The sequence below is a fragment of the Salarias fasciatus genome, chromosome 3 (genome assembly GCF_902148845.1).
Source record: "Salarias fasciatus chromosome 3, fSalaFa1.1, whole genome shotgun sequence".
Classification (NCBI taxonomy): Eukaryota; Metazoa; Chordata; class Actinopteri; order Blenniiformes; family Blenniidae; genus Salarias; species Salarias fasciatus.
In genome coordinates this window covers 19692988-19765076 of record NC_043747.1, presented here as the reverse complement: position 1 = coordinate 19765076, position 72089 = coordinate 19692988, and the positions used below count along the sequence as shown (strand labels likewise).

At 43.7% G+C, this 72089-nt stretch overlaps 2 protein-coding genes across 2 annotated transcripts; both read right to left on the bottom strand.

The window, feature by feature from the left end:
• Window positions 1-13997: 13997 nt before the first annotated feature.
• Window positions 13998-16921, bottom strand: LOC115386054 (apolipoprotein L2-like). Its single transcript, XM_030088254.1, has 3 exons — window positions 16419-16921; window positions 15679-15798; window positions 13998-14949 (listed from the first exon to the last, which is right to left on the bottom strand). The coding sequence occupies exons 1-3, from the start codon at window positions 16919-16921 to the stop codon at window positions 13998-14000; spliced, it is 1575 nt and encodes a 524-aa protein (XP_029944114.1).
• Window positions 16922-32409: 15488 nt separating this feature from the next.
• LOC115386237 (Fc receptor-like protein 5) lies at window positions 32410-69153 on the bottom strand. The gene is made up of 9 exons (XM_030088468.1): window positions 69060-69153; window positions 66688-66963; window positions 66293-66565; window positions 65726-66016; window positions 65373-65633; window positions 64730-64924; window positions 63819-63872; window positions 63639-63701; window positions 32410-32504 (listed from the first exon to the last, which is right to left on the bottom strand). Exons 1-9 carry the CDS (start codon window positions 69151-69153, stop codon window positions 32410-32412), a joined length of 1602 nt encoding a protein of 533 aa, XP_029944328.1.
• Between the last annotated feature and the right edge of the window lie 2936 nt (window positions 69154-72089).

Genomic DNA, 72089 nt, shown 5'->3' with positions numbered 1-72089 from the left:
GTGGTGCCCTGTGGGGGGTGGCCCCGGTGGGCCTGGGGGCAGTGGGCCCTGGGTCTGGGTCCTTCCGCTGCCCCGTCTGTCCTCGCCTCCACTCCTCCTGATGCATGATGGGTGCGTGCTTCTTGGGTCGGTGGCTCTCTGGCTATGGTCGGTGTCCGCCCTGGTCCTGCGGGGAGGTGGCGCTCCTGGCCCTGTCCTTCACCCGGGGGCTCCTGGGTGACGGGGGTGCTGCGGCATCCCTGGACCTCCCTCTCCCCCCGCTCTCATGCACACACACGTAGGGCTTTGGGAGGCGGGCTTATCAGGTTGGGTGTGGTGGAGGGGGCTGTCTAAGTGGCCTCAATCACTGCACTCTTCAGTGGCTCGCCTCTCAGTCTTAATTGCACTTAGTCATTTAACACGGCCAAATACGTACAAACACACACGTCGGGGGGTCTTGGCGCGCTGTGTCGGGGTGGTGCTGTTCAGGTAGATGGGACTGCTCGTTTGGCCTCACTCGTGGCACGGTGTGGTTACTGCCCCTCAATTTTAATTGCAAACAACATTTACTCCATCAACACTCACGAGCTGATGGGGAGGGGGAAAGGTGGTCTTCTGCCCCCCCGTTTCCAGGTTCCTTCTGGTGGAGGGCGGGGGGGGGGGGTCCTGGATGTGGGGTTTGGTGTTCCCTTGCCTTCCGGGGGGGTCTCCCACAGGACATGACGGTTAGACGACGTGGGAATGTGAGTGTGTTTGTTTCTTCTGACTGACTGAGGAAGATGTAGGGAGAAGCAGACTTCCCAAAAGGGAGGAAAACACTTCATCTGTTGTAGTTTATGGATGAATCAATATAACTTGAAAATTCCAGAGGAAATTTTAACTAAATACTAAATCTACTAAATCTGTGTGTGTGTGTGTGTGTGTGTGTGTGTGTGTGTGTGTGTGTGTGTGTGTGTGTGTGCGCATGCGTGTGGGTGTGTCAGTGTGAGTGAGTGGGTGTGAGTGTTGGGTTGGGGCAGGGGGGAGTGAGGTGGGACAGGACAGGGTGGGACGGGTGGGTCGGGGGGTGGATGGGGGGGGTGGGGTGGGGGGGGTGTGATGCCCTGGATCTCAGGGTGCTTGGCTGGAGCGCTGGGGGGTGTACTGGCCTGGGGTGGGTCGCCGCCCGTGTGGGCCGGTTCTCCCGGGTGGGTCATGGCCCTCCGCCTGTGTGGTGGGTCGGCTCTTGGGCTCGTGGGCCTTGGGCTCTCGGCCCTGCCCGCCCCGGGCGTCCGGTGCCCGGGGTGGACCGACTACTGCCGGTCGTGGCTCTGCCCGGGCCCCGGGACCCGGGACCGCCGGGGTCCCCGGCCGGGGCTTTCCTCTGCCCCATTTTTGAACCGGAGCGGGGGCGTCTGCCTGGGGGAGCGGCTTGGATCTGGGCTCTGTGATGACCACCGGCTGTCTGGGCTTTGAGGGCCTCTCTGGCCTGCTTCTGGCCTTCTCAGGGGTCAGAGGTCATATATGCATGAGCACTATCACCATCAATATCACCATCACATTTGCATGATCACGCTGATCTTTAAACGCTGCTCTTTAATCACTCTTCACATACTTGGTTACCTTGTCTTCTTGTGGTGGTTAGAATAATGGTGATCTGTAGTAGACCTCTCTTGATGCACGCCCAGAGTTTACTACTAGTTACTACTGGCTATATTCTCAAAAAAAAAAAAAAAACCCCACAGCCGACAACCAACACCAAAACTGACAGAACCATACATACATATATATATATATATATATATATATATATATATATATATATATACGTATATATATATATATATATATATATATATATATATATATATATATATATATATATATATATACACACACACACACACACACACACACACACACACACACACACACACACACACACACACATATATATACACACACACACACACACACACGTATATGTATGGTTCTGTCAGTTTTGGTGTTGGTTGTCGGCTCTGTTTTGGTGTTGTCTGTATTGGGGTTTGGTATTGTTCTTGGTTGAATGTGGTGTGTCGACAACAGTTTTGCATTTGTACATAGGTTGTGCCCCCCCCCCCTTCTCCTCCTCTCCCCCTCTTTATCTCTGTCTCTTTCTGTCTCTCGCTCTCTGAGCGTTTCCGTCCCGGTCCTGTCCGGCAGCCATGCCGGATGCCAGCTTTAAATAAAGGCAGCAGCAGGAGGGGATTCAGTCTCGTCCTGCTGCTAACATTAAAATCTGTTCGGATAGTAAAAGGCTACAATCATACAATATTGCACGCCCCAACTGCCGAACAGGACAAGGCAAAAAATTAAAAAAAAAAAAAAAAAGTAAGTATGCTGTTCGAAATGACTAAGGAATTGCACTAAATGGGCCAATTTGCCAAAATGTTGAAGTATCCCTTGAAGGTCAAGTTAATGCATCGTGATGAGTGTGTGAATTAGCTGGATTGACTCCAAACATGTGACAAATCAAGCAGGACAGATGATGAATGGAAGAGAAAACAATCTGAAGTATTTTGTTATATTATTTCAAGTGAAGCACTAAGTCCCACACATGGTTAGTTTTCAGTGGATGCAGACCTGTAGACTTCTCTGAATGTGAGAGCCATGAGTGCAGAGGGTTGTGAGCATGAAGATCAGGTCAACTGAGATGCTTTCCTGAGGATTTTTTGTTTGGAGGTTTAGTTTAGTGTTACAGTAAAGGAATTTGTGAGGGTGCATGATTTTGGGGAGAGACCAGGAAGAAACTATTTGGCACCAACCAGCTGGAGGGCAGAGGAGACGGAACCCACCTGCTGATAAAGTCAGCTGATAAGAACAGGAGTGAATGAGATCCAGAGGAAGGACAATATAAATCTGCAATAAGGCGGACCCTGAAGACAGGTGTGAAGTTGGAACCGGTGAAGAGCTCGGGGCTCTCTGGTGCTTGTTCTGACTCGACTGAGGGGAAGCCATGAGGGCGCTCTGCTTCTGACTGACTGAGGAAGATGTAGGGAGAAGCAGACTTCCCAAAGGGAGGAAAACACTTCATCTGTTGTAGTTTATGGATGAATCAATGTAACTTGAAAATTCCAGAGGAAATTTTTGTGTCTGCCAGCGGCTACTAAATCTGTGTGTGTGTGTGTGTGTGTGCGTGCGTGTTTGTGTGTGTGTGTTCTTGTACACACCCAGAAGTAAGTACCAAAATTCGTTTTTCACCAACAAAGTGAGGACATTTTTGCAAAGTGAGGACATTTTTGCCGGTCCTCACTTTTCGACAGGCCTTTTTTGACCTTTTTGAGGGTTAAGACTTGGTTTTTGATTTAGGGTTACAATTGGGTTTAGGTTAGGTTTAGGGCATAGGTTAGGGTTAGGCATTTATTTTTGATGGTTTGGGTTAGGGTAAGGGGCTAGGAAATGCATTATGTCAATGAGTGTCCTCACAACGATATAAGTACAAACGCGTGTGTGTGTGTGTGTGTGTGTGTGTGTGTGTGTGTGTGTGTGTGTGTGCTCTGTGATGGGCTGTCGGCTCGTTCAGAGTTTCCTGTAGCTGAGATTAATTCCTGTAACTAAAGCAGTTCAGAAGAACGATGTGCGGCTCTTCTTTCTCTCAGTACATAAACTGTGGCGGTCGTCTGATAAAACAAAAAATGTGAGTTTTAATCTGAATCTGCTTCTGTTTTTCAGATGTGGAGGCCTCTAATGAGGAATTTCTCATCCAAAAAACTGTTGGAGAAACTGTGGAGTTTAAATCAGGTTTACTGTCGACTGAAGGAGTCACATCGGCAGAGTGGAAATATGGAGGCATCAAACTTATATCAATCAACGGGCCAGTGAAAGAAAACCATCAGTTTAAGGGCAGAATGCAAATAAACCCTCAGAACTTCAGTCTCACAGTCAGAAATCTGACTCCTCAAGACTCAGGGGATTACAGTTTTGTCTCAGAGGTGAATGACGTGCAAAGACCAGTAGTCACGTTCACATTACGTGTTCATGGTAAGAAACATTATTTGTTATGTTTTGTTGTTTTTAATAATTTATTGAAGAAGTAATGACATGTAGAAATCAACATGAAGTTGCTCATCAATGACAAGTGATCCTTGTTCCTGGACCCTTTTTCTGTCATTGTAATATGGTATAAAGGGAATTTATGATAAAAAAAAAATATCATCGTGATTTTCATACAAGAGTTCAATTCAGAAAAAAACATCAAATAATAAACACTTTACACCTGTTTCCAAGTGGTATTTCCATATTATCCACAGTGACAAAAGGAAGGTCAGTGTTTATACCTGCAGATCTTGCTCATAGCAGTGATGTTAAAGCTGCTCTGTCCCTCTTTTCTCTTTCTGTTCCCACATTAGAGCCCATAAAGAAGCCTCTCCTGTCAATCAATGTGACTCGTGATGCATTGAATCGATCCTGCACAGTCTTCCTGGAGTGCAGTACATCTGTCCATGACGTCTCCTACAGCTGGACTGTGGGGAGTCAAAAAAAATCTGGCTCCAAGCTGCAGCACGTCATCCGACCTCAGGACGGAGAGATCAGATTCACCTGCACGATCTCAGATCAGTTCACTGAGGAATCCTCGTCCATAAGCCAAACCTGCAGCAATGACACTTTTACAGACAAACCAGGTATGTTACCCAAACTCTTCTTCTTGTTTTTTGACCTCCTGTTGCAGCTGGAGTCTTCTCAACAGATTTAAATGATTTTATCATCTGTTATCAAACTGGACAATGTCATAATACTAGGAAACTGTATTCCTTCTGTTGACCACATGTTCTGTGACATGGCTGCACAATTTAGATCTTTACTGAGTCTTTCAACTTTAAACATGTCTCCGGCCCACACACACACACACACACACATAAAGGGACAAACACTGTACCGTGTTATCCAAGTATCATTGTGTCCACTGTAAAGCACCTGGTGGTTCTTCACCTGTGAAAGATGCTATATAGATCAAATTTACAAAAACTATGCATTTTTTCAATTGAAACATTGTAGGATGACAGATGGTGAAATAGTCCACACTCCTCCTTCAGTGTGTGAGTCACATTAAATCACACAAACACACTAATATCACTCAACTCAGGAGGTTCCAGCCACCTGAGGAAGGTTCCTGATGTTTAGTGAGAGGTGAACTTTCAATACGTCTGTGTGATGTGATGTTTGTGTTGTCATGGTAACGCAGGTTCCAGCTCCGGCTTTATTGGCCCGTTTTTCATGGCACTGGTTCGTGGAGTTTTACTGATCGTCGTCACTTTGCTGCTGCTGCGGTTTTGCTGCAGAAAGTTTCAGGGTGAGACTCTCCTCAGTAAAAATAACAAAAACTGAGCTCATACAGGAACTGAAAACTTTCTTCTTTTTTTAACAGGTCCCTGTTTTGACAGGTTGGTTTGATCCCTCATTTTAGCATCAGGAACATAAGTTTAATGCTTCTTATTAAATGTTTTCATGCTTCAGGTTCAGTCAGGTTCTGGGTAGAGGCTCTGGTGCACAGCAACCAGCAAACCAGAATGAAACTCAACTTTATTCCACTCTTCTTCATGGTCAGTACGGATATTTTCTAACGCTAACGTCTTTCATCACACTCATTGATTTTCTGTTTTTAAAAGATAAACTGACTCATCGTCTCGATGCCGTTTCCTCTGGTTTCCAGGTGATGGTGCCGTCTACGAGTCTGTTCAAGGCTCTGGAAGAGGAGGTGCTCTATATGTTTTAGTTAATACACAGCTGGCAAAAATAATATCTCTACAGCTGATTTTAAACATTTGTCCCTCTATTGTTTAGTCTGAACTGTGTTCAGAGTTTATTCTGAAGTACAAATCATTTCATGTGACGTAGTTTGTTCTTTCAAAATGATGAATCACTGCTGAGTTCACATTTAGGAAGCATTTACACGACATTTCAAGTAAAAATGGAATGTTTTAAGGCGAACAAGGCAACATTAATACGATGTCTGTTTACATGGAAGAAGCAGAAAAAGTTGTCATGCCTGACCACTAGTGGGCGCTACTGTTTTTGTCATGAACCCCACACACATTCAGAGAACAACACTATAAACATTCACAATGGTGAGGAGACATTAAAGTTTAATGAAGTTGCAGTTTTTTCCCCTTCTAGTAATTTTTTGTAGGTACCTGGAGCACAACAAAGCAAATAATGTTAACTCTGAGTTCTCTCAATCCATCAACATTTGCAGTGTTAATTCAACTTTTTCTTTTCTTGTGGTTTTCTTTCAGGTCCATAAAAAGAAGACAAAATAAGAGACTCGTGGACGATGACCTGAAAAATGTTTTGTTTTCTCAACAAATGTTACAGCTTTTGGAAAACGTTTGTCCTGCATATAAACAAATAATCAGGCTGTAATTTGTGGGAAATCAGCTGTAAATGCAATTATAGAGAGTAAAGATAACCAGCCTTTAGAAATGTATTTTATTGACTGCACAGTGTTCAATTGGAAAGTAATAGAAATTTACATGGAATATGAACTTAATTGTAGAAGGGTTTTGTTTAGTTAGTTTGTTGCTTGATCCTTCAATTCCAAAAAGCATCAGAGTTTGGTTTTATTGCAGGTTTACTGAAGAGACAGATTTGTTTGATTTGTCACAAAACCTCAATGCCAAGATAGAAAATGTTCACATTTGATCGGTGTTAGTTTACTTGCTGTATTACTCTTGTGCTTTTATTTATTTTTTTTAACTTGTGATTCATCATGATGCATTTCTGCATATTCTCGTTGTTCTTCTATGTAATTTGTTTTAATTCACCTTTAAAGTTTCCACATATTATGTTGAACTGCTATATTAAATTTAAATATTACTTTCTTTTTTGGGTTGTGAAGCACATTATATGAAAGGTGCTTTTATAAGAATATGTTCAGTGTGGACTTGTAGAAGAAATTAGATAAAGACAAAATTAATACAAACATAAGTGGAACCTGAATGACCTCTGCATGACTGGACAATGATAGCCACACATCTTTTTTAAGTTGTACAGTTTTGTTTGGGTGTTTTTTTTTTCCCCTGATGAAATCCTGACTAAAGACTAAATTTTGAATGGGACTGAATGACTGAATCAGACTGACACACTCAGTACCGACAGCTCAGCACTTGTATCTTCAGCTTATATGAGAACACTGAAAGAAGCTGTGATCCCCCATTCCCACTTGTCAACTGTTTAAACTGCAGTTTAAACTGCAGTCGTGGACACTGCTTGTTTGCAGTGTCGCTCCATCATTGCCTCGCATTGCCAAAAAATAAGCTCAAAGGTCGAACACAACTACAGAAAAGCCACAACAGTACTGGAAAAGAACCATTTTCTTGCTGTTCATCAATCATCTGACGACCACAGAAGTGAGAGACAGAGTCTGCCTTGCACTACCACGTCTCAAAGCTCAGGACCTTCTCCCTACAAATTGCCACTTTTGACACACAGGCTATGGATGGAGATAAAGGAGGAGTACGGTGCATTGATGCACCGTGTTGACACTGCAGACATGGAGCTGAATTTATGGAGGCAGCACAACAGGCTGAAGGATGATACACCTGTCACCAGTGACATCCTGCAAGCAGAGGTGGTTCTAGCTACAATTGCGCCCTGGGCGAGAATTGCCCCTGAATTTACAATTAAGATACATGTATTTTAGATCACACTGACATCCCACATGCATCAGTTACCCAATTAAAATGACCATAATGCACATTTTCTTAACATTTGTCAACATCCTATTAACGAAGCATGGCACACTGCAAATTATTTAAAAAGCTATATCTCCTGTATCTTACAAAATGCCATGTCAGTTTATGTTAGAAGTTATTGATCTTAGCATATAGCGTATAAGAATAAGTCCACAGTCAGGATGTCTGTGTGAATTTGCACTTCTTGTTGCATTTGAAACACAAACTACACCAGGCTGCCTCTGGGTGAAATTAGTTGCATGACATGATGCCTCAATTACAATAGTTGGTAGTTCAGCAAAACTAAACACCAGATACAGTCGTCTTCTGTGGCTTAGCAAAAGGCTAATAAACGGCTAATAATATCATTCACATCACTCATAAAAATATGCATACCATTATCTTTTGCCCGTTTCTCCTCTTCTTCTTTTCTTCTTTTTCTAAACTGGGCACCTGATGGCTTCTTTGGTCTTTTACTTGGATCCATGATCAAAACATTGCCTTTCGCCAGCACCTCCGGTCACGGTTCACCGTAAATCAACCGGAGTCCGGAATCACATGACGTAAACAAATTTACGTAGATTTTTTTTTCTTTTTTTTCCACATAACCCAGTCAGTTACGTGTGGATCTGTATTAATTATGAAATACAATTAATTTTGAAGCAGTGTCTGTTGGCATCAGTCTGCCTCCCAATCCCCTCCCCGCGCCACTGCGTACCACCGCCCCCCTCTGCAGTCGCTCGTTGCCCCCCCACCTCCCGGACAGCCGAACGGACATACAAGCTGTATGGCGTGGCAAATGAGGGCAGCCCAGCGCTCACACCACTAACTTGACATGGAAATGAGTGCAAGTATGGAATATTGACGAGTTTTTTTATTTGTTTTTTTCTCGTGCGCACGGCGCCAGTGCGCCCTCACATGGATTGCGCCCTGGGCGGTCGCCCACATTGCCCATAGCTAAAGCCGGCCCTGCCTGCAAGTTCTGAGAACAACCGCAGACTTTTATCCCAGCATGCATCCTGTCTGGAAGGTTCTATCAATGCTGGTGTCCACTGCCAGTGCTGAGCGTTCATTCAGCTGTTTGTGTCACTTGAAAACATACCAAGGGAACACCATTTCACTCAAAGAACCAGTCCACGGTTTGTTTCATCTTTTGTTGTCATCACATCAGGTTTCACTTGCAGGTTATGGTAGATTTCTGAAGCCTTTCAAACTCCTTTGGAATTCTATATATTAGGTTCCTTTATTTCTCTGGGATTTCTTTGTGTTTCTTTACTTTATTTAGCCGTTCTTTGGATCCTTAAGTTTCTTTAGGTTCTTTATCAGATTGCACCAGGTTTCTTTAGGTGAAAAACCTTTACAAGAAAAACACAAAATACAGCCCAGCAACTCCTAGAAGTAGTATTTTTTGAAATGTTTCATAAAGGTAGCAGTAAAAGTAATATGAGAACTAATTATGATTTGGTCATGAAGAACCACTTATTCTCAACAAGGGGAGATTTTAAATATTTAACGTATTTAACAAATGCAGTTATGAAACCAATGCTTTTCCCACAGCACGTGCTCTCAAAGTTCTTTTTCAGTCCATTTTTAACTGGACTTGGACAAAAAAAAAAAAAAAAAAAAAAAAAAAAACATTAAACTTAAAGTTGGCTTTTGAAGCCGGAATGTCCCAGACGCTCCAGAACGCAACAAACATTTCTCCAGCTGACGGAGATGTTTACACAAACAGCGACACATCGCGGCGCTTACCAGCTGTCCGTCCACTGTTGTTTCTCCAGAGGGGAAACATTTTACTGTTCTCATTCTGAGTGAGCTTGGTCCTGCGTCACGTGCAAGCAGCCTGCTGCACAGGTGTCTCCTCCACACCCAGCCGGCCGGGGACATTAACCAGGTGATTGGTTCCACCTGCTCTTTCTCCTCATTGACGGGGGATGGGAGGCGGAGCAGCTCACAGGTTGTTTTGACAGAATAAACATTTTATAGTGAGCAGCAGACAAATGTCTTCAACAAATCCTGATCGTGATTGCAAAGCTTTGATGAAAACAAATGCTGTGTTTCACTATAAATGTTCAGGTAGGTTAATGAAAAACAACTTTCCATGAGCCACATGTCACGGTTGCTCTGGCAGCTGTCCATGGTGCTGAATCGGGTGACAGTCCAGCAGTTACAAACATTACAGGACTCAGCAGAGCCGTGGTCTCTGTGTTCTTGTTCTCGTGACTTGTTCACACGAGCTGCTGCTCAGGGACTGGCAGGGAACACATCTGGTGGAGTGTGTGGTGTGGGTGGCTCTGTGCATACGATGAAATGTAATCCTGGCGGCGGAGAAATCTCTGTATTGTAAGTTACACAGTGCTTCTCTAGAGACAAATTTACACTTTATCTTCATGGTTTCCTCTCCGTTTATGGATGTGATCTGCAGTTTTTTTCTGTCAATGAATAGATGATATCACTGAAGGAACTTAATGCAGGGGGGGAAAAGCACAATCATGTTTCAGCTGTATTGGCTGCAGAAACTTACCACAGCTTTTTCTTTAAAGTCAAACCTTCTCAGAATCAGTTGACAACAAATTAAAATTTCCAGCAGATTTGAGGAAGATGAAGGAGTTGCTGAAGGTTGGGAGGGTAAAGTATTGACAGTGTCGAATAGAGTAGGGGAGAAGAATGATGTAAAGGGCTAATATATGGGACACCTCTGACTGCTGATGTTAAAAAATCAACAGAGGGATTGAAAATGAAAAAGTAAAAAGTAGGATGAGAAAGGAGCAGAGCAGATGGTGATGGGCGAACTGGAAGAAGGCTCGACACTTCTGAAGTGTTTTATGGATTAATGAGGTACAGAGTGGGAGATTCATCCCACAGCCAATGAGATGCTTCGAGTGTCAGGAGTTTGGACATGTTGCTCATGGGTGTAAAAGAGAGGCCAGATGTGTTCGGTGAGGTGGCGAGCGTAGATATGGTGAGTGTCAAGGAGGTGCCAAGGTGAAGTGTTGTGACTGTGGTGGGAGTCATAGTGCAGCCTTCTCAGGGTGTGAGGAGATGAGGAGGGAGGTGGAGACACAGTAGATTAAAAGGAAACTAAATATATCATTCGCTGAAGCAGGCAGGCTGGAATTGGGAGGAAATGGGAGTAATAAAGAACTAATGTAGGAAAAGGAAAAGTAGAAAAGAAGGAAGCATGGGAAGACAAGAAGAAGCTGGTGACGTTTATAGCAGGAGTGATAAATGCAACAGCTGGTATTGAATGAAAAAGTGACAGGATTCAGGTGATTGTGATAGACGCTGCACCATCTGGGTGTGGAAGGACTGAAATCTGAAGAAATGAGGGATGAACTGGAAATAGGAAGACAGGAAGCAGTAGTAGTCAGGAGCACAGGCGTAATTTACGTGGGGTTGATGGGTTATGAAAACCCACGGGCCCCCCTGGCGCCCCGACGCTCCGTGTTCCGAGTGAGCACTGCTCTGCACCGCTCCGACGCTCCGTGTGAGCACCGCAGCGTTCGGCACCACTCGGCATCGCTCGGACACGCTCGGGAACTGAAAGAGAATCTCAGAAATGCACCAAGCAACGGCGGACGGGAGCGGAGCAGTGCGGTACGTGGGGAATGTTGCAGCGCGCGGCGCGTTGAGCGCTGCAGCACGTGGCGTGCAGCACGCACGGAATGTTGCAGGGCGGCGCGCTGCGCAACACGCTGTGCGGGGGTGGAAGACCCATAGGTGGCGAAAAAGTAAAGGAGCAACACAAAAACAGAATCCACAGATCAGAGGCCTGTTCTACCATGTCCAAAAGCGTACGATCATTAACCACATTGCTAAAAAGCACAAATGGTAACAAAACAAATGATTAACCATCTCTCACCTTTAGTAGAGCTGGAGTCTCCTCTTTTTTTCAATTTTGAATAGCACAACACTTCATATTGATTTGATCAAGCCAGCGAAGTTTGCTGTTGTTTTTTTAAGCATATAATAGACTGAAAATTTAATTTTTTTAATGAAATACTATATTTTGACTGAGAGGGCGAGGCAGTCTGCCCCCCCTTGAAGCAGGGTCTGCACTTGCAGCAGCATGCACGCGTCACATGACAGAAGCCGAAACTTAACTTGGAATTTTTTTTTTTTTTTTAATTTTATTTATTTCAGTTAACTGAATATGAATTAAGACAATGTGACACACAAAACAAATGATGAATTCTTTTGTTTTTAATAAGAAAAAAAAAATTACCCCTCTGACAGCCGGGGGGGGGGGGGGGCAATGAGGCACAGGCGGAGGGGGCATTGCCCCCCGAATTGATCCCCTGACGCCGGTCCTGTGTGTGTGTATGGGACCACCCAGTTGTCAGTACAAGTTGTTTTGACTACGGTTCTTTGCATCTTGGTCACATGAGCAGACCATCCCTGCTTGCTTGTCGCTCTGCTATCGAGTTCAAACAGAAAGGCAAACATAAAGCTACAGGCACATTCTCCACCTCCAGCCTCTCAGTCACCATAATCACACCTGTTGCTGCACTCACAGTCCGTCCTCCAGTATCCCCCACCAGGGGGCGCAGCTCCCCACAGAGGCCAGGCCGGCCGCTGCTGGCTGGGCCCCCAGTGGGGACATCTCCCCACCGACCACAGCAGGTTAGACCAGTCGGTTTCCAGCTGAGTCCAGTGTTCATACAGCAGAAGGATAGGCCAGGACGTCATGGAATCACTGAGGAGGAGGGGTCTTCAGGCAAGCTTTTTTAATATGTGGCTTTACTCACTAATAAGCATATTTCACTTGAGAATGGAATCACGTAGATGACCAACATGTGTTCAGATCACACAGAACATGGATGGATATTTTCTCTCCTTTTATCTTGGAATGGATACCATCACCACTGTAGCTGCCATCAGAGACATCTGGCATGTTTTTGTATGTTTTTTTGGATGCATGTTTTGGCATAATTTATTTTAAAAGGCATACATACACAATAAATAATCATCACAGTAAATTCATGGAGGTATAGTCCATTTATTTGCTAAAAAGATCTTGTGAAACAAGAGAGGAACTTATTGTTTTTGTTCCATATATCTGTATTGTTGCTCCTGGGACCAGATTAATTGGCGCACACATTAAGAACCACATGAGGTACACTGTAGGTGTAAAGTCTACAAGAGATGGATCACAACAAGTTTACTAAAGACAAAAAGAGTCTTTTCCTCAAAGAAAAAGCCATGTGAAGTAACCTTTATTCCCCTTGAGCTAATAAGACCAATGAGGTATGAGTCTTTTCTTTGTTTGTCTATGTCCAGGTTTATTATATGAATGTATGTGACTGGAGAAGCCAGTTGAGCCTGTAGTTCATTGTATGGTGAACATGTGGTTTATTATTTATTCCATGCATGTTTTACAGTATTAATGTAAGTTTAGCATTTTCTTTTTCAGTTCTGATGGCATTGTTTAAAACTATTAAAGAAAAGTAGCTTGTTCAAGCATGTAGAAGACTGGTCCAGCAGTAAATGTCCTTTTCAAAACCAAAAGCTTTTTTGACACTTGATTTAAACTTGAAGGACGTAACAACCATGTTTCCAGAATGTTCCAGGTCAGCAGTGTGGCTCACATCTTTAAAGTCACCTTTAGTGTGGACAGGGCCAGAACCGTAAAACGGGTTAATATCTGACTGTCTGAATTAAAGAAATAATAATATATGCATTGTTTAATTGCGAGGGGGAGTAGCCAAATGATTCCAATTGAAATGCATTAAGTTAGACAGACTGAAAGCAGACAGAGTGAAATTGATGACTTTTCTCTGTTCCCTCTTTGGTTTTGTATTTTGTATTCAAATGACAATTTTTAAAGAAGCAACCAAGAAATGCTGCCATCGTGTGGTGAAACATGAGGACTGAGAGACCAGACCAGGAAACTCAGTTTCCTGATTCAATTCAGCTTTATTTATATACCACCAGATACAACAATCATTCGAAACCACTTTTACAGACAGAAACATTTAATAAAGAAGCAAAATGTAATTGTAAAGTACACTTCAATCCATATTCATGCAGAGATGTCTAAAGGTGCTGATGTACAAAGGGATTATAATCACACACACACACACACACACACACACACACACACACACACACACACACACACACACACACACACACAAAACTAATCAATAGACAGCAAAGAAACTTAAAGGTCTTGAAATAATCATTTAGCGAGCTGCATCAAACAGATGTAATGAGAACATTTACAAATCAGATTTTAAATCTTGTAGATATTGCTGTGTTACATTTGATCTTGTGGTTTTTCTTCCTCTTCAGACTTCTCTTCCTCTTTGGTTTCTTTCTGTTCCTTCATCTCAGTCTCGGGTAAAATGGCATCTCCAGGACGGCCTTCTTCTCCTCCAGTGTTGGCAAACCTTGGACCAGAGAGTCGAACATCTTCTGCCATGAATCCATCACTGAGCTCCACAGCACCGCTCTGGCTCGGATGAATTTTGAGACTTGAGTCTCACTGCCTTTGGCCAGATTCATGCTGTTTGTGCAGATCATGAAGACGTCCATACCCAGGAAGAGAGCGTTGAGTGTGATGAAACCAGCTCGGGCTGCTTTGGTTACAGCAACAGTGGTTTTAGCTGCTGCCTGACCGATATCAGGGATATCTGAGGCCACTTTGGAAATGGCACCAAGAGCTTTCCCCCCCTCAGCCAACACTCTACCAGCACCTGTTGCAGCCTGCTCACTTTTTGAAAGCTTTATAGCAGAGATGGCATCAACCATCGAATCAATGCCCATCCCAACAGCAGTGGTCCTACCGAGAACCTCAAACACTCCCATACCCACTTCTCCTATGTTGACTCTCAGTCTGGAGTCTGTTTGATATTTTGCTTCATCCACACAATCCTGGAGAATCTGTACATCCTCCATGAAGCTCTGGAAGGTGTTTTTGGCTTTCTTCTGTTGAGCGTTGTTCACTCCGATTTCAGCGGCAGTGGTGACCATGCTGTTGACGCCGCTGGTGACTCCCAGTCCGACTCCCGCCAGAGTCAGAGACAGGGACACTCCGGCGGTGAAGGGTATCAACGCCAAGCCAACGATAGACAGAACGCCACCGACCGCCCCCACTGAACTACCGGCCACAGTGGAAATCCTCGCTCCCTTGTTCATCCTGTCCAGCTGAACAGCGGTTTCCTCCAGATCATTCAGGAACGTCAGCATTCTAGGCTGTTGGAGCGTAAACTCAGTGACAAAGTGTTCAGCTGATTCCTGCTTGAACAAGAACCCCATCCGGAAGTGTGGATCGTTCCTGAGAGGAGAAAAGAGAGAACACAGAAACACTGAATAGACTCAGGACACGTTTACGTTTCAACATTTCAGGGAAAAAACATTGTTTGTGCTTTTTTTGCTTGAGAAAGGTTTCACATTTACATGGCAACATTTTGAAAACATCCAGTTCCACCTTGGGAGCCATTTTTAAAAATTTGCTTCATGTCAGCTCCTCTTGGAAGAGCAAATCTGTTGGACACATAACAGCAGCCAGACCTCCATTCTGCTGCTTCCATGCTGGACAGGACACATTTAGAAGAAAAAAAAGTTGCTTCATGCATTATTTCTACTCCTGATCAATATTATCTGGTTTCATAGATCAACAGATTTATATATCATCTGAGTAACAAAGGAAGTTCATGGAGTGTTTCTGTGGTGGAGGGGTGTGGTTAAGCTCAGCTGTAGGGGTGTGTGAAGCTGGCTCAGGGAAGCACTGGAGAGAGGTTAGGAGGAACACCTGCCATGATTCTTCACTGATTAACTCTCTTCCAGTCATTCACAATAGTGACTGGGGCTTAATAGGAGGCTCTCCAGTGAAGGAGAGGAGGAGTCTACTGGACTTTACTGTCTGGAGGGAGGCCTGATAAACCAATTAAAGGTTGAAACTCTGATGAACCGTCTGTGTCTGGAGAACTCACAATCAGAAAGAGAGACTTTACAGTTTCCTAATGATTTGCTGAATGCTGAAGGCATAAAGGAAGAAAGTCACCTGATCTCAGCCAGCTGGTTAATGTGATCGAGCATCCTCTGGATGTCTTCTTCAGGTAAACCAGCACTCAGGTCGACCACCGTCTCTCCAACTGTTTCCAGGTCAAAGTCACTGAAGTCACTGAAGCAGCTGAGAGGAACAAAGTCAACTTTGAGTTGAAAAGTAAAGCAAAGTAAAGAAAGTGTGAAAATTAAGGATACTTGATTTAAAGCAACACTAAGGAACTTTCAGTTTTCGTTGATTTTGGCGGCGCCAGTGGACAAAAGCGGTAGTGTTTTGCCTGAATGAATACTACAGTTCCCATGAAGACTAGCGCGTGTCGTGGTAAAAAGCTGCTCCCGGTGGGCATGCTGTCGGACTGAACTCGCCTACATTTGTTTCCAGTGGCTGTGTGAAGGACGGATAACAAGGAGGTAATGAATCTAATGGTGGCTAAACAATGTTATATCATGATGTGAGGCACGCCGTAAAGCAGTCCGCACATTTGGATTTTTTTAGTGTGCAGGGTTCCTACCACCCTCCTCACAGCTGCTTAGTCCAAGTGAAAGCAATACTGACGCCCTCAAGCCATGACAGAGGGGTAATTCAGATAGTTGTAAGTCGATGTATCATCATAAAAGATATTAAAATGTTTTATTGAGGTTGAAAAGTCCCTTAGTGTCGCTTTAAGGCTTCAGTAAAATTTACTTTTATGTGGGTATCAATATCTTGGTTTTGTATACGGATCTATGATCGATTACCTTTTCCCAAACATCTCACAGATGCTGGTGGTCTGGATGTATTTTTCCAGCTGGTGCGCCAGAACCTCCACATTCTCAAGTCTCGGGAGGAAAAATGGATCCATGTCCATCTTGAACTCCAGCACCAGAGGACAGACTACTTTTGCAGCCAAGACCATGACCTGAACGTAATACAGTGTGATGTCTCTGGGCAGATGAAGCAGCTGATTCTCTGTGAAGACCTCCAGCGAGGTGGAAGCTAGTTTCTCCACAGCCTCCAGGAAGGAGCTGATCTCCTTTAGACCCTGCAGGGTGTTCTTCAGCAGCTCGGTCAACTCACTCTCCAGCTCTTCACGCTGTCTGTCTATAGAGGAACTCTTGAATGTCTTCTTCATGTACTGCAGGAAGGCTTTTCCTTTCTTCTCAGTGTTGGTGAAGTTTGGTTCTAGTTTCTCAGCCCTGTTTTTGATGTCCCTCAGCATCCCCACCTCAGACTTCCTGGCCAACGTCCACTTAGAGGACATCTCGGAGAATGTCCTCACTGTGTGGATGTAGATGAGGGTCTCTTTGGTGTACCCCAACAGCGCCACCAGCAGGTCTGCACTGAAACAGAAAACAAGTTTGAGAACATGTTACCTGTCAGTTAAGGAGAGATACAAAATGCAGCTTCTTCAATGTAAACTTTGGCAATGTTGAGGTCAAAATGTAAAATCTGCTTCCTGGCTTACGCTGAAATCATTCGGGGCGTTTTCTTGAGCCTTGGTGAGTCTGGAGGAGCTCAGTGGTTCATCTGCGATAAACAGGGGTATATTTGCCACGATGGTGTTCTGCTTATTCTGATTCACTAACATTGCTGCCAATCTCATGTTGGTGACTCTCGGTGTAGTCTATTGGCTCAGGGAAATCTTTTTTTTTTCCCTTGTCCTGTTCGGCAGCTGGGGCGTGCAATATTGCATGATTGAAGCCTTTTACTGTCCGAATGGATTTTAATGTCAGCAGCAGGAAGAGATTGAGGGGGGGAATAGCACAACATATATACAAATTCACAATACAAAATAATCTTGTCGACATACCGCATATAACAGAGAACAATCCTAAACCACAATTTCAACAGCACCAAAACAGAGCCGACAGCTAACAGAGAGACCGACAAAACCAAAATCGATAGCCAACACAACAACCGACAGAACCAGAACCGGTGTTTATTTATTTATTTACAAGGCCACAACAAGACCGGCCCACACAGGCGGCTACCTACCCCAGGCCAGTACCCCCCCACCCCCACTCCCACGCGCTCCGGCCACGAACCCCGAGATCCAGGGCATTACAGCCCTCCTCACGTTAATTGCATAAAATAATGTATATGTAACCCTAACCGCAGGTCGCTTCTGGCTACCGTTGCATCTGACTCTGCGTTGTGTTTTGGAAGTGTGATCATGCGGATGTAGTGCTGAAGGAGCTGGACACACTGTGGCGTTGAATCGTGGCTCTGACTGTTTATTTCCACTTTCGATTCCTTACAGCAACAGAACAGAGACTGCAGCTTACCAACACACATGGATTGCATAGCAATGGCAAGATAACTATCAGAAATTACAGAGACCAGCTCACAACATCCTTACCTTACAGCAACAGAATAGAGACTGAAGGAAAATAGCGTTTTCGCGAGTTCTAGCTGCTGCGACACTACAGTGGCCTCTATGGACCAACAGTCCTAATCACTCAACTCCAAAACAATACAGACAAACCAAAAAAAAAAGACATTGCACCACCATCTAGTGACCACAATAGGCAACTCTCCTACATATATATTAACATATTAATTCACAGAATAAATGTCATTAATTTCATGTTGTTTAATACAATTAAAGGTGCCTTAAGGAGTTTGCACATTTTATGCGAAACAGCGCCCCCTGCAGGCCTTGGGCGTAATGCAGCTTAGTGAAAAACTCGTCCCTGTGGCTTGCGTGCACGGAAGAGGGGAACTCCTTCCTCGCTCGTTTAGCAGCGCTCAAGTAAAATTAAAGTTTCTTTTACCTGGTGGAGTCTGTGCTGGAGTTGTGGCAGTGCTAGAAGTCGGTCTTTTCTTACCTTCTGGAAGCTCCTGCTCAGTTGTTGCTCACTAAACATCTGGTGGAGTAATGCCGGACAAAATGAAACCTTACCAGCCAGAGCGCGCATTACGTCATCCCTTTCAAAGTCTCCCCCAAAAAATTGTGGTGCCGGACCGGCACTGCAACTTTCACGTGACAATTTAGCGCTGTTAGAGGTACTTGTAATGAATATGTCAGGGCACATTGTACACATCATTAAAAATGTGTAACATATTTATGGTGGAAAATAAGTATTTTTAAGGTTGTAAAACTTCTTAATGCACCTTTAAAAGTAAAAAAATAAATCATATAAAACAGCTGCAGATCTGCTGACACACTGAATCAAACCCGCCTCTGACAGAAAATTATTGCATCTGAGATTATTCATGAAGAGAGTAAGCAAAAGGCTAATCAAACATGTCTAAAAGACTGTTAAATTTTCTTTAATTTTATAAAAAGAAGGAAGGGGTACGCGACAATGACTCAAAACGAGTCTGAATAACACCAGCAAGTGACACCTAGCCGAGACAGGGAGGAGGAGGAGAATCCTGACATGGCCGTGATGTGGGCTGTCTTGAACTGTTATATATGGTAAGAACACTGTCTGTTATTAGGCCGCCGTGCCAGATTTTAAATGGTAACAGAAGATTTGTGTGATCCATTGTAAGCTCTGTTCAGCTCCTGCTGCACTTCTCAGTCAGCTGTTAGCTTAGCTGTTAGCCACCGACGAACGAGCTGGCTTTGAACGATTCCTTCATGCTCCAAAATCAGTCGACAGGACGCATCTCAACTTCTGAGAAGGTGGAAAGAAGATTTAAACGCTGAGCATCTCGGACAGAACGGGAAAGTTGTCATTGACGGATAGTTCAGTTCTGAGAGGAAGTGTCTGAGCGCCGTAGCGGTGGCTTGGAGAGAATGAGGGAAACATTGTTCTGGTAGGTTTAATTTCTGGGTGTAGCGTGGCTGTTTACTGTTCTGCTTGTTGTTTTATCTTCATCTTGTTGTTCAGGGATCACTGTGTTTCTGTCAGGACTGAGGGAGCTGTAACTGACAGTCACAAAAAAACCCAAACAAAAATTGGTCTGATGCCAAATTGCCGCCCCCTGCCCTGTAACAATAATAATAATAGTAAGTAATTGTCAGAACATTTATATCATGGTTGCTATTTGAAATTTAGGTTTGTAAGTCCCACAACATGGTGCGTGGGCATTTGCATGTTGTTTTCAGCACTGTTTTTTTGTTGTTGTTTTTTTTCAGCACTGTGTTTTGTATGTGTTCTGGGACCTGTATCTGTCTTGACATTCCCACACTGTCATGTGCACCATGCGTTCCGGTACCTTATGATTTACAAATTAAGCACTGCTTAAAGGTGCATTAAGGAGTTTGCACATTTAATGCTAAACAACGGCCCCTGCAGGCCTTGGGCGTAACTGCAGCTTAGTGAAATGCTTGTGTCTGTGGCTTGTGCCACTCTCAATCCACTTTCAAATTCTCCCAGTGCCGGACTAGCACTGCAACTTTCAAGTGGCAATTTAGTGCTGTTAGCGGTACTTGCAATGAATATGTCAGGGCACATTCTACACATTATTGAATATTTGTAAAATATTTGTGGTGGAAAATAAGCATTTTTAAAGTTGAAAAACTCCGTAATGCACCTTTAAAGAGCGATGAAGGTCCTCTATTCCCTCAGCTTTGGTCCTTTCAGACATTCTCTCCTTGTCCTATTGTTCATAACGGCTCCCTTCTCACTGGGCGCCGTGTTCATTCAGAGAGTGGACTGAGAGAGGCGTTAAATCAAGATGGCTTCATGTTCTTCTATTTTGAAAATAAAAAAATGATTGACTGCAAAAACCTTCCAATAAAGAGACTTTTTCTCACCTACTTATGTCTCTGATACCCCTTTCCCACTGGCCACAAAACCCATTTAAACCCGTTAAGTCATGGCAGTGGGAAAGGGTTTGACCCAGGTTTTCGACCCGGGTCGTTGACTCTGCAATCGACCCGGTAATTTGCCGAGTGAATTTGTAGCGGCTTTTAGTGGGAGGGACATATCCAGGAACTTACATGATGACGTCAACACAGTGCGGCTACGTTAGCGTGCTAGTTGTTGTTTCTGGACACAGCGTGAGATATCCTTCGTCAACATGACCCAGCATTGGCAAGATAGCGAGACCAGAGAGCTTCCCCTGATCCATGGGAAAGAGGAGATTGGTCTACAGGTAACAGGGACTGTTTTCCACTGCATTGTTTACTTTTGTTTTGCTTCGTCGCGCTGATGATGTCATTAATGTGAGACACCATCAGCACGGGAAAATGCAGCGACTCGGCTCGCCAGCAGGAGGTGAGACGCGGGTCTGCTGGCAGTGGGAAAGGCATCTCAAAAGGCGATAGTTAGCGGGTCGCAGACACGGGTTGACCCACTAGTTGTAGTGGGAAAGCGGTACTAGTCAGCTCTTGTGTCCAAATTATTCCGTTCTGTAACACTATAGGTTGACTGTATTCAGACAATTCACCAAACAAAACCTCACTTTAGAGGGAGGGTGTGATGAAAAGGCAGAGAGGTGATGAAAGTGAGACAGAGAGAGTTTTTGTGTCAGTTTAGAAAATTATTTCAAATCTAAAATTAATTCAGACAAACTATGGAACGTGATTATAATCAAATGTATGTTTTGTATTTGTTAAGAGAGACAGGCAAAAGTGTAAGTGTAGAGGCAAGAAGACAGCAAAGAGAAAGAGGACAGAAGAGCTGTGACAGAGGAACAAAGTGGTTTGTGAAACAGAAAAGAAGCCACGGAAAAGGAAGCTGACAGAAAGAAGATGAGACGAGGACTGAGGAAAGACATTTGTCCAACTGAACTTCATTCAGTCAGCTGCAAGAACAACACATAAACAGATGAACGTAAGCTCTGCCTTCTTAAGTATAAGTTCAGCAGTTCCAACCATATTGACCCCAAAACATTCATCTCCACTAATAATAAAAATAAGCGGAGAGCTCAATTACACACGGGGCACTTACTCTGATGACTGTCAGAACATTTAAAGGGGACATACTGTATTATGCTTTTTTCAGTCACATCATATAGGTCTCAGAAGCCCAAAAACATAGTATTTAAGTTTGTTTGCCCCAATTCCATCCTTTGTTTAGAGTTTCAGCGTCTAAAAAGTGGCTCTGACGAGCCCTCCTCAGAACAGGCTGTTTCTGAGCCTGCTTCCCAGTCTGGCCACGCCCACCCTCACACACACAGACACGCACACACACACACACACACACACACACACACACACACACACACACACACACACACACACACACACACACACACACACAGTGGGGGCACAGTCAGGTGGAGGAGTTAAACCTCTTATTTCACAATAAGTGGACCCAACTAAAACTCGACCGTTTCAGCTTCATTTTCAGCAGGCATTTTCACAAAACGTGGTGTAGCAAGACAGGGAGGAAACAGACAGATTTCACATTTGAACGTCATAATGAGGCTACGGTTACACATACTACTATAAGAAACTCTTCACAAAGTGAAAAAGGCATAACATGTCCTCTTTAAATTGTACAGAACAGAAGAGGGAACATAGTTTGTCATAATGTTCTTAGAATCTACCGCACGCATTTGATAATTCAGCTTATTCATGTTTTTTTGTTTGTTTGTTTGTTTTGCTACTTTTGACTCCAGAGTAGAGCAGGAGAATGAAGTTGGAGTCTGTGACAAACACAAGCTGATTTTTAAAATCACCAAAAAAGTTAAATCATTATTTTTTTCCCCAGATTGGATAGTTTAGACCACATTAAAAACATTTTCAACTTTGATTAGGAAAAGTTTTATTGTACATCCGCTCTGTTCGCTCTGACGGAGTCCTTGGAAATATAGTTAATCCAGGAGTGATACAGTTATTGAGGATTAATCAATAAGTTTCTACACTGCTGAGTTTAGGAGCTCTACCTTGTCCGTTTCACTGTCATATAGCGAATATGTTTCACTGACATATATACGTGTCTCCAGCACTGACAGCTGAGAGGGATTTTTTTTCTTTTAAAGCAGAAGCACCAACACCTTGGTGAAATGGAGTTGTTCAGCCAGTCAGGGAGGTTTATTCCGAGGGTGTGGACAGGTCGGCTCAGAGCTGATTGGCTCCACACATCACAGGATTTACGATCGAAAATATTAAACATGTTCATTATCTACGATCTGCCATTCCGACGCCTCCTGGGTGGCTAAGACTGGAAACAATCTCTCTGAACACACCGAACACCACAGGAAGTTCGGACCCAAACTCATTGGCATACTTCCAACAACTGGACCTTTGCTGGCTTTGATCTGGAGGAGAAGATCGGGGCAAAATTCAACCTGATTATCCTGTAGTGTGTACCGGCCTTGAAACACACACACCATGAACACACTGAAGTCACTTCTGCTTGAAACACTTTCTTCCATTTCAATTAAACTGGTCTTTATTGTTTCTATTTTGTAACTTCTTCAGGGGGATAGTTAGTGGTCGACCTCAGTGTTTCTAAGACTCTGACTATGCCCCTGAGTAGTATTGATAGAATTAGGTGTCTTTTGTCAAAATTTGTAAAGATTCACCCATTAAATTCATATATGTAGTTGAGAATAACAGCAATATATGTCATGTTGGTCATTTTCTATTTCATCCAAGAAAAAAGTTGAATTTTAAAAGTAAAACCGAAGTTAGACTTCGAAGTTGAATAAATATTAAAGTGTTACCTGTTGGCAGACATGGTCAGTCTTGAGCTCTTAGTTTATTTTCTTTTTCAAGAGGGAAGAAATCAAAGTGGAGGTTCCTGAGTGAATTTCTCTCTTCTTGATGTGCAGAGATGAAATGAATCCTCTGATTCTGACTGCAAGGATATTTATATGATATCTTGCTTTCGTTTTTCTGTTTGGACACGGTTCCCTCCCATGTCAGCAAATATTAACAATTGTAAATGAGCAAAGAGGAAAAAATGCAGGGGTCAGATATAATCACACATAAGGTTTAAACTTTAACAGCTGTCATGTGCGGGTGCCAGTTAGAAATAAGCAGCAGTATTAGTCATCAATGCTGTTCCACTAATTGTGATTTATCATCTTATGGAAGCTGTTAAACTTTAAACTTTATGGAGTGACACATGATATTAAAGAAGTGCATTTCAGTCAGAGGAGTTCTGGTCATAAACTTAATCACTTTAAGTTAATAAACGTATCAAATATTAAGGTTGAAGGTTAAAGCTCGGGTAGACGATGTTGTCCAAAAGCACTTTTTGTCATACTGAGTGAAATGCTCCTTGCCCCCTGGGAGAAGTCAATACATTATGTATGTGTAAAAAGGTGCGGAAAAAATCTGACAACTGTAGCAGCCAAAGGACAGTAAAAACTCCGACCAATCGTAAGGCGCGGACCGCTCTTAAGAAACCAATCAAATCCCTTCGCCGTTCTCCCAGCCCCCTGCGCGTACATTTCAATGGTGTACACTGGCCCTGGTTCAGCTAGTGCGCGCGTTGCCAAGGCGCTCTCGGGGCTCTCGGCTCGCGTGAAAAATAGAACGAAGCGGAGCGGGCACGCTGTGCTCCTATGCGCGTTGTGTGTGGGCAGTCAGATTACAAGCGATCACAAACTCCGTGTGCGTGGCGCTTCCGCGTCTAGAGCGTTCGCTCCTAACAGGAGCTCCTCCAATGGAGTGGGAGCTGGGCGGAGCCTTAGGGAGATGCTACATTCGTGCTACATGCTAGTTATCCAAGATCGCCATCCCTAGTTTTAAAACAAACACATAGTTTCAGTTAAAGTAGAGTCCTTTGAATGTAAGATCTTGCTTCACAGAAGGTTCTTCCGAGAGGGCGTCTTCCCAAATGGACCACATTAATGTGGTCGCCAGGGAAATTTGAAATTTCCTCATTTTGATGTTCCAGATACATGCTTTCCAGATGGACGCCTCCACTGCTGTAACATACAGGTCATGACAAATTCTGGTCAAAATATTGTTACCTCCGCCAGGAGGTTATGTAATCACGTCCGTCTGTTGGTTTGTTGGTTGGTTGGTTGGTCTGTTAGCAACATTACAGAAAAAGTAATGGACGGATTGCAATGAAACTTTGTGGAAAGGTGGGTCTTGCCTAGCTTAGAATCCATTAAATTTTGGTGATGATCCGGATCACTGTCTGGATCCAGGAATTTTTTAAAGGATTCTTTGTCATTGAGAGATAGGGTAGTCTTTGACATGGGTGGGCAGGCCCGCCGACAGGGGGGACAAACGCCTGGTTCACACAGGATGCGCCGCGTGTGGAAGCGGAAGCGCCAAGCACCCAGTTTCAGATTGGTGCCCCTTTTAACCTATCTGACGGTTCATACAGGAGGCCCGGGCAACCGCCGTGCACATAGCGGCTTGCGCCGTGGACCGCGGCCGCTCTGCTCCTCTCTATTTTCTCCGCGAGCCGCGCACCGTGCACCGCCAGTTGTAAAGCTGGACAGAGCAGATCGCACCACACAGGAAGTCGGGAATGGAAAATACGAGCGAATCCGGTCAATTTTCAAATTAAAATGAAGTAAAATAACATAAATTATGTTGCTTTTCGGTTTTCCTTTTCAGATAAACACACACACACACACACACACACACACACACACACACACAGGGAAAGAGGGCGAGAGAGAGAGGCACCGCACGCCGCAGCGCTCCGCTCCGATCACACCTCGATCACAATGTTGTTTTATTATATATGGTGTTCTTATGGTTGTTGGTGACTGATTTCAGCTGGCGGAGGTCTGCGCTCTCTGAGTGCCAAATTCTAGTTTCATGTTGTATTACTGCAGAAACCATAATAATAAAACTAAGCACTTTATTTTATTTATTTATTTTTTTTCCACTTCACTCATGGCTCAGTTGCTTTGTTCCGCCTCACAGCTGCACCTGAACAGACACAGGCGAGTGAACCTTAGTTGCGCATTTATTTAACATGCAGCTCTGATGCATTTAACTCAAACTATTCAAGTCTATCTGGGATTTTTCTCTGTTTTGGAGTGGCGCCTGGGGCGGAATGGGGCATTCTTTGTCTTCTGAGGAGTGTTTGTCCTTTGTGGGAGTTTATCCCTTGTGAAGGTTTACAGCAGAGCAGGATATTGTTTAGTTTTCTGTAAGATAAGGTTTTATGGGGTGTTTTCCAGAACATAATAATCTGTATTTATTAGGGGAATTTAAGGGAATTCTCTCCATGTGTTCAGGAGCCTGACCTGCTTCATGCCCATGTTAGATTCTTTCTCAATCAAATATTTACATTTCATTTATGACATGCAATGAAATTTCCCCAGCGTCCACATTAATGTGGGCTAAAATGCACTTCTTTAGTGTGCCATTGCATAGGGCTTAAACTCTCTCATATGCAGCTGCCACTTAGAAATAAGCAGCAGGATTAATCAAATTAATTAATGTATTAATCTTATTAATGAATACTGAACACACATTAAACAGTTTTCCACCTGCTTTCCTGGAAGGGGAAACCCGAAACGTTAAACCTTATCAGTTGACACATTAAAGAAGTGCATGTCGGTCAGACAAGCTCTGATCATAAACTTAGTCACTTTAAAGCTTTACTGCTTGTTGACAATCATCAGGAAGTGCTTTTACAATTTACTGCTCAGGACTGTAAATTGTACAACCAGCAGCAACTCAAACTGTAAACGAGCAGCGCCCTGAAATATGACCTCAATGACTGCTGATGGGTGGATTTCATTGCTTCAATCAGGAGGATCCGGAGACTGAAGACTTCTTTTTGTGGTCTTTACTGTGTGCAGATCTGGAAGCTTTTCATGCAATGAAAGTAGCTCAGATGGTAGAGTTCTCTCCAAACAGTAGATGTTCCATCTGTTCTCCAAACAGATGGTAGAGCTGGTAGAGCGGGTTGTCTCATAACTGGAAGGTTGGTGGTTCGATCCCTGCTCCCGCAGGTGTAAAACTGTTGTGTCCTTGGGCAAGACACTTCACCCACCTTGCCTAAGTATGAAAGTAGTGTGAGAGTGAATGGTTGGTGGTGGTCAGAGAGGCTGATGGTGCAGCCTTGCTTCTGTCAGTCTACCCGAGTGTAGCTGTGGCTGCAATAGTAGCTTACCACCACCCAGTATGGAGAGAATATTATTATTAATACAACAGCTCAGCTCACTTTCTCCCTGTCCCAGCTTTTATATTACGTTATGCTCTGCAAGGAGTCTAATCACATGATCACAAATTCTATACCATTGAATCTAACATCTGGATTCACTTAATATATGTGACCTAATTCTATATAATTTTTATAAGGACGAGATTCGCCCTGAGTACCTTAAGTCTCTGCATGTGCAGGGACTGTCTTGATTGACACGTCTCTGTAACATCGCGTGGCGGTCTGGGACAGTGCTTCTGGATTGGCAGACCTGGGTGGTGGTCCCCCTGTTTAAAAATGGGGACCGGAGGATGTGCTCCAACTATAGAGTATTTGCAGTCACGTGACCCGGAAGTTGGCAACCGGAGGACCGCCGCCATGTTGGAAGGAAAGCAAACAGTGATACAGGCTGTCATCCATAGAGAGTAGTGCACGTTTGGTGTTCTTTAATGTTGAAACTGTCGACTGATAAGGAGAGTAGGGATGTTGTTGTGGTGTCAGATCAAGTGGACAATCTTGACGTAACACACCAAAGGCCGGTACCGGGAGAAACTATGGATTTCAGGCTGCAGCAGGACCCGTATGCACGGCTGAGACTCCAGAACTCCCCGTCTGCAGGACGCGGATATTTACTGTTTTCTAACCGACAGTTCTTCTGCGTAGAAGAGCCTGGATTCATACAAGTATTTTTTTTTCTGGTTTTGTGGGAGCGCCGGGACAGCATCGAATCGGCAACACGGACAACGTTCCTGTATAGTCTAAGGTGCATATCTGCTAACTTAAACTCCAGGCCAAAATGGACTTGTTCATTATGTAAATACTCAAAATCGGCGCTTAAATATGTACGTTTCTAAGGAAAAGCGATCATCAACAACACTGAAATGGTCCTAAGTTGTTGGCAATACAGAAGTGTAATTGTTTTTTATAATGCACTTCCTACATTTCACACATTGGTTTCTTAAAAGACAGTTTATTTACCAAATTGGTGACTGAAGACAGCAGCCGCAGTAACTCCCGGTATTTTTTCATTCAGCATTTATTAATTCAGCTGATTGCTTTTTTTTTTTTTCTTAAACTCTGCAGAGTGACGCTGAGTGAAGAACAGAGCAACACACACTCTGGTTTGAACCCAGAGCCGGTAGAGTGACAGCAGCCAGGACCTCCCAGAATCCCTCCTCACCTGGTCTGAAGAGAATCTCCTTCCCAGAATCGCATAAATTCAGTTCTGAGGCAAACAGGTATGAACACTGTCACATCACATCAGTTCACTTGTGTCCGTTTTGAGAAATGATTTGAAATACTGACATTGAAACCACAGTGCCAAATGTATTTATTACACATGCTCATGAATAATGGTCGACTTTTTATTATATTTCTTCTCTTTATATTTGGATGGTACAAGATAAGCAGTACATAAAATTGGTAATAATAACATATGTGGGGGAACTTACATGGGAGCATAACATATTGGAGCTTGTTTGTCCTTTCCAGTGATATCTTTAATGTGTTTATAAAGGTTTCATTGTTTTAAACTTTCAGGTGGGGGTGTGACCATGAAAACACAGCCTGTCACAGTACAAGAATGTTGTGCAGCAGATCCACCAAGAAGCTGACGCTGCAGTGGTTGAAGATGCCGGCCTGCACATCCTGCCAGAACATCCACACTGAGGGGCCTGTCTAGATGTCATGATTAAATGTCTTTGTTGTGGACAAGGGATACTTGGAATCAAGTGTCCCTACTACAGAGAAGATGACAGAATTAAACAATTTGCAACTGAGAGGCCATTCTGCTGAAAAACCATATTCTCAAGTCTCCATGTCTTTCATAATCAGATTAATAAATGTTCTGATGTTCAGAACTAAAAGAGCATGTGACGAGAGAGAAAGACAGATCTTGTGTGGCTTATTAACAATGACATTTATTGCAGTGTTTGTCATTCTTTACATTCTTTAGAGTTAAATGTCAAACAATAAATTCCATCTGTATTTCCAAATCTCCCCATCATTTCTCACCTGTTCTAAAAAAATGTTCCTTATGTCTGGATTCCACAAGTAAGCATTTATCCATATAAACAGTGACTAGAAAAGCACAGTTTTTCCCATCAGCTTTCATTTCCGGGTCCACCACTGTCTCTGCTGCTGTGTCTTCAGGCTGGGGACATCCTGAAAAGCTGCATGCAGGGTTAACAACACTCTGCAGCGTCAGTGTGTCTTTGAATTGCCCTTCTTTTTTTTGCGTCCTCTCTGTGCATGTAGCTCTGAAGAGCTCACTGTCTTCGTCGTTTTTTGGGGGATGGCAGGTGTTGGAAGATCGATGGTATGTGTGCAGGAGAGACAGGATCGTTGCTGACAGGTCCTGAAATAATGTAGAAATGGGAAAAAAGAAAATAAACCTTAAACAGTGCATATGCCAGATAACATTATGATCACTGCTAAGGCTGATGGACTGAGTCCATATTACTAAATTAATTGATATGGATCACGATTGGTTCGTGATCCAAATTAATTAATTTGGATCAACTAAAAGCTGAGCGGCTTGCAGCTTTGCAACTAACATGAGGACATTAAACGTGCGGTCCACATTAGTCTGGATGCAGAGGAGACCCGAGGGGAGGGGGAGAGAAGCAAGCAAGAGCCTCGATGAAGAGAGGGAAATGACAGGTTAAGGCTCCGATCAGCATGGACTAACACAGGACGGACAATTCGGAATGTGTTAAACATATTTTTTGAAGAGACAAAGTTTTCAAGCCTGCATATTGTTTGCAGATCTATTTTTGGTCTCAGAGTGCGGCCGTGGCTGGTTCTGCTGTCTGTGCGAGGTTTACAGAACAGTACTAGTGGAAGAGACGCCTGATCGTATCAATCATCGGTTTAACAGAGGAAGAGGGCAAATATATAAAAGCACACACACCTCCAACAGAACGTTCCACTAGTTCTTGCTGGTCGCCACTGCTTCGTTGTGCGTTCCTCACCAGCACGCTGAAGTGCAGCGATCCACTTCTCTCTCCATTCTACATCGACCGGAAACCTGTGAAAGGGCGATCCTGCCTTTTTCTCTCTGTAGTCGCTACACCCAGCTGCTACACAGCTAAGAACCCTTTTTTCGCTACTTTGATGCAGACTTCTCTGTTGAACACACCAGAAACACTGTGGCGCTCCGGGTTTGTTTTCCTTCCAACATGGCGGCGACATCCCAGCATGCATTGCGAGGCCGGGTGTGTAACGTCAGCTGCAAATACTCTGTAGGGGGATCACACTCCTCAGCCTCCCCAGGAAAGTCTATGTCAGGGTACTGGAGAGGAGGATATGACCGATAGTCGAACCTCGGATTCAGGAGGAACAATGCGGTTTTCGTCCTGGTCGTGGAACACTGGACCAGCTCTGGACCCTCCATAGGGTGCTCGAGGGCTCGAGGGAGTTCGCCCAACCAGTCCGCATGTGTTTTGTCGATTTGGAGAAGGCATTCGACGCGTCCCTCGCAGTTCCTTGTGGGGGGTTGCTCCGGGAATACGGAGTCCGGGGCCCCTTGTTAAGGGCTGTCCGGTCTCTGTATGACCGGAGTAGGAGTCTGGTCTGCATTGCCGGCACTAAGTCGGACCTGTTCCTGGTGCATGTTGGACTCCGGCAGGGCTGAACTTTGTCACCGGTTCTGTTCATAATCTTTATGGACAGAATTTCTAGGTGCAGCCAGGGGCCGGAGGGGGTCCGATTCGAGGACCTCAGGATTTCATCTCTGTTTTTTGCAGATGATGTTGTCCTGTTGGCTCCATCGAACCTGGACCATCATGCACTGGGGCGGTTCGCAGCCGAGTGTGAAGCGACAGGGATGAGGATCAGCACCTCCAAATCCGAGGCCATGGTCCTCGACCGGTGGTCTGCCCCCTCCAGGTCAGTGGAGAGACCCTGACCCAAGTGGGGGAGTTTAAGTATCTTGGGGTCTTGTTCACGATTGGGGGACGGATGGAGCGTGAGATTGACCGGCGGATCGGTGCAGTGGCTGCAGTGATGCAGTCATTTTATCGGTCTGTTGTGGTGAAGAAGGAGTTAAGCCGAAATGCGAAGCTCTCGATTTACCGGTCAGTCTACCTTCCCACTCTCACCTATGGTCATGAGCTTTGGGTCATGACCAAAAGGACAAGATCCTGGATACAAGCGGCTGAAATTAGCTTCCTCCGTAGGGTGGCTGGGTGCTCCCTGAGAGATAGGGTGAGGAGCTCAGTCACCAGGGAGGAGCTCGGAGTAGAGCTGCCACTCGTCCGCATCGAGAGGGGCCAGCTGAGGTGGCTCCGGCACCTCTTTAGGATGCCTCCTGGACACCTCCCTGGGGAGGTGTTCCGGGCATGTCCCACCGGGAAGAGACCCCGGGGAAGACCAAGGACATGCTGGAGAGACTATGTCTTGCGGCTGGCCTGGGAACACCTTGGGATCCTCCAGGAAGAGCTGGAGGAAGAGTCTGGGAACAGGAAGTCTGGGCATCCCTGCTGAGACTGCTGCCCCCGTGACCCGGCCCCGGATAAGCGGTAGAAAATGGATGGATGGATGTTTATATAACTGTTACACAACTTTTATATACTTCTCACCTAATTCAGGTCAGTGGGTCAAAAGTTTATCTAGAGGTCTCAGTATACATTCAACCTTGCAACTGCATTCATCATAATCACTGTGATGTTAATTCTTTTCACTCATGGTTTTAAAGGGAAGCTTACTGTGCATGTCCAACACTTTAGTGTAGACAAGATGAAATCATTTTATTAATTTCATTAATCCTATTACAGTTTTTATTTACCTCAACTTTCCTGAATTCTGTTTATGCAATCCAGAAACGTCTAAAGTGAAACACTCTGTTACTCCAAGAACATAAAAGCACCGAGAAAACAAACCAGGATAATGTTATATACAGGTACTACTCGAAAAATTAGAATATCGTGTAAAAGTTGCTTGATTCAGGCAGCTCAATATAAAAGGTGAAACTAGTACATTTTATAGACTGTGTGTGTCTTATGCCGTGTTTCAAACAGACGTTTTCAAGTTTTATCGCTGGTACAAATATACAAAAAACGCTCGCCCGTCAGTCATGTCACTGTCGAACATGGCTCCGAATGACACCATCGCTGCTCTGTATTTGACATGGAGACGTGAGTGTCAGCTGCAGGCGAGGCGCCAGCATCGCTTCTGGATGCATGCCACCCTATGGAGGCAGTATGAGCTCCATGAGTTCCACCATTTTCTGCAGGAGCGGCGCCTGGATGGCCAGTTCCAGCGCTACTTTAGGCTGAGTGTTGCCCAGTTTGAAGACCTGCTAGGTAGGGTTGGTGCCAGGATCTCCCGCCAGGATACCAACTACCGGCGCTCCATCCCAGCTGCAGAGCGCCTTTCCATCTGTCTCCGGTGAGTTTCAGTTTATCAGTTCTTAAAATTAGCATGCTCTGCCCAGTAATGCTGCTTCACAATCACTACGGTGTAACCCAGTGGTTCACAATTCCCCCAAAAATATTCAAACAAACAAACAAACAAACAAACAAACAAACAAACAAACAAATCAATATCTAACCATACGTTTGTGTGTGTGAATGTGTGTGTGTGGTGTCACTTTAATTATGAGCAATAATGTGAGAGTCCATTCTTGTGCAACACGGGACAGGGCAAATATTAAAATAGAATTTTTTCTTCATTGCAGATATCTGGCAACTGGTGACTCATACCGGACCATCACCAGTAGCTTCCATGTTGGCGTCTCCAGTTGTGCCAGATGTGTTCTCTGCCATTTGGGACTGCTTTATGGGGAGTTCATGGCTGTGTCCACCACAGAGGAGTGGAGGTCCATCGTGGAGGGGTTTGAGGAGCGGTGGAACTTCCTTCTCTGCTGTGGTGCTGAGGATGGGAAGCACGTCAGGATCAAATCCCCTGACAAATCTGGATCCCAGTTTTTCAATTACAAGGGGACATTTCCCATCGTCCTCTTGGCTGTGATGGATGCCAGATACTGTTTCCAGGTGGTAGACGTCGGGGGTATGGGAGGACCAGTGATGGTGGCATCCAGGCCACCTCTGCCCTTGGTCAGGCCCTCCGCTCCGGCTCCCTCCAGCTGCCTGCTGACCTTCTGCTGCTTGGAGCTGACCACAGGGGACCCAGCTGCACGTCTTTGTGGGTGAGGAGGCTTTTCCGCTCCGGAGGAACTTCATGAGGCCGTTCCCTGGGCACACCTTTGCCAGGGACCGAACGGTGTTTAAAGCTCGTGTCCAGAGTTTTGAAAGAGAGAGGTTTTTTTTTTTATCCAACGTCTCAGGTTCCGCCCTCCCTCTGCTTTCATGAGCGACCAAGCCATGCCCCTTTAATTGTGCACGCTGTTATCCGTCAGGTGAGAATGATGCTGAAATGCCATCAGCAAAAACAAACATTAAGTTGACTCCTAAAGACAGGATGATCAAACACCCTCTTCATTTCCTCAACAATTTCCTTTAAATTTTCTCACAAGCAGCAGCTCCCCAATCCCCGCCGGGTCCTTCAATAAACCCACTAAGTAAGCGATCTTAGCCCGATGAGAAGCATAAGACAAAGGTTGCACTTCAAAGATTAAGGACACTTGAGTAAGAAATGACCGACACAAACCTAATTCTCCAGCATAATGCTCTGGTGCAGGTACGGAGGGCTCATAAAGGAGCTGGGATGGACTAGTATTGGAAGCTGCAGAAGGAGGTACAGAGGTAGAAGTAGACGGGTCGACAGCAGATGCAGACATACGTGGCTAACGTAGTTATCTGTACGCAGAGAAACCTGGTTGATGAGAGCATTTTAACTCGTACTAAGGTGTGTAACAAATCTTCACAACAAACTAGCATAGCATTTCTCTTCATGACCAACAATGGCCTGTTCTACAGTTGGTGAACTGGAGACCAGGGGCCTCACCCATGAAGCTTGCGGCACATAAAACAAGCCCCAAACTATGCGCACCGGCTCCTCTGTGCCAAAGCTGGTACCTATACACATTTTGCGAAGGGAAAAAATGCGTGGGACTTTGCGGTCCTCACCGCCAACGAAATAGCTGCTGTACAGGACCGCACAATTCAGAAAAACTACGTGGAGATGAAAAAGGAGAAGGAAACGGAATTTAAAGTCCTTTATTTGTCCTGCATGGGGAAATTGCAGGGTTGCAGCAGCAAAGAACGTAGAAAGAAAAGTAGAAAAATACAAAGCCCAACCATACAAGGAAAAGTTAAATATAATTTGTATGTAAAATTAGATATAATTACATAACAGAAATATACTGACCGACACAACTAGTTATTAAATTTAAATTAAATATAATGGAAATAAAAATCGAAGACACATATAATTAAGTAATAGATATAAGCTGACAGATATAAATCAAATATAATTTACAAAGATCCAAGACAGATATAATGAAATAACAGATATAAAGATATACATTAGCAGATACAAAGACATAATTACGATATACGTTTAGGATGGACAGATATGTACACTATACTAATAACAGATAAATATAAATTATAAATATAAATATAAATTTATATTTTTTAAATATAAATATACATTTAAGACAGACAGTGAGTGGGTGATGATTGTACATGAGGGGATACACTTTGAGGAAGTCACGTTCAGTGGCTTTGGAATGTTTTCATCCAGTACCCTCACCTTTCTTCGTCTTCTAAAATAAACACAAAATAAATAGTTCAAAGGGGAGCAATCAAACAAATCACGTAATAAAAACACATACAATGTCTTTGTCTCTGCACTTACAAATACCGACTGTCACTTGTAATGACATAATAATTTTTCTCATGATACACACTTCAAATTGTTCTCAATTAAATGGCAAATTGACACAAAAAATGTTTGCTATTTTGCCATGGCCATATCTGACGTCCGAACCCCGAATCATCCCGGGTTCACAGCCTCTATGTGCTACAGCACATTAAATCCTGTTGACTCCAGAGGCAAAACAACTCTGATAATGCCTGGACGCACAATCATATTGCGCAACCAATTTCCACTACATTTTTATGTTAAGTTTTTTTCTTTTTTCGTGTGTGTTTTAAGGTGTTTCTGCAATGTTGAGAAACTATGAATTATGACAACTCACCTTCAAGTCGGACACTTTTTTTCACTTCAGCAGTAGTGGCCCGACGGCACTGACCATGTTGTGGTCACCTGCTCCCACTCAGCGTTTTTCCGTTTGTCAATCCACTGCTGTGTCCTCCAAAAAGGACAGAAGACCGGCTCTCCACCTCACCAATAAGGGGCGAGCAGCATCACCTCAAACCTCCACAGCAGCAGATCCACCTGCATGCAGCGCATCTCACCTGCCTGCTGACACTTGTGTTCTGCGCCTGCAGCGAGACGCTGATTGCCGTGAAAAGCAAAAGCTGCGTTTTACTCTGCTGAATGTGCCATTAAATTGTAAATGCCATGACTAGAGTTGGGGTCCGTTACTCAAAAAAGTAAAGAGTTACCGTTACTCGTGAAAAAAGTAGTGCCCTACACTACTTGATTACTCCATGGAAATAGTAAAAAAGTTACACTACTCGTTACTGCATAGTGCTCCGCGGAGCTGTGCTCCCCTATATCCTTCCGCGGAGCAGTGCGCATGCGCAGGTCTGTGTGTATCAAAACGTTATTTTAACTTACTGAAAAGAAAACACGTCCTTTAAAATGTTTTATAGCCATTCGGATTTACTTCACGTGCTAATACGCCGTCCCCCTGGACCACTGGAAGGACTATTTTGTCCACTTTCGTAGTCTGGCTCTGATTGGCTTCCAGCTAAGCTTCGATCTAAGCTACTACGATGCTAACAGCTGGGAACCAGCCGGACCAGAGACACAAGGTATTTATGGGCTTGTCTAACTTTGTCAATGGGTTAGGGAAAGGGCGTGGGTCCCTAATTGTACTGTTCTCCCTCAACGTCTTGCTAAGGTAAACAGCAAGATAACTCCTCTTCAATAAACCACGTAGACGCTTGATTTGGTTTAAATCTTTATGGTCCAATGAAGTAGGGTAAAACTGCAACATAAAATACAGCACATACAGAATGTGACATAAAATGTATGCAAAAGAAAGTTACAAGCTTAGCTCAAATAAAATACAATATGACTTATCGTCATGTTACAAATACAGTATGAGTTCCAAAGTCCATATCTGTAGCTTAAAACTCACTGACGATGCCTTCAAAGCTACCTTGAAACACTGGAAGGTATTTGACATTTTTATATTTACTGGAAAGACTTATCAAAAGCTGAGCCTCATGCTTCTGGCTCACCGCAAACCCAAATCGCCCAAAGATGATGTCATCAACAGGAGACGATACACAAAAAGGCTGTTATGCCAACCTTGGCCAGTAGATGGCGACAAATGACTGAATAAACTTGAACAAATTCACAGCAGATATTTCTGACAATTACAACATAAACAGAACACTAATCTTCAGAGTGTTCCTTTACAGTAGGCATTTACAGTAGGAGGGAGTGCAGCGTTGTCAGTGGGGCACAAATTTATATAAGGCAACCAATTTTACTGTCACGGTTCCATCAGCCCTGACCCCGGAAGCGATAGCGAGTAGTTGCTCTGTCACCGTTCCATCTACTGGTGGTAATAAAAAGAACTCCGCTTACATAATAATATTTTGGCTGCTCTATTTGCAGTCGTTGTAAAAGTAACGATCGTAGTGTTTCATTTGTAACGCTAGTTTAACTACCAATCTAGAAGGAGTAGTGCCGTTACACTACTCGTTCCCATCAAAAGTAATTTAAATACTTGTAACGTTCGTTACTTGTCGTTACATACCTAACTCTGACCATGACTATGCACACTTTTGCTCGTTTGGCTGATCAAAAAGTGTTTTTCTATTGTTTTCGTTCATTTCTACGGAGCCCCGGACATAACATGGTAAAAAAAAAATTAAATTGTGGCCACGAATTACTAATTCGTTCCCACGAATTAATAAATCGTGCACACGAATTACTAATTCATTCCCACGAATTACTAATTCGTTCCCTCGAATTAATAAATCGTGCGCACGAATTACTAATTCGTTCCCACGAATTAGTTATATCATTCATATTGTAACGTTCTGCAATCTGCGAAGCACCAGGCGTCTCCAGGTCGTTCCACACGGCTCTTTTTATTGCACTTAGGCAAAACAAACAGCAACACAGGGCTACTGTTACGGCCGTAACCCACGCCGATCTCTCAAAAACTAACTCTTTCCAACAGTTCATGAACAACAGCAAAAGGCTGGCTTCAGCCACCTCTCTAATCCTAGAGTGCCACCCTCAGGAAAAATGGTGCAACAGCACATTTAACTAATACTGACTCAAGAGTCATTACAATATACTGAACAGTTCAGTAAAGTTGGCAGCATATTGACAGATCCCAGCCAGCACACTCATGTGGGGCCTAGATGGGTTCCACCCGGGCTGATAAGTGGGGCCCAGATTGGCTGCCCAGCTGGGGCCCAGTTAATTTTGTCCTCAGTTTCCATGGAGGCCCCACACGTGTTAGCCCTAATGGGTTGATGATGGGCCCCTGTTGGGATTCATACAAGTCCCACATGGGCAGAGCTGGTTTTCCCCACTAGGGGCCCACAGAACTTCTCTTACATGGGGTGACGAAGGGACCCTGTTGGGCTTCATACAGGTCCCATATCAGCAAAACCAGCATCTCCCAGGTGGGTTCATGGGTTGATGATGGGACCCAACTAGGTAGCGCTCCTGTGGGCCACAGCAGATGCATATGGGCCAATATATATTTAGCTTACTAAAGAAGGGTGTATAAAAATAAACCAAAATGTAATTTATGTATTTAATGAACAGAGACCGTTGATACTCCCTTCAATATAGCAGCATTGGTGTTGAATATGATACATCACATAATCTAACTGAAGAGCAAAAGAATGAGATTAGAAGAATATAAAGCTAATTATGTAGAATTTATTTTTATCCACAGACTGAGTCATGATGACACCAACTGTCATATTTGTTTTAAAGTTCCAGGCGAGAAGCTAACAAGTTTCAAGTGAGAAGCCAAAATCAATCACCAAACTTCATGTAACTCGATATTGGAATTTAGATCTGAACATTTCACAAATATACACGCATTATAAAATCAAAGTTTCTCCAAAAGAGATAATGGTTATTGAACAGAGATTAATCAAAAACTATCAAAACATGGAATCAATATATGATATTTCCGTTTACTCTTTAAAGTTGAAATAGAGTCTCTAGAATTAATGCATGCCAGAGCAGTAGATGTTATAATGGCACACTGATCCCGAACAAGACACACATTCAGTATTTTGGCCGAGTCCTCTCAAGCTGTAGAGTAGCGAATCAAATTTTGTGTGGAAAAATTAATAATGAGAAACACGCAGCATAACAATAGTGCCAAAGGGCAACGGCACAAGGCATTTTCCTCAACAGCTACTAGTAATAAAGATGCCGTTTTGAACCAGCAAAACAAACATTTCACAACTCTCGAAATAAAAAGTAATCAGAGTGCAGTGTCCATAGTCAGATCATCCTATCATCACCCAGTGACATCACCAATGCCCAATGCTATTGTCCGGGGGTGGTGGTGGAGGGGGGGATCTGAGTGCGGTCCAGAGAGAGCAGCTGTCCTATCTGTTCCAACGACCCTTCAAATAGAAGAAGAAAAAACAAGATGAAGACAAACCTTGCCATGTTTATTAGTGATTTGAGATTGCTGATTACTGTGGTTTACAGGGTAGCTCAAAGGTTCTCCAAATTAAATGTAAGACTTTTATAGACCTGTTAATACCGCTTTCAATGAAATGTACTGCCAAGATATACTGTCAAAAATATTAAAATGTATTATAAATCAGTATAGATTTTAAGCCTCAGAAAACAATTATTTCCTAAATATTTATACCCATTCATATTGCCTGGGATAATCTTAACTCAAACTTTGACACTGAAATTCTGAAATTAAAAACAGCAGCAGCAACACCCCAGCTAAATTCAAGCCATATGAATCAATCACAGCTAAATTGTCATGAAATTAAAATCCAAAATGGCAACAAAAAAAGTCAACAGGAAGAAAAAAAAGGTAAACCATCTAGCATGGTTAATATTTATTGCACATTTATACAATTGAGTGCAACAACATTAATGTACTTTTTAAAATTAGGCCAGCGGTTTTCAAAGTGTGAGGTGCGGCTCCCCTGGGGGGCGCCAGAGGGTTTCAGGGGAGGCGCGGTGCCACAGAGAATAAAGAAAAAAAAAAATGTGTGGGCTTCCGAAGCAGCCGCGCAGTGTGTTCTGTGAGATCCCCCCCCTCCCCCCCCCCCACCCCCACCCTTCCCCCCTTTAGGGATGGGAATTGAGAACCGTTTTTTGTGGAGAACCGGTTCCTCATGTCTCAATTCCAAGGAATCATTTGGCTGTCTCCTTAACGATTCCACTTATCAGTTCCGCTGTGTGCGTGACGACGTACCATGGACTCCCAGCAGCCCCGGCAGTTGCGGTCCGCTCTGGCGCTGCTACAGAGCTGCGGACCGGAAACTTTCAGCAAGGATCATATGTTTCCTCACTCTGGAGCCCTGCTGCTTCAATCCAAACAGAACCAAGTCGGGTGCCAGATGTAAAGTAGATATGTGTTCCTAAATCAGTGATTTCAAAATAAAATCTGTGTCGTGTTTTTGCCATCACATTGTTTTTTGTAATTCTGCTGGTAGAATATATGACAAACAACGTGATCTAATCATTATATGCATTAGAAGAATTAACAATGTTGTACTTATTGTAGGAAAGTCAAATGACACCAAAATTACACAAATCAAAGCTCCATGACCGGAGCGGCTGTGTTGCCAGATTGGGCGGGTTTCTGCACAATCAAGCTTCTTTTGAACCCAAGGTGGGCTGATGGAATGGCTGTGTGTTTGTGACGTGTTTTTTTAAATGCAAATCCATTTTTTACGGTTTTAACATGCGTTTTCTACACAGATGGAGGTTTGAACTGCTTTCTATTGTTGGACGGTTTTAATATTATATTTGGGGCAGATCTGGCAACCTCCATCAGCTGACAGCAGACACACAGAGACTGTGTGAGTGACAGCGCTGCAGAGCTGGACCAGACACGCAAGGGTATCCAGTGTGAGGCGGTGTAATTTGGTTTTGAGCTTTCCAGCCTGGCGTCAGGAAGAAGCTCCAGAGTTTTGCTGTATTTCACAACAAAAGATGAAACTGGGGCTACTTGCAGCTTGCAAAGTTTTCATGACATGGATATTTTTTTCTTCTGTTCAGGATGAAGATATAAAAGAGTTAATGCAAACACCCCATTTGTATTGTTTCATTTCTCACTCAATGAGAATCAATAAGAGAATTGTCAAGGAGTCGTAACGATAAGCAGTATGGTTAATGGAATTGTGGAATTGGAATCGCTAAATTCTTCACACTTCCCATCCCTACCCCTCCCACGGTAGAAGTGAGCACCGCTTGGCCCCCCCGCTCAGACGATATGAGTAAGTGGGTAAAGGGGGGCCACCATGCTTTTGACTTCTCTTTGGGGAGGCTCGCTGTTCCACACTTTGAAAACCCCTGAATTAGGCTATTAAAAAATTGTAATAAATTAGGTGTGCCCACGGTAGCTCACCCGGAGGCACATGCATGCTGCTGGGGCGGAGTCCTTACTGCAACAGCCAGGGCCCTGTGCTGCATGTCACCTCCCCTCTCTCCGCCCTGCCTATTCTGTCTGTCTCCACCGCGACCACTGCAGAAATTAAGTGAGAAATCACCAAAAAAACAAAAACAAAAACCTAAGTAATAAATTAATGATTCTCATCTTTCAGAGATAATTCTTTTAACAAACCAAATGGCGGGTATTTGTCTTAATGCCAAAATTCATGCCACAATCATGAACACAGCAAAAACTATCAAAAAATAAAAAGTGCGAAGTGCAGAAAAAGCACCTAACCATGCTAATGTTGGGGCTGAATAATGTCTAAACATTTTGTAAATTGTACTATCATGTAAGACCTTGCATATCTTCAGACTTACGTTTGCTCTCCGCCACTTGCTCTCATGGCACGGTTTCCTCCCCTGTCCCTGGCACCAATGAACCATTTGGATGCAGCCTTTTCAGCATCCTTCCTTGTGATTTCCTTAGTGAGGGAATTTTTTTTCAAACTGCCTGCAAGTAACATCCAGAAAGAGCATAAGAGTGAGTTACAATTCCACATTTGAGCATTAATTTAAAGGAGTTGCAGTATCTCCATGTAAACATTTTTTTTCAGAAAATAGATTTCATTTAAGATGTTCATTAAACAAACAAGCAGTGACAAACGTATAATGACACAAAAAATGAGCCCTAATGGGGCGTTCACACCGGCAGCGAGTACCGCAGCGAGGGCGGCCGATTTACATAGAAAATTTATGGTTTTCACGCGGCCTGGAAGTGGCGAGCGGTCACGCGGTGAGAATTCAGCGAACTCAGCGGCAGCTGCTCTGCCGCTCTACTCGCGCCGCTGAAAGTTGGGAAAGTTGAACTTTTGAGCGAATTCGCGAGCGGCGAACCAATCACAGAGCCGCTCTATATGACATCATTTATGACGTCATATAACAGCTCATCAAACTGGGCCCGGGAGAGATGGAAGTACCGCTGAAAGCGTCCTTCATCCTGGCGCAGCTCCTGGAGTAAATGGTGAAACTCACCATACTCTGAACGCCTCTGCAAAATATTATGAATCCAGACACGTCGCCTGGACTCGCGACGACGACGTTGTCGGGCTTTATCAAGCAAATAAAGCAGACCGCCGGCAACAGAAAAGCGAGGTCAGCGGCAGCCGCTGTTGATTCACAAAATGCACACGCGGTCAACCAGGGGCGAATCTCGCCGTGCTACTCGCTGCTGGTGTGAACGCGACATAAGACTGATGAATATCATCCCTCTCCAGTCTCACATTAAAGGAATAGTTGTGGATTTTTGACATGAATCTGTATGGCATCCCCGTCAACAGTGTTCATTCACACAGACTGACCCCTGACAGCGTCCAGTGTGCAAAAATCCACAGCTATCCCTTTAAACAAGTGTAATCCTATTGCATGGGTGGTTCAGGACATAATTGCATAAAAATGAAGTGACATTGAACACTGCATACATCATCTGTTGACAATGACAAAAACTCCTAGTTGCAGCCCTAATCCCATGGAAAGTAAACATACCGTACACAACTTCAAACAATTGAAGCTTTCGGAATTCTAGTTTCCCGTGGCGGCCAACAAAGTTGTATTTTCTGGCTAAAGCATTGTCCATCAGGAAGCCCATCATCCTCCTCATTGCCTCATCAACAGTAGCCCCCCCGATATCAGCCACCACAGCAACCTAAAAGAACAAAATATATTCATGAAACTGGTAGGCATCCCAGAAGTAATGACAGAAGCAAAAAGCATGTTGCATGTTGGTCTTCATTTCAATATTCTAATAAGTCCATGCTCTCTCAAATACAGTTAACCAGAAGTTAAACCTGCCTCCTTGGAGAATTAATTGAGGCCAAAATTTAGACCTAGACTAATACTTATCCTTCCTCTTGTATCGGCTTAGTTTAATCTAGAACAGGCTTAATCAATTGCTATTTTAATTTAAGTCTATGCAAGTCCCATTGAGTTAAGTAAATTTAAAGGTGCATTTTAGTCCTGCTTAATATGTATGTGAAATCAGTTAAGTCTTGCGGGAAAATTCTAAGCTTGTGACTTGTTCTTCAGTACATGCTGATGTAGTTTCCAGAGGATAAGAATCTGATATAAAAATAGAAAAACAGGTTCAGAATTGAGCGTGGACACGAACTGAAATGGTTAAAGAGTCAAGTCAGAATCTCTGTGGTTTGATGTTTAGGTTATCTCCTGTGCTACTGTTAGTACATTAATGTCTTGTCATGTCATTAATGTATGTCTTATTAACCCTTATAAATTAAATATGGTTCTTCAAAACAAATTCTCAACAGACAATGAGAGCAGGCTGTTAAAGAATCTCTGTTGAAAACAAGCACCGAGACCCAGGGAGATGTGAGAGTAGCTGCTGGCTAACAGAGCAGAGAACAGGAGACAGACGCTGGTCATTCATTTTCTACCACTTCTCCCTTTCGGGGTCGCGGGTGGCTGGAGCCGATCCCAGCTGCTGTGGGCGAAAGTGGGGTAGACCCTGGACAGGTCGCCAGTCTGTCGCAGGGCTGACATATATATAGACATACAACCATTCACGCACACATTCATACCTAGGGGCAATTTCGGGTGACCAATTAACCTGACATGCATGTTTTTGGACCGTGGGAGGAAGCTGGAGTACCCGGAGAGAACCCACGCACACACATGGAGACGCTGGTCATTTCTATTGAATTAATAAAAAATACATTAATTCATTTTGTTCATTAACATTAAAAACACTCTTTTATGGTAAAATACGAATAAAATGTAAAAAAAAAAATGGAATTCCAAAAAATTAAAACAAAATTTGGGAATAAATTGAACGGAACGACTGGTTACGTTAATACTGAAATCTAACTGGATACATTCATTATTACTGGACTACAATGCATTATAATTCATTGTCCAGAGAGATATACAAAGAATTAGAGGTCACAGCTCCATCACAGCCCAGTCAGATGAGAGAGGAACAGGTGAGAGGGAGGGGCAAGTGAGACGGAGGAGCAGGTGACTAACAGGGCAGCTGATTCTCAAGGAGCAGGTGTGATCAAGGTTAGTAGTTTCTGGTTTAGGAAGAATATACTGTACTATTTGGACATCTCTCATCTAATAGAGAATATATGGCATCGCTTAATACATCTGCATGATCTGTAAATGTATACTCCCCAAACTTTGCAGGGCGGGCTTTGCACACACCCCAGACATCACCACCAAAGCCCCTTTTTGAGCCAGGAAAAACCATGTTTGTTAGCTCATACTTACCACTTCTTTGTGGAAGGTGGGGTCTGCCAATTTCTGCTCCATTTCTTGAACGTCTGAGACAGTCCTAAGTGGGAATACTGTACCCTCTGGTAGAACTGAAACAGCGGGCGCATCTCCTTGTGAAAGGAGTGTTTGGATCATCCTTCCATGGACCCTCTGTGTGTCCTTGATTTCCTCCAGGAGGGTTAGAATGCGTGCGAACATACCATCTCGAAATGCAGAGTTGTCAACTTGCAGTCTACGGGGGATGTGTGGTGTAGTAGCTACCGCTGAAGGTGCTGACAGCAATGGTGGCCGGACAAAGGGACGGGTGTTGACCGATTGGGGAGTTTTTGATTGCGTGTTCCCTGGAACAGGAGAACATGAAGACCCCTTGGATGACGGTTGATCTTGCGTAGCACTGCCGGACTCGTCCTCAGAACTTGATGCAAGTCTTTGCCTTGAAATAGACAAAATGTGATACATTATGTGTTAACATCTTTAATTTACTGATCTCTGTAAACCTGTTTCTAACTGAAACAAATGCAACATTTACTTACACATTATAAACATTAGAAAATAAAATTTTAAAAAAATCCTCTGTACTTTGCATGTGACATAATCAGTGTCCGTAAGCACTAACTTTCAAATTTGAAATAAAAATATAGAATTTACACCATGTTTTTAGCCTAAATCAGGGCCAAACATTGGGCATGGGATTATGGGAATAGCACACTGGTTTTACAAACATATCTGACACCACATTCACTGTCTCACTTACCACCTTTTACGCTTTCCTTTTCCCCTTCCAGAATCTGACTCACTCTGCAAGTCCGAGTTCACCTCAGATTTCAAAAGCTTTTCCCTCGCATGGGCATAGTTTGCTGCAATACACATACACAAAAATAACTGCTCTTTCAGAAACATGCCTTATGTATAATTTGCTGGTACATATATCATCACTATTGCCACTCAAAGTCACATTACCTGCTTTTCCCAAAATTCGCACTGCGAACTGCGGCCAGTCTGTGTTTGGAACAAGCTGATCCTTCACTGCTTTGGTGATATTGAGTCGTCCTGGTGGCCAGCGACAATAGTCTTCCTCTGGTCCAGTAAACCACTTGCAGGGTACAACAGCTACACCTCCACCATCCAAAAAGTCCACAACTGCAAATGGTAGCATGCTGGAAAATGCAAAATAAGCAGGCTAGTGCAGCTGTGGAAATGCCACATATCCAGATTTGAATGGCAAGAGGACCACTTTTCTCTGTAATTCCTCAATGGATACAACATGCAAATCTCCAGATAACTTTGAGACAATGTGAATTCCAAGGCATGCTGAGTCGATTGGGTCATTGAAAAAAGAGTCATAGTTTTCAAAGAAGTGACAAAGTACTTTGACATTTTCACAACGAGGAAGAATAATATTTCTCACAATAAGAATTCTTCCCCCTACAGTAAAACAGTTATTGCCCTTAGAGCAAGAAATGAATGTCTGTCCATCATTGTACTGCCTATACTGCTGGCATGTTGCAAGTTCCTCAGTGACTGGTCCAGAGAGATGAGGCTGTTTAAGGGGAGAGGAAACAGATACTTTCTTCTGTTTTCCTGCTCTCTGCTTCTCATGGATGCGCCGGACAATTTGCTGCACAGGGTTTTGGGGCCTCCTTACCATCCTTTTAAGTTTACCTAAGAACGTTTCAAATGGGAAACAGGAAACACTATCCAAAGGACCAAATTTCCGAGCATCTTGGGCAAGGTGTAGCAAAGAATGTACATTATATCCAACAAATTCCATCCCATAAATCAAACCAAAATCTTTCACAAAAAGCTTCACAATATCTTCAACAAAGTCACAATTTTCAATACAGAAATCAGGACTAAGAAGAATTCTTACAGATACAGATAGAAGCATAAAGTGTCTATACATCTTGTTAGAAATATTATTAACCAATACAACAGGGCCAGTATAAAGCAAAAACTGCCTCAACTCAGTTGCTTTCCACATGCTAATTTCTAGGAGAGACCTTGGTTTCCTTCCAAAATCCCTGGGCAAATGTTCCCTGAGAGAAACCATAAAAGCTGAAATCACAGTCAGAATTTGAATAGATTGTCTGCATCTCAGAGGGCCCTTCAACCAAAGATAAATCAGCTTGCGCATAACCCCCAAGCACACAAGGTGCATATAGTCGAGCACAAAGCTCGAAACTAACCCCACACCTAACTCATTTAGGGGTGAAACACCTGTTTGGTGCTCTTCGTAAGCTACATCTCTAAATGCCTCATCAGTCCTTTGTTCAGCAGACAACTCAGGAAAAGTCATCCTTCCATTTAAATATTTACCTTTTTGAGTGCAGCGTTCACATGAATAATAGCCTGTGTGACCCTTGACACATTTGAGGAAAGCGCGTGCAGGTGCATCACAAATGAATGCATCTGGAGCTGCAACTCTGAAATACACACCATTATATTGAATACCCTCCAGTGAAACAGATTTCATATCTTGTATAAATTCATTTAAATAGTCTTGCACATTAGTAGGTTTTGTCACACCTGAGTACAAACCAATCACAAACACATTTGAATTTGGGATCTCCTTAATCTTACCCAGAATGGGCCACAAACTCACACCTGTGCTCCGGAATAGAGGCAGGCCATCAACATTGATTCTAAGTGTAAGCACATCTGTCAAATCTCGCAGATCAAAATTTAAACATGCCAACTCTGCCACAACCGAATTTTTAATGCCAAAATGATAGTATGTTCCCCCTGCCACATTTTTAATGTCACAGGTGCGGTCTGTGGACATCAGGGTTCGAGCATCCAATGGTACGTTCAGTCCTTTTTGTCTGAGAATCTTCAGCAGGGCAGAAAGCGCAGTCTGTGAGATATTGTATTGCGCAGCCCACTCTCTAAGGCCACTTGTGTCTGTTGCCTCTGAATCTGCATCTGAATCTGAACATCCAAGATACAGGTCATCAAAATCATCTGATTCAAGGAATTCATCTGGCAGCCCAGTTTCTGAATCATCAAATATATCAGTTTCTGAAGCATCGTAAAAAGTGTCCGTTTCCTCCACTGCATTGTGTGCCCCACACTCAACACAATCAGTATATACAAAATCTCCACCCTCAGTGGAATTCTCATGGGCAGATCCAAACTGTAATTCCAGTGGCGGCTCGAATTCACTTTCTTGTGTAACATGACGAAAATGTTCAGCCACTTTAGCGGCTATTCTCCTTCTTTTTGTTCTTTGAGAACGCTCCATTTCTTTCTGAAAAGACAAGATAATCATCTTTAAGTGGTGGTTAATGTCATTTGAGGTAAAATTGTGTGTGTGGTCTCAGTCTAAGTCAACTAATATACTATCTAGCTATATGACGTGTATAATCATTAATTTATTTTTTGGATTATTGCGACTGCAGCAATCTATAATGTAATTTCTGTGAGGAGGGGCATGATTCAATAAGTTTTATACTTCTTCCTATTCCTTTTTGGACATGTTTACATTTACATTTCATTGCAATTTCCTCAAACATATTATCAAAGGGACTACTAGGAAAATTGATTGGATAATTCTCAAGAATGCTTATAATTTGTGAACATAAAATCTACTTTGAAAGAAGAGATAGGACCATAAACACACACATTAAACCATAAACAATTAAACGATATGAAGTGATACACACTAAAGATGTCTGGTTTATATTTGCATCCAAAGTACATTGCCACCTAGTGAAACCAAAGGTAATATTAAATAAACAAATGTAAATATATTATTAATGCAAAATGTATGTGCACTTTCATTTTGGCTCACTGAAAGTCTACTCTTTTGTCAAGCTAAGGACAAAGCAGTGTGTTACTTTAAATGCAATAAAAAAGCTTCACAAAAAACATAATGATCCCCAACACTTGAAAGCCAAACATTTGTAAGCACACCCAACCTGAATCTCTAGCAAGTTATCCTCTGCTGGTGGTGATGGCAGAAAAGCTAATCCAGACCAGAGCACTAGCATCTCTCAAAGTGTTAATATTGCAACTAAATTAAGCAAAACAAAATTCACAGAGAAAGCCGAAAGGCTAATTTGCCGTTGTAATGTTTTACAGCAGCTCAACAGCATGTGGCCACTTTTTCCATCGGCTACGGTTCCAAATATAAAATCTCCCACTCAACTCCTCCATAACGCAAAGCATTTTACAAAATCCTTGAAAGTCTAACGTAATAGCTAGTCCAGACAATGGGAGCCAGCATGTTACTGAAGCTCAGCCTGCCTCATGACGGCAGACATGCTACCAACAACAGCTACTTAAATGTAAACACAGAAATTGTCAACTCTTCTGTTAGTTCTGCAAAATAACGTCACCTAAAAAGCATACATTTGCAGCGATGTTTTACTCATTATGTATAGATATCTACACACTAGGGCTGCACAATTAATCGAATTTTGATCATGATCACGATTTTGGCTGCTGCGATTAAATTTAGATGATCGTCGCGATTTTTAAATTGAAAAAACGGGCTCTGTTGCGTCAAATCAATCACTTTTTTAATCCAACAATCAGCCAACCACCAGGGGGCGACCTGAGCCGTGTAGCTCCTGCTGCCTTCAGGGACACTCCGTAAAAGTAGCTGCTGATGGACGCCACTGGTGTCTCAGTCAGCTGTTAGCTTAGCTGTTAGCCACCGATGAACTAGCTGGCTTTGAACGATTCCTTCATGCTCAAACATCAGTCGATGGAACGCATCTCAACTTCTGTACCGGTGGAAAGAAGATGTAAACGCTGAGCGTCTGGGACGGAACGGGAAAAGCTGTTATTGACGGACAGTTCAGGATGTGAGCGGCGTAGCAGCGGCTTGGAGAGAACGAGGGAATCATTGTTCTGGTAGGCTTCATTTCTGGGTTTAGCGTGGCTGTTTACTGTTCTCTTGTTGTTTTATCTTCATCTTGTTGTTCAGTGATCATCGTGTTGCTCTCAGGGGTTAGAATGCAGCAAGTGACGGTCGCTCAGCTGTGAGGCGTTCAGGTTCCAAAGTCAGAATCCGGCTCTTTTCAGAACAGAGGTCTGGTCAAACGTTTGTAAAAACTCACAGTCGGCGCGTCTATATGTTCGTTTCTAAGGGAAAGCGATCGTTCACAACATTGACATGGTTCTAAATAGTTGTTTAGATTCTAATTAAAACATCTTCAGTTATGTGCGCATGCACACCGGACTTCACTGAAGTGCTGAAGACGCACATCTTCAATTTGACACTTGTTTGTTTAAAAAAAAGTGCAATAAAAAGGTATGTTTTACATAACATAATGAATAATCGTGATGAATAATCGTGATTACAATATTGACAAAAATAATCGTGATTATCATTTTGGCCATAATCGTGCAGCCCTACTACACACTGTGTAACCATAAACTCACCGGCATTAGATGTTTATTATGAGCAGCTGAGGGGGGTGTGTCGCTCCGTTAGCTCAGACTATCATTAAACTGAGGGGCTAAAACTTTTTTTAATCCCAAAAGTTTAAAAAATAAACTCCTCCCGCCCGTACACAGCACCGTATCTTAAGGAGAACTTTGGCCGGAGTGTGTTTATTCCTAAAGGAACCCTCCAACAGCAACCAGGCTCTCAACAGCCGTCTCAGCATTATTAGAACGAATCCGTCAAAGCTAACTTGCTAGCGGAACCACCCATTCGCGGGTAACAGCGGGCTTGACGAATCACAGACCCCGCTGTCACACGTTTGGATTGTGGGTAATGTAGTACTTCTTCGTAAGCACGTCTCAAATTAATCATCGTTCTTAAACTTATATTTTCAGAAAAAAGTATTGATACGAACTTCTACAGGAGGAAGACATCATCTGACAGTTGTGCAGCTCTAGTGAGTCTACATTGGCAGGTTAGGACATTATAATTCACTTGAGTCCTAGCATGTTAGCTAACGAACGTTTAGCCACTGCCATTTCGACATGCACTAACGAATAAAGGAGGTTAGACAAACTTCTATGTTAACACAGTGCTATGAATTTTCAGTTCCACATTTTTGTTAGCTATTCAGGACTTACCTTCTGTGAACTTAAAGGCGCAATACAGATGCAGAAATCTCCGCTCTTCAAAAATTATGGCGGCAGTCAAACTCCAGAAAAAGTTGGCGCTTCTTCTTCAGTCTTCTTCAGTCCTGTAAGGTGATCATGTGACCCGAGGCTGCGTTTTAATTGGCTTTCTTCAGGTTTGCAGCTCTGTGCGCCCCAGACCAATTTGAATTGTTTTAACGTTTTTAAATTGAATGTGATCATGGCAGTGAATCGTGTTCCCTGCGAGACTGTCAGTCATTTAAAAAAAAAAAAGAAAAAAAAAAGAGAAAGAGACTGTCAGTCTTTCCGTGAGCAAGAAACCAACCACGGAAACCAAACATGTATGTCCGAATTTTAAGTTTAGATTACATTAAAGTGGCGCCGCCAAAACATTTTGATGATGCCCTTAGTGTGAAAAATACAACAATGCGTATATACACATATTCATTTAATTTAAACAAATTAATTTACTGCTTAGAGTATAGCCCAAATGGGACCCAACTAGTACCCATGTGTGCTGTCCAAGTGGGATGCCCATCTCTTGCCCATGTATATTCTTCTGGGATGCCCATGTGGGGCCCAACACCAACCCAATTAAAAGCCCACTCTAAGCCCATGCCCAGTTTTAGCCCATGTAACCCAAGAAAATCCCATGTGGGCCCCACTTGAACATGTTGGCTGGGATACGGACTTTCAGTCTCAATAACTCTTTAACAAAATGTCAGTAACATACAAAGGGCGCTGCATCCCATCGTTGTGAGGTGGACGATATGCTATAAGCTCATTTTTATTAAAAATATCTGCCTATCAAGCAGCAGAAACAATATTGATTTCAATCAGCACCCGGTAGTGCTGCGGGCTTCAGGGACCGTCTACAATTTACAAGACGCAGCAACAGTGAAGACAAATACCATATCCAATAAATTTGATAGGAGACAAATGAAGGTTGTAGCGATTATGGTGACACTGTAGTAAATCCCAGTGGTGGTATTACGTTTTTTTTTTTGTTGTTGTTGTTTTAGTTGTTGGGTTTTTTTTGTTGTTTTTTTTTAGCTATTTGTCTTCACTGTTGCTGCGTCTTGTAAATTGTAGACCAGGGGTCGGCAACCCTTGGCACGAGTGCCATGGGTGGCACGCGTGGCACTAACACTGGGTACGTTTACATGCCATGCCACCCATATAATGGCTTATAAGGCAGAGCGGATGTGTCATGTAGACGTCCGAGTGGATCTGCTTCACTCTGAGCGGATTGTATTTCGGAGCCGATTGTACGAGGTCTCAAGCTCATCTCTAAAATCTTCCCATCGATTCTAAAATGACTAATTGCTGCCTTCACTATTACCTGGATTCTTTCCATTTCAGATTTGATCTCCTTTGTTGTATTTATAAAGCCAGCAATGAAGGTTATGAGCTGCTTGACAAAAACATTTGTTGGGCTCCAATGACTCACATACTGACAAGTTCCACCTGGACACTTCATGAATGAGACCACTCTCCTGTTTCTGCCTCACGACTTTTGCTGCATCTGCATCCAGGATCCCCCATATTACTCCCCTACTCACGCCGCTCCCCTTCTCAATGCGACTCACACTAGTCACTCTGTACTTTCCTATTTCTCTCAGCCTACAGGCTCTGTCTCTTTGATCCTTATCATCAAGTTTCCATCTCTTAGTGCTTTTGCACTAGTAATCTCCCCCACTTGCTTCAGTCTCACTGGACTAATTGTTTGTAATCCCTTTTCATCATCAAACCTCACAACGACTTTAAATTCAATTTCTTCTTCCATATCCACCTCTCCTCCCTCCATTCCTACAGCCACTTTCTTTCTCCCCTCAGATGTGCCTGGAGAACCTCCCCTTTTAGTGGCCTTTTTAACTTTATCACCTCGACTCTGATCTGCCACACTTCCCTCCTCTGTCCCATTCACCGCACAGCTGTGCCTACCCGCCGCAGTCTCTGGCAGTAATTTTCTCAACAGATCTCGGGGCTTTCCCTCCAGAGGGACACCTCGACGCTGACTCCCAGACAAGCTCGGAGCCCCAAGTCTTCGTCCACCAGCTTAGAGTCAGATTCTCTCGATTTTTTAACCATAAATCAGGATGAAGCTCCGGATCCAGCCACACGATCGAGCACCTCACCGCTCCGAGCCCAGTGTGTGACGTCACCCCCCACCTAACCCACAGTTGTTTCTCTAGAGGGAAACACTTTTACTGTTCACACTCTGAGTGAGCTGCGTCCTGCGTCACATGCAAGCAGGATAATGATGGTTTAGAGTCCCTAGCTGACCTGATCATAGGCTGCATCGAAGAGAAACGTCTTGAGCCTAACCTTAAATGTAAAAACCTCTTTGACACCACTTGGAAGCTGGTTCCATAAAAATGGTGCCTGATAGCTAAAGGCTCTTCCGCCTAGTGTCCATTTAGAGACACTAGGAGTCACTAGTAACCTTGCATTTTGAGAACGGAGTGCTCTGATTGGTTGATTAGGCGTTAAAGCATCTTTGAGATAGGTTGGAGCCATCCCATTTAGGATTTTGTAAGTGAGGAGAAGTATTTTAAATCTAACTCTAAACTCGACAGGAAGCCAGTGAAGAGATTTGTGAACAGGAGTAATGTGTTTGCCTCTTCTAGTTCCGGTTAATAATCTGGCGGCCGCATTTTGAACCAACTGAAAGTTTTTAATGCACTTTTTGGGCAGGCTGCGAGAAGGGAGTTGGAGTAGTCCAATCTAGTAGAAACAAATGCATGGATGAGTTTTTCTGCATCGCTTTTAGGTAGAATGTTTTTTATTTTAGCTATGTTGCGCAAGTGGAAATATGCTGTTTTACAAGCCACGTTGATGTGTGCTTTAAAGGAGATATCCTGATCAAATAAGACCCCGAGGTTCCTCACAGTAGTGGAGGAGGATACACTGACGTTATCTAAGGTGATAATCTGTTCAGATAGACACTCTCTCAGTTTATGGGGGCCTAGTATAATGACCTCTGTTTTGCCAGGATTAAGACGGAGATAGTTCGTAGTCATCCAGGATTTAATTTCTCTGATACAGTCACTGAGTTTGTCTATTTGATTAGTTTGATCAGGTTTCATAGATAAATACAATTGTGTGTCATCTGCATGGCAATGAAAATTGATATCGTGACTTCTGATTATGTTCCCTAAAGGAAGCATATACAACAGAAATAAAATTGGCCCGAGCACGGACCCTTGAGGAACCCCATAACTGACCTGGGAGCACGGTGAGGACTGTTGGTTAACATGAACAAATTGGTACCTATTAGATAAATAGGATTTGAACCAGCAGAGGGCTTTTCCTCTGATGCCAACCTCACATTCTAACCTCTGCAGGAGAATATTGTGGTCAATTGTATCAAAAGCTGCACTGGGGTTTAAGAGAACCAGGATTGAGACTAGACCTGCGTCAGCCACCAATAGCAAGTCATTAGTGACTTTAACTAACGCAATCTCAGTGCTGTGATAAGCTCTATATCCTGACTGAAATTTCTCAAATAAACTATTGTCCTGTAGGTGGCGGCAAAGCTGTTTAACACGACTTTTTCCAGAACTTATGAAATAAAAGGCAGATTTGACATCGGTTTGTAGTTGGCTAGAATATCAGGATCAAGATGAAACACCTCATACCCTAAATGGTAAATGGACTACACTTACACAGCGCTTTTTCATCTGCATTAGCAGAGACCAAAGCGTTTTACACTGCATTATCACATTCACCCATTCACACACATTCACACACCGGTGGAGGCGGCTGCCATGCAAGGCGCTCAGTCCATCCACTGGGGGCAATTCAGGGTTCAGTGTCTTGCCCAAGGACACTTCGACATGCAGACAGGGGGAGACGAGAATCGAACTAACAACCTCGAACTAACAACCTCCCGATTGTCAGACGACTGCTCTCTGCACACCCACAGCCACCCTCTCTTCCTGGAGTGGTATATTACGGCCTCGCCCTGTAGCCCGTCGTAGCTCCTGCATAGAGAAAAATAAATTAAATGCATCACTATTATCTACGTCTATGTTTAGTTTGTATCCTTCCTGTGTAAGCAGCTGCTGTCTTCTAAACTTTCCTTCACTATTCGCATTGCTAGCACTGTGAACTCTCTGAAAAGTTTTTACTAACAAATCTGCCTTTTGCTGACTACTCACGCTCTCTTCACTCCCCTCTATTAACACTGGCATAGTTTTATTTCTATTTACCCCAGTCATTTTATGAATCATGCCCCAGATTTGCCTCCACTGTCGTTTCTCTTCCAACTGTATCACAAAACTTGCGCCATCTTTCCCGCTTAGCATCTTTAATAACCCTTCTGGCCTTAGCTCGCTGTTTTTTTTTATTTTCTATAACAAAGCTTTCCACAGGGTTTTTCCTAAGCTGCCTATACGCTCTATTCCGCGCCCTCAGTGCCTCACTACAAGCCTTGTTCCACCACGGTACAATCCTCCTCTCTCTTCTCCCCTTCTTGACTGGAACTGATTTTCTCACTGCCTCTACTACTACCCTGCAAAATGATCTCCACCATGCGTCTACACTACCCTCACTCATCACCCCTCTCAAACCTCCAGAGAGTTCCTTTCTAAACTTATCCCAATCAGCTTTTACATAGTTAAATGCATTTACTGTGCTATTCTCCTCCATCTCAAGATCCCTCCCAAATCGACTAAGAATAGGGAAGTGATCACTCCCCATCGTATCAGTGGTCCCATTCACCACTCCTGGCTAGCTCCGCTGACACAAAGGTAAGGTCGAGGCAAGACAAGTGACAATTTCCCACTTGAAACCTAGTTGCTCTACCATCATTAAACATCACAAGCGAATGGGCATCTAAAAAATCTTCCACTACTGACCCATTCTGTTACGGGTTGGGTCGGAGGCTCAGGAGCAGACGACACAGGAGAACAGTTGGCGGGTGAAAAAACAACTGATTTATTCGGAGAACAAAAGGTGAGTCCATAAGCTGAGTCGTGGACCAAGCTGGGTCCGAGGTGGCTCTCGGCAAAGTTCCAGTTGAAGATTAGGATCGAGTCTGGAGGTAATTTGGAGCAGGCGGGCGGCAGGAGCGACAGGAGGCTGCGAGGCGTGCGGCAGGCAGAGCGGGGTCCCAAACTGAGAGCAGAGGAAAAAACAGAGCGAGTACGAAGTTCACCAGAGCAGATCGAAGCAGGCGCGTCTGACACACTATTGGTGATGTTAAGATCCAGCGCCGATTCCAGCCAAGAACGCCACTTAATAGGGACGGGGGAGAACAGCTGAACTTCATCCCACTGATGGAACCACGCCTCCGAAAACCCGCTCCAGCACCGCCCACCTGAAAATCAAACAAACAGCCTCCCTACGAGGACGCCGGGGAGCTGGCTGTGACACATTCTTGTCCTTATTCTTGCTACCCCACAGTGGATTATGTGCATTAAAATCACCTGTCCACACCACTGGGGGGCGCAACTGACCCATCACCCCATCCAGATTTCCCATCTCTTGTTGAAGACATGGGTTAAAAAAATTCACCACAGTAAATCTACCAGCAGAGCTACACACCTCCACTGCCACAACCTCAAGATCAGAATTTACCTTCACTCTCCAGTGCTGAATTCCTTCTCTAATAAAGGTGGCGCCCCCTCCCCCAGGTGTTTCCCTATCCTTTCTCATGCATATATATCCTGAGATTTTGAAATCTAACATCATGTTTCTTGCACAGAAATGATCTCTGGCATTTCTTTAAAAGCACCAATAAACCTTTTAAGTTCTTGCCCATTTGCTACTAGACTCCGAGTGTTCCACTGGAGGATAAAAAAACATGAATAACTTAAGTATCATCTGCAATTACCCCTTGCATTCTGCCACTTTTATCTTTTTTCTCTCTGGAGAAGACTTGGCTATGAAGAGCAGACGGGTCCACCCCACCAATACCAAGGATCCTCTCAGCAGCCTGCACCACACTTCTTACCACATCAGAGTTATTTTTGGTTTGACACCACATAACACTTCAACAATGAAGGCAAGGAAGTCCACCTTTTTCACCACCACCGACTCCTCTGTTACATGAGTTACATGTGGAAAGAGCCCCCTCTCTATCCTCTCCTTCCCCCTTTCTCCTCCTTCTCTGACCTTCTTTAGAGCTTCAGCATAAGATGTCCCTCTGTTCACTTCTCTATACTGCTGCACACTCTTAGCCTGCTTATACATCTCACACTCTGGGCTACCAGCGATATGCCCCCCTCCACAGCTTCCATACTTGACTTCCCTATTTTCACAGTCATTGATGTCATGCTCTCCACCACACTTTCCACACTTTCTAATCAAAGCAGTGACTAAATCTTTTTTTTTTTGTGGCCATAACGCTGACGCTTACAGCATCTCAACGGTGGCTTGCGATACAGATGCACTTTAAAGGACATGCAGGCAGCCCAAAAAAACTTGCTCTGGTAAAGCCTCTTCCATAAAAGTTAAGACCAAAGTTGTGTCTTGTTTCCCTCCATCACGAAATACATGAATCCTGGATGCATCTGTCTCCCTTTTAAGTTCCTTCTTTAACTCTTCCATAGAGATTTCAGCCGAAACTCCATAGATCACACCCTTAAATCCTACAGCATTACCTCCAGGGACAAATCCTGACACACGCTTCCTCCCGAGCGTGTGCAGAGAGACAGCTTTAGAACAAACAATTTCCCATCTGCCAAAATTTTCGCATCAAGCACTTCACCCAGCTCTCCCTTCAAATCCCCAGCGAGCCGCGCAGGGTTCTCATTGTTTTAGGGCTTTCACCCTGATCTTTCCCGTCACACCTACTCGATCTTTTCCAACTAGGTTTCCCTTCATTTCTCTCCCAACTCCCCCCGTCCTCATCCATGTCATTACACTGGCAACAGTTCACTTTCTCTACTGAAGCTGTTGAAATTCAGAGTGCCGTGCGGGCTGCGAGACAACAAAACGCCGATCAATCCCGAGTGGACCCGAGTCAGGGAATATTCCGTTTGCCCTGCTGCCTCCCAACAGACACACTTCCCTTTACTCTTCACAATAAAAAAAAAAAAAAAAATACATGAAAGCCAATTTACACACTGTTCACTGCATAACACATTTAGCAGTTTTTAAGTCTTTTAAAATAATGAAGATGACTTTACCCATATTTACATATTATATTCAGCTTATTCTGTTAACCTCCTTGAAACTATAGCATAACCTCTGAACTCTGTCAAATCAACACAAAAGAAGAAGATAGAGAAGATGGGTAAATAAAAAATATTTCGATTTTACAGCTACGACTCATAATATAGGTTTTCATATGTTTTCAAAAATCAGAACAAATTCATCTTACGAAGTTCACTTTTATCTCTGGTATGAAATAGAAAAAGGAAGATTGCAGGTGTGTCAGTAAAAACACTTTCAGCTTGAAGGTTTAGTCATGCCATCAAGGAGATTTACACAGGAAAAGTTTAAATATTTCTTCATCAGTTTCATCTGTTGTGTGGAAAACAACATACTGATCACATCCTGTTTTTATTTAAAACGTTGTTGAAATTGCTTTATTTCCACATGTGAAAAGTTAAACTGTTGATCATAACATCAAGGCAAGCTTTGGATTACATATAGTGAATTAATGGACATTAAAAAGTAAATGGATTTGATAAATTTCAAGCAAACAACGTGTTTCAAAACATCTGGCTTTAAAGGTGCATGAAGGAGTTTTACAACCTTAAAAATACTTCTTTTCCACCTTAAATATGTTACGCATTTTTAATGATGTGTACAATGTGCCCTGACATATTCGTTACAACTACCTCTAAGGCCCTATACTTCATCGGGGGGCTCCTGGGTGACGGGGGTGCTGCGCCATCCCCGGACCCCTCTCTCCCCCTGCTCTCATGCACACACACGCAGGGCTTTGGGAGGCGGGCTTATCAGGTTGGGTGTGGTGGAGGGGGCCATCTAAGTGGCCCCAATCACTGCACGCTTCGGTGGCTCGCCTCTCAGTCTTAATTGCACTTAGTCAGCTAACACGACCAAATACATACAAACACACACGTCGGGGGGTCTTGGCGCGCTGTGTCGGGGGTGGGGCTGTTCAGGTAGATGAGACTGCTGTTTGGCCTCACTCGCGGCACGGTGTGGTTACTGCCCCTCAAATTTTAATTGCAAACAACATATACTCCATCAACACTCACGAGACGGAGGGGGGAGGGAGGGCAATGGGGTCTTCTGCGCCCCCGTTTCCGGATTCCTTCTGGTGGGGGGTGGGGCGGGGGGGGCTGTTGTTTTCCCCACAGGCCTGGGGTTTGGACCGGCTGTGGTTTGGGGGGCTGCTGGCTCTGGGGGGTGCATATCTGTCTGCGGCGGTGGGGTGGGGGGGTGGGGGCGGCAGTTGTGGGTGGCGGGGGGTCCTGGATGTGGGGTTCGGTGTTCCCTTGCCTTCCGGGGGGGTCTCCCACAGGATATGACAGTTGGATGACGCGGGAATGTGAGTGTGTTTGGGTTAGGGTTGACTGTATGTGTGTGTGTGTGTGTGTGTGTGTGTGTGTGTGTGTGTGTGTGTGTGTGTGTGTGTGTGTGTGTGCGCACGTGCTTGTTAGCGTATGCGTGAGAGTGTGTGAGTGTGTTGGAATGTGAGTGTGTGTGTGCGTTTGGTTTAGGGATGAGTGGTTGTGTGTGTGCGTGTGTGCATGTGTGTGTGTCAGTATGAGTGAGTGGGTATGAGTGTTGGGTTGGGGCGGGGGGGAGTGAGGCGGGAGAGGACAGGGGGTGGGAGGGGTGGGCCAGGTGGTGGACGGGGGGGTGGGTTCCGGGTGGGGGGGGGGGGGGGGGTGATGCCCTGGATCTCGGGGTGCGTGGCCGGAGCGCTGGGGGGTGTACTGGCCTGGGGTGGGTAGCCACCCATGTGGGCTGGTTCTCCCGGGTGGGTCATGGCCCTCTGCCTGGGTGGGGGGTTGGCTCCTGGGCTCTTGGGCCTTGGGCTCTCGGCTCTGCCCGGGGTGTACCGGCTCCTGCCGGTCGTGGCTCCGCGGGGCCCGGGCCCCGGGGCTGCCAGGGTCCCCGGCCGGGGCTTTCCTCTGCCCCGTTTCTGGACCGGAGCGTGGGCGTCTGCCTGGGGGGGCGGCTTGGATCCGGGCTCTGTGATGACCGCCGGCTGTCTGGGCTCTGAGGGCCTCTCTGGCCTGCTTCTGGTCTTCTCAGAGGTCAGAGGTCATATATGCATGATCACTATCACCATCACTGTCACCATCATATTCACATGATCACGTTCATCTTTAATCACTCTTCACATACTCGGTTACCTTGTCTTCTTGTGATGGTTAGACTAATGGTGATTTGTAGTAGCCCTCTCTTGATGCACGCCCCGAATTTACTACTAGTTACGACAAGCTATATTAAAAAAAAAAAAAAGGGTTTGTGGTGTCCTTGCATTTCCTTCCTCCCCTACACCTCCTTTTATTTTTGTGGCCTGGTCTGTTCACTAATATGGTTCGGGAAAAAAAAAAACAAAAAAAAAATGTATGTATGGTTCTGTAATTTTCTGTGTTGGTTGTCGGATCTGTTTTGGTGTTGTCTAGATTGGGGGTTTGGGATTGTTCTTGGTTGCGTGTGGTGCGTCGACAACACTGTTTTGTATTGTGACTTTGTACATAGGTTGTGCCCCCCCCCCGTTCTCCCTCTCTTTATCTTTCTCTCTTTCTGTCCCTGCTCTCTGAGCGTTTCCGTCCCGGTCCTGTCCAGCAGCCATGCCGGATGCCAGCTTTAAATAAAGGCAGCTGCTAAAATTAAAATCTGTTCGGATAGTAAAAGGCTACAATCATACAATATTGCACGCCCCAGCTGCTGAACAGGACAAGGGAAAGTACCTCTAAAGCGCTAAATTGTCAATTAAAAGTTGCAGTGCCGGTCCGGCACCAGAGTTTTTTTGGGGAGAATTTGAAAGGAACGACGTAATGCGCGCTCCAGCTGGTTAGGTCTCATTTTGTCCTCCATTACTCCACCAGATGCTAAGTGAGCAACAACTGAGCAGGATCTTCCAGAAAGTAAGAAAAGACTGGCTTCTAGCACTGCCATAGCTCCAGCACAGACTCACCCAGGTAAAAGAAAGTTAAATCTTACTTGAGCGCTACTAAACGAGCAAAGAAGGAGTTCCCCTCTTTCGGTCCCCTCTTAGTTTTTCACTAAGCTGCATTACGCCCAAGGCCTGTTTCGCATAAAACGTGCAAACTCCTTAATGCACCTTTAAGAAAAGAAAACAATAAAAGCATTTTATAAATGTTTAAATCACAAAGCATAAAATGCATTTATACATTTAAATAATACATTTATTTCACATTTCATCTTCTGCTCGAAATGATAATTGGTCAAATCAGAGATTTGTGGAGGGATTATAAATCTATGTTACTGCTTGGAGTCTCTTAAACTGAGTTAGATTATGCCCGGCACAAGGAGATGAGGCATACACTCCCCCCAGGATTAAATTCCCCCTGATTGTCTGTAAACGAAGAATACATTTTAAAAATTGATCAGAGATTGTGGACTGGAATCAATGACCCCATAAACCGTAAATGATGCCCTTGCGCTCAGCAGTAAAATAAAAACAACTTCTCTGTACAAAGTGTCTAATCTGCAGAGACTGAAAAAAGTGGAAGTGGAGCAGTGAATGTTTCTGTGACAGTTGCTCAAACGAAGCAAAGATCTTATTCAAATATAGATGCTGAACAAGCATTGCAAAGGGAAGTAGGGGTGGTGGAGTGCTGCTGCACCCCCTGCTGGTGACCCCAAAAATGTATTGAGGCCTACCCCAAAACAAATGCATGAAATAAATTGAGAAGAAAAAATAAATTGGGAGAAAAGGAAAATGCTAAAAGTTAACTGGGAACTAACTACAAGTGACCTTACAATACTTGACCCCCTTCATAGAGCTCATCCCATTTGCCGCTCGCTCTCCAGCAGACTGACGTGATAACAAGGCTTTTTGTCATTGGTTGTTGCGCTATTTTCCCGTTTTGATTGACAAGTAAGTGAGATGCTTGCAGACATGTTTGATCCCTCCTGGTTATTTACCGGTATTTACTTATTTTTTTTCAGCGTGAGGAATACAATGTGGCGTGAGTGTGTGACAAAAGAGGCTTTGGGCCGAGTTGGTAAGCAGCTTACAGTCAAGTCGCCCCGACCAACTCAGCTCCTTGAGAGCCCCCGCCCGAGTTTGCATGGGGCCGACTTGACTGTATCCCACGCAAAGTTTGTGTTTCAGCACCACGGACAGTTCTTTGTCCATCATCCACTCACAGCACATCAGCAGCACGTCGGGCCTGACCCCTGTCCATGGTAAGAATTTGCATCTATAAAAACACATCCAGACTTGATACACCCGCAAAGCTGATCAACTAATGGGGTTCACTTCGGATTGTGTATATGTAAAAGGAGCAAAATAGCACGTGCAACTCATTTAGCGCCTTTACCTTTGTGAATATGCAGCTGAGCAAAGACAAGGAAATGCAGATGTTATCATTTTGCACCTGCAATGTGACTCGTCAAACCTGCAAAAGTTGCGCAGTGTTTCTACTTCTATATTTAGAAGGTTGAAAAGCAAGTGTCCAACAGGCTCAGCATGACACACAGAGGGCTGTGGTCTTTGTGTCCAGAAACACGGGTCGCATTAACGCAATATTTTTCATCATTGACTGAACTTTTAGATGGATGATGGAGAGATCTGGAGGCTGTCTGTCATTATGAAAGAGTAGAAAATGAGGGACGCTCCGCTTTGCCTTTATACTCATTCAGACCCTGCAGTAAAAACTCTCTTCTTTAAAAAAACAGACACACAAAGTGGATAATCAGTCCGTTTGTCACTCAGAGCTGACTGCAGCAGACTCCACCATGAGATATGTTTGGTGACCAAGTTGTGAAACTATGTTATTTCAGATTATGTTTCATTTTAATCAGAAAAGGAAAACTCAGAAATATAGATGCAAATATGGCCTGAGGGAAAAGGGACAACCTTCCATCAAAATGACAGACAAAAAGAAAATATTACACTGTAAATGTGTTGATTTGCCTCTGACTCCTTGACTTCAAACTTCAGTTTTCATTTACAGCCAACCTGCTGAGACCGGTGCATGTTAAATTTGGGGTGGCGAATCAAAAAGGTTGAGAACCACTGCACGAAACAACTGATGATTGTCGAACACGTGATACTGAGCTCAAGTGCGCCATCTCTTGGGTTTATGGGGTCATTTATTCCGTCCGTCCACAATCTCTGATCAATTTAAAAATGATTCAGACCTTCGATTACAGATGATCAGGGGGCTTTAATCCTGGGGCGGGTGCACGCCTCATCTCCTGTGTCGGGCATAATGTAATTCAGTTTAAGAGACTCCATCGTCTTCACCTCACAGAAGAGATATTAGCAAGAAAATATCGAAACACTGATCCTTGATGTGACCGGTGTAAATGAACTCCTGCCTGCTGGCTGCACACATTTTGGACATGCTCACAGCTGCATCGTTTTGGGAAAAAAGATATTGACTGCTTAAACATGATTCCTCCACCTTTCATTGCTCTTTTTTGAAGTGACGATAATGGACAAAGCACTGTTATGTTTTAATAGATTTCATAATGTTGATTTAAAGGTTGTTGTTTCATTTCTTTATAACTGCTAAAATCCAATAAACAGGAAAAAAAATTAGATTTAGTCACGTCATCAAGGAGCTTTGAACAGGAAAAGTTCAAGATACCTTCATCAATTTCATCTTTTGTGTGTAAAGCAACACAGTTATCACATGCTTTGTCATTCTACGAAAAGGTTTCAAAACTGTTGGTCATAACATCAAGGCAAGCTTTCCATTACATATATTGATTTACAGCTCTGGACATTAACAATAAAATGGATATGATCAAAGTTATTAAAAAAAACATGCTTGATTAAAAAACAAAACGTAATGATAGTTTTAGCTGAAAAAAAGCAGATAAATGTTTTTTGCAAAATAAAAATGTACAACCTTTTAAGGCTGCATTATTTGCAGAAACTCTTCTTGGAATCATTTCTCCACAAATTTAATTGACACTTTATCTGTCAACCACTTGGAAATAATACACAAACATATTCATCATTTATCTAAAATGGTCTCTAAACACAGTTAGTTCTAAGTTAATGTTTGAGCTTCATTCTCAATGCTTGAGACTTTACGGCTTTGCTTCACTTTTAAAATACATTTATTTGACATTTCATCGTCTGTTCAAAAGGGTAATTGATCAGATCAGAGAAGTATAGATCAGAGTGTGTCCCTCTTTTCCACCTTCCTCAGTAAAGACATTGTGGAGACTCTCCATAAATCTGGATGCAGTTATCTGTTGGTGGTGGAGATGAAGTCTCCTCATTCAACTAGAAGGAAAGAAGAAACAAAGGGTTTGTGTAGATGTGGTTCCTAACACAGCTCATTTCATGTCAACGTTAACATCTTGGTAAACATGACATTTTATTGTTGCTAAAATAAATATTGTGGTAAACACACGAGTCTCTTTTCACAACAATCCTGTTCAAAATATTGATTCCAGCTGCAAGTGGATGAAGATGTTACTGAACTTTGACTCCTGTTGACTTGACTGTCATTGGAGTGTACTTGTGCAGAGGTCACACTGGAATCTAAAACATCAACTTTATTATTTTAATAGAAATAAACATGTAAATACATATAGATTGATGGCATCTGGAGTTCCATGCCTCAATTTCCTACTTTGTTTTCTATTGTTTAAAAGTCAGCTACAGCTGCTGGACGCTGCTGTGAACAAGTCCTTTAAATTCTTTAAAATGCTGCGTCTCAAATGCTTTGAATGTCAGTGAGGATGAGGCATTGTGGGTAAAGCAGACAGAACTGGAGCACCAGAGCAGCTGGCTGGAGTCAAACCAGAGGCAGAAAGGTGTGAGTGTGTTATTTCCTTTTACAAACACAGAGCTGTGTCAGCGCTGGTCACAGAGAACAAATGCCACTGTGCGTCTGATAAATAAAGGATGAATGTTTTTCTTCTGGGTCTTACCTGTCCATGATATGGTCTTCACTTCAGGGTAAATGCTGCCCTCTTCTGGTTTCTGCTTCTTAACTGTGAAAGAATGAAATTGTCGTCAGAGAACCTTCTGACCTTTAGACTCCTGGCTGAAACTGTGATCTTCTGTTTTTGGATCTGAGCTGTTTCTTTATTACAACATCCAATACTCACCCTTCTTGACCTCTTGAAGCTCCATTGAAGATTTTGTCACATTCCTGGACTCATCTGCAAAACAATTTTACTGTTAAAGTTTCAAGACGATCATTGAATCCCTGACTTTACTCACTGCTTCATGTGAAAATGTGAGAAAAACAGTGTTTTCTTCCTCTACCTCTGTCAGTAGAATCAGTCTCTTGGATTGTCTCATCGGAATTATCATCAGCTAATGGAGAGTGGACAGAGTTTAACCACCAAAAGAGACTGAGTCATGAGTTTCCCTCATTGTTTGTGAACCGGATCTTCTAAAGAGATGGATGTTACGAAACACTTTCAGGAAATAGTTTGTATTAAAGCTGACCTTCAATCGGAGAAACATATGTGTTGCATTGATCTTCCAGCTGGTTGCTGCTGTGGTCTGTAGTTTGGCTCTGCTGTGAACTTTGAAACCTGTTAACCCTCAAAATTTTTAATACAGCAGGTTCAACAAGAAACTGAAATTTCAGTTTGTTGTAAAGGATCATACCAACCTGTTGAAGCATGAATCTGTGAAAAAGATGTGAGAAGATTACTATATTAGTCCGAAATATTTGATCTCTACTTTGACACATGATACTTAACCAAAATATTTCTTTTTATTTTGGACCCTGGAGAATGAAACTGAGAGAGGCTTTACCTTTCAATCCACTGTAGAAACACAGCAGCAGCAGCAGAACAATCAGCAGTAAAACTCCACAAATCCACCAAATGATCAACAAAGAGCCAGATGAAGAGCTTCCAGGCCTGGATGTGACTGCAGGGATCAATGAGATTTGAAAACAAATAAACAAATAAATTGACCTGAATTATAATACAATAATAATGAACAGACGACTTACACTGAACAGACATCCAGCTTTGTGCTGATTCTCTTCCATTGTACTGACACTTGTAGAAACCTTCATCTGATTCTGACACTGCAGAGATCTTCATCTCTCCTCGTCTCTCATTTTCAACGAGTTTGTTGTTTTTGTAGAAAAACACATCAGAGGAAATATTTCCAGTCTTCATGACACAGAGGAGAGTTACAGACTCTCCCACAGGTACAGGATACACAGGGCTCACCAGGATAACGCCATCAGCTGGAAAACAAAGTTCAGTTCATTCATTAGAAGGTGAGATGATGAGGATGGAAAATACACACTAATAAGTTGGTGTTTTTCATCCATCTGTCCATCTTCTGTAGCGCTCCATCATACTGAATGTTCCAGGCTGCTGGAGTTAAATCTCAGCTGACTCTGGGTGAGGGCAGAGGACACGCTGGACAGTTCAACACTTCATCACAGGACAGAAAATCAGACACATTCACATCACACCAGCTGTGATTTTCATTCACCTTTTCTTTCTTTTTTTAAGTTACACTTTGAGCTGCAGTTTAAGGATCAAACGTGCTTCACAAATACAACAACAATTTCCAGAAACTATTTCCGTTTTTAAAAAGTCTTGATCAGGACAGAAAACAAAACAAAACAAAACAAAAAAAAAAAACAGCCTCAAAACTCCCAACGATCAGAGGAAAAGACAACTCACAGTGTGTGGAGATGTTGACTGCATTGCTGAACTCTGTTCCAGACTCACACCAGTACACAGCTTTTCTTGGAGCCTCATTCTTAATATATGTTGATCCATTGATTGTAGCTGGAGGAAGAAAACTCAACAGCGAGTCGTCAGTCAGAAACTGGATCAGCCTCCACTGGGAAGAGTTTCCTTCACATGTCAGTGAGAGAGATTCAGAGGTGAAGTGTTGGACTCTGTCAGGATTCACTGTGAGAGACGCTGATGGATGAACACCTGGACAAAACATCAAGGCTCAGTGAAGGATGGCATTTCTATTGTGGCTGCTGGAAGACAACAGTTCAAGTGTTCCAGAAATACAAACTGACCTGAAGACCAGACAAATGTGGGACGACTGTATTGTGTGTAAATCAGCGGATCCCCTCGTCCAGCTGAACATGCATATCCTGCTGTGTGTGTCTGTCCATGAACTGTGAAGGAATTGTTTGCTGTCCCACTGCTGGTACCAGGTAGAGGCTCATAGGTGTAGGAATCCTGAGAGTTTGGAACAGCTTTGAACCAGTAGAAGCTCCACCCTGCTGACGGAGGCTCAGTGTGACAGATCAGAGTGACTGAAGCTCCAGGAATCAACCATGATGGAGACACAGATAGCTTTGGTCCTGAAGGAGAGAGGTTATTTCATGAAATCCAAATGTAATACGCGTTGGCCTGGATAACATGAGTCATCTATACCTTGACTGAGTTTTAAAAAACCCAAACAAAGCAAAAAAAAAAAAAAAAAACTTCAGCATATTTGCTCACTAAGTGTGAACTCAAGATTTCTGTTTCTTCACCTGTTCATCCACACACACGCACACACACACACACACACACACACACACACACACACACACACACACACACACACACACACACACAAATCTGATGAGACATACTGCTTAATACTGTCAGTGTGACGGTGTTGCTCCAGTCTGTTGACTGTGCTCCTCTCAGCTTGTTTCCTTTACATCTGTATTCTCCCTGGTGCTGTGAAGAAAGAGCCTCCATCCTGTATTGGCTGACATTTGGTGGTTTGAGTAAACTGCTGCTTTCCCACTCATACTCCCATCCTGTGTTTCCTCCATCGATGGCACATCTGAGAGCGATGGTCTCTCCTTGGTAGAGCTGTGGTCTGTCGTGTTGCAGAGTCAGGGTTGCCTTGTTTGGGACTGTCCATGTTAGAAAGCACAAAACAGGATGAAAACTCAGGACAGGTGGATCAGACAACAACTACAAGAACTTTATAATAACTTAGTGTATTTAAATCTGCACTTCAGAAAATCCTACTGACTTATTTTAGTGACACTGATGGGATCACTGTACTCTGTGTAGTAAAGTGGATCTCCTCTTCCTCCTCTTCCTCCTCTGCACCAGTAACGTCCCTCCTGTGAGACTTCAGACTGATTCCAATACACATCAGTATCATGTGTGTTCAGGAGGGAGGTTTTGGAGTCTCTGTACCAGAAGTATTTCCATCCAGCTGGTTGATTCACTGAGCAGGTCAGCGTCACTCTGCTGCCTTCAGACATGTTGAATTTATTGGTTCCCAGTTGAGCTTTTGGTTGAGCTGTTGAGAACAGTCACAGAATAAACATGTCAACAGTATAAAGTCTGGTGGAGATGTGACTGAGCCAGTGTTTCAGACAGACTGTAGCTGCTGATAAGAGTGTCAGTAAACATGTCCTGAACTACAAGATGAATTACAGTCTGTTGTAAACAAATAAATAAAATATTTGTCAATCTGATTGGATCGAATTCTGTTTCAAAAACTGTCAATTCATGTTTTACAATATTATTTAGATTAATTTGATTCCAAACATGTCAAACCTCACATGTCGGTGTAAATATACGAGGGCGTACCCAAAAGTAACCAGAATTTGGTTATTACTTTTTATTTCTGACATTTCAAAATAAAACATCACCGTCGCCTTCAAAATAGTCTCCATCTGCCTTAATGCAGCGCTCCAGCCGTGTCTCCCACTTCACAGATGTGTCATCACACCCGTGCGTAATTGTGCCCTTCAGGGCCGGCTGCGATTTTTCTGTCACCTCCTCCACATCTGCAAACCACTGTCCCTTCAGCTCTTTCTTCAACTTGGGGAACAAGAAAAAGTCACTCGAGGCTACATCTGGCGAATAAGGCAGATGGGAGAGGAGATTCATCCCATTCTTTGCCAGAAACTGCGTGACGCTCAGCGCCGTGTCCGCTGGCGCTCTGTGGTGGTGGATCAACCGGGCTCCACTCCGCCACTCCGCGGGCCGCTTCCTCCTCACATCCTCACGGAGCCGTCTGAGGACGTCGATGTAGCAGTCCTGATTTACAGTCTGACCTGGAGGGACAGACTCGCTGTGGACGATACCCTGGACAGCGGAAAAGCAGCTCAGCATTGTTTTTATGGCTGAGCGGACCTGACGCGCCGACGTCTGGCCCTTTTTAAACCACCCGAACCACTCATGGACCTGATTCTTCCCCGGAGCATCATCCTTGTAGGCTTGCTGCAACAAGGTGAGAGTTTCTGCTGCTGCGTTTCCCAGCAGAAAGTAGAATTTAAAGGAGCTGTATCATGCAAAATTCACTTTTTGTATGTTTTAACTTTGTTATATAGTTATGTATTCACCAAAAACACCCCCAAAGCATTTTTTTCCTTCGTGCCTGTGTGTTTGAGCTTTCCTCGTGGTTCAGCTGCTCAGAGAGGCAGCCCCTCCCGCACCCATGAAAACGCTCTGTTTCCCACGTTCACGTCACACGGAGAAGATGGCTCCCCTGAGCCCCCCTCCCACAGGCCCTCGGCAAACAGCGTTGCTGCTTTTTTGTAACTCTGATTACTGAGATAAACTTTAACCATCACTCAAGCAGGAGCAAGAGTCTGAAGGGTCTGCGCTTGGTGAGTTTCTAACACGAAAAGACGTTTTCGCGTGTCTTTGTGTGTAGAGAAGCTAGAGCTAAAGCGCTAAAGCTAGCCAGCGTATTTGTTTTGAAGCGCTGATTGGTTGAAGTTCGCTGTCACTCAAAGTCCACAGGGGGAAAGGTGGGATTTTCAATGAAACAGAGCGTTTTCTCTTCCGGGTTTCAGAATTAGCCCCAGAAAATCTTTTATTTCACACAAAATTACTTTTCCTTAGCGCCAAAAATAAACTATTATCATGTTAATGCCATTTCTGGGGTTTGGACAAGCTAAAAAAGCATGATACAGCCCCTTTAATGTTTGCGCGCTGCTCTTGCAATGTCGCATTTTGGAAAAATTGCAGAGCGCATCTGCACTCTGTTATTCTAAATAGTGCGTGACAGGTGTCAGTGTCACTCTGGAATCTCAGATTTTTCACAGACATGCATGAGGCTTATCTGTAGCACATCTGACGGCCAGAAGTCGAAACTCATAGTTGTTATTATTTTCTGACCAAATTCCGGTTTCTTTTGGGTACCCCCTTGTATGTAAGAAACAGGAAATTTTAAAATAAAGTATTATCCCTTTAAAGACAATTTGTCTTAAGTTAGTTCTGCCCCCCCACCCCACCCCCAAAAAAAAAATACTACTCATATACAGTTTCAGGACTGAATTGACAGTCATGTGTAATAATATTAGTAACATTATGTTGGATTTTGTTAACTCATTGTTTGAATATCAATCTAACAAACAAGAAAAACCAACAAACATGACTTACGTAACGCTGACACTGTGAAGGCTTCACTCCATGTGGTTGAAGAATAAGAGTCATCTCTGGATGTGGCCATACATTTGTACTCATAGCGGTACATTAAAGCAGTGACTTTCAAAACCTTTTCACTCTTCTGTTGAAGCGGCCCTGAATTTCTCCTCCAGTAATACCACCAGTCAGTCTTCTCTCCTCCCTGGACCTCACATGTCAGAGTGATCTTCTCACCCTCAAATATCTGAGACCAGCTGGGTTGTCGTGTTATGACAGGCTTGTTGGTGACTGTTTCCACCAGATATGAGGAAACAAAGACAAACACACACATTAGTTTCATCAGGATTTCTATGCTGATCAAGAAAACACATTTATTTTTAACAAAAATACTGAACTCACAAGTTATCCTAATGATGACTTCATCACTCATGTCAGAGAGATAACCTGATGTTTCACTCTCTCCTCTGCACCGGTAAATTCCTCCTTTAGATACCTGGATGACTCCATTGTCCCCAACATTTGTTTCAACTATTTTCTCCCAGCTGGTTGATGGTGTTCTTCTGTAAAACTCATATTTCCATCCATCAGAGTCTCTCACAGAGCAGGAAAGACTCACTGAGCCTCCGACTGAGATGGTTGTGTTGCCTGATGTCAGTGTAGCCCTGGGTTTCTCTGTGGATGGAAAAACAACACACAGCTTTAATGAACTCTGTGAAAAGTTTGTGTTTCTTTATTCTAATAATGATTTCATTCATAAATGACTTTTCAGTTTATTGTGAGTATATTGCGAAGTACATCTTTAACACAGACTCAATGAGAATATTTGTTCACAAGAAAGAGTTAAAACCAACCTTAAAGAGACACATGGCGAACCAGTAACAGAAATGTGAAAGGAATATACAATTACTGCAGAAAAATATATTTTGAAGTTGAAAAAGAAAATCAAAAAAAGAAACTTTTCGTGATGTTTATATTTCAGGTCCAGAACTAAAAACATGTAAACATGTGTAAAAGAGTTTTAACAAAAAGCTGCAGACGTCTGTGAGCGCTGTTATAAATGCGGACCGTAGACGTTCTCATGTCTGACAACACGATGCAGCAGCAGGGCTCTGAAGTGTCACGCATTTCGGTGTGTTGTCACACATTCACGGCACACATTGTATTTGTCACGCTGAAAAAAATACCGGTAAATTAGGCTGGTGCGCCGCAGCTATGGAACCGGGAGGAAACACATGTGCTACCCTCGTAGTGCTGCGACGTTCAATGAACGTTTGAACGGCTCTTTCAAGTGAACGACGAGAGCCGGTTCACAGCTGTCTGAGAGTCGTTCCTTTGTGCAAATTGTCCTCGCTTCCTTCACGTGTCTCCTGAGTCCCTCCTGAGTCCAGCTGTCACCGCTGCTTTCGTGTTAACGACCGAGTTTCATTTTTCCGCAGCAGCTCCAGTCACCTGAACGCAGCAGCTAACTAGCGGAGGAGGAGTGTCGCGAAACCGGAGCGGAGCCGGTGTTTTGGAATAACTGAGTCCCGTTTAACTGGCGACTGGGTTTCTTTCACGTCCCTTGTTGCTGATAGATATTAAAAACCAGACAAAAAGTCGTGTCAGACCTTTTATGAGTCTGATTTCAACATCTGCGGCTACCAGCAGCAGCAGCAGGAAATGCTAAAGGAAGTCGGTCACCAGGTAACAAGGACACCAGTTAATTTGAAACACCGTATTCACGGTTTTATAAAGGTTTTAGTAATGGAACACACACGCGCACGCATGCGCACACACACAGCAAAAAATGCTTAGTTAAAGGACATGTAGCAGCATTTTGAAGCTCTTTTCTGGGGACAACGTGCACGGTCAGCCGCAATGTAATGTGTATCAGAAAAACATCTGTTAAATCTTTGCCAATAAACAAATTAAAGAACCACATGAGATGAGAACTTAAAACTGACAGCCCCCCCCCCCCCCCCCCCCCCCCCCCTTCCCCGGTCGACAACTGTTCAGGCAAGTGGTACTCAAAAAATTTCACCAAGGTTGGCAGGTCTGCTGATTAGTTATTAGGTACAGGTGTGTGACAAACAGAAGCACTGGGGAAGTCGTGTGGCTGTGCTCGGGGTGTTAGAGCACTAAAGTAAGTAGAGTAAATTTTGTTTCTTCTATGAGCAAGCATTTCTTAAAGAGCATTGTTGTGACTGCAATTTGTATGGGCAACAGGTTGTGTGCCAGGGGTGAAGTCCTCTGCAGAGATGTGGGCTCTGATGAGGACTTAAGAGGTAAATGGGGAGCCCGGGTTGTACACACTGGCTGACTGATTTGAGGGCTAATATGCACATTCTTTTTGCAGGCTGTCTAAGTTTTTGTTGCTCGCTGAATGGCTGGAGCTGACAATAGGAAAAAAAGGGAATAGCCACTGAGGCTCTATTATGATCATTTCTTGTTTTAGGATTTAATAAATAAAATACTGTAAGCTCTAACAGTCAAACAGAAAGCACTTTACCCTGCATTTCATGCCACGTAGACGCACAAGCCACTTTTAATGAACGCCCAGCACTTGGCACTTAAAGGTGCTGTAGGCAGGATTCCGCAACTCCGCCATCTTGCTTAGGGTTACCTAAGCAAGATGGCGATTTGACCCATCTAAGATGGCCATTTGAAACCCAGCACAGCCAATCCTGTCCTGTTTTCTCTGACATCACGCCCTTATGCAAGTTAAGCCCCTCCCACAAGAATGTGTGACGAACACCCCTCAGAGAGAAAGGAGTCTACCCCTTATGTCAAAAAATGATTGATTGACAGGTCTATTGTTTTAGGGGAAGGGGGGGGGGGGGGGGGGGGGGGGGCAGGTAGGGGAGAGGGTGCAGGGAGGAGGGGCAGTTGGCAGGGGGGGTGGGATGTCTGGAGGGGGGGGGGGTCTGGAGAAGGGGGTGGGGGAGAGGGGAAGAGGTGGGGGAGAGGGGATGGTGAGTTCCCAGACTTTAATGTATTCATGTGAACAAGAAGGGGGGTGGTATGACCTAAGTATGTTTCAAAAGGTAAGTTTGGTGAGAACGTTTG

Coding starts and splice junctions, on each gene's coding strand:
- LOC115386054 (XM_030088254.1), bottom strand. CDS start 16,921: ATGTCCTCTAAGTGGACGTTGGCCAGGAAGTCTGAGGTGGGGATGCTG. Junction 15,799..16,418: donor TGTGAGATGTTTGGGAAAAG/GTAATCGATCAT, acceptor CAGCTGCTTCAG/TGACTTCAGTGACTTTGACC. Junction 14,950..15,678: donor AACCAGCTGGCTGAGATCAG/GTGACTTTCTTC, acceptor TTCTCCTCTCAG/GAACGATCCACACTTCCGGA.
- LOC115386237 (XM_030088468.1), bottom strand. CDS start 69,153: ATGTACCGCTATGAGTACAAATGTATGGCCACATCCAGAGATGACTCT. Junction 65,634..65,725: donor CACATTTGTCTGGTCTTCAG/GTCAGTTTGTAT, acceptor TGTTTTGTCCAG/GTGTTCATCCATCAGCGTCT. Junction 64,925..65,372: donor AGTCAACATCTCCACACACT/GTGAGTTGTCTT, acceptor TTTGTTTTCCAG/CTGATGGCGTTATCCTGGTG.